Below are 72,089 nucleotides of genomic sequence, written 5' to 3'. Positions count from 1 at the left end.
TTTCCACGGCGTGCGTCCATCCAGCTGCTACCGTCTGCCGCGCAGTGACAGTTGCTAAGCATTGATTGGCTGTGTGCTACATCAGTCCAATTTTGACAAACAATCAGTTACTGTGTGACCTTCGAGATGTGGAAACTCAGTTACTGAAACATGAGTCCCGTGAATAACGACGGCTCAGGAGCTCAAAGCGTTGGAATGCAGCCGTGAGAGACATTTCCATTTCCTGCACAAAGACATGGCTGCGCTATAGATTGCAGTTGCTAGGAAACGGTCAATATCTTCACTTAATGAGGAACTCATGGATAATTAGAAACAAAGAGCAAGAGTCCACAGCGACCCCTACAGGATGCAATGTTCATTGCACCTCCAGTGTGCAAATGTTTGCTCTTGTGATTTTTGTTTTTTGTCCTGATAATCAGTGCAGAGGAGTCTGAAGAGAACCATGAGCCCCGCATGTCACCATACAGCAAGTATAAGTTACTTTTACAAATAACAGATTCAGAATGAAATAAATAATAATACATGTCAATTTATTTAACACTTTAAAAAACATTGGTGCTTAAAAATTTTTTAATTACAAATCAATCACAGAACACAAACAATATGTACAACCCCAAATCAGACAGTAACCAAAATACAAATAAAAAAATCAAAGTGGATAAAAGCAGAAATGTTCATTTACGTACTTTGGCTTTGAAAGTAGAAATAGTCCGTAGAGGCAAAGCTACAGGATACAAACCACTCAACCATGGAGGAACCAATGGAAGAATTGTTCAAATGATGATACATGAAGCATGAAACTTGGTGTAAACATTCTCTGATGAGCCAATGAAAATCTAAGGTGGCTGTCATTTTTCAAGACTGCCACCAAACTGCCATCCATTTTCTATACCCACTAACTCCAGTTAAAGTAGACCTGCATTGAAATAAATGTGGTCAGAGCTCAGAAAGAAATAGCTGATATGTATTTATAAGACCCTTATGAATGCAGTAAAGTAAATCTGCAGCCCAAATTTGTAATTCAGCGGAGAAATCTTCATTTAAAAATGACAAATTTGCAGCTAAAATTTGGCCCTCAGTGAAAACTGTTTGTACATCCGGGTCATTGCAGTGACGTCCGGCAGAAGACGGAGCGCTCGCGCCTTCAGTCCGATCCCGCATTGAAATTGATTTTATCTGTTAGTAATGTTACTGTTATACACGTCCTGGTTTCAGCATCCAAAAGTAAGCTGCAATAAATGAGAGATACAGCTCTGCATGCTCAGATCAGCGGCGACATCGACAGTGGATGACGTTCTTCCCCGACGCCTCGCTCTCTGCCTCCACTGCACTTACTGAGTCGTGTCAGTCGCGTGCTCAGTAAACGCCGAAGTGGGCCACTCACATCGCCCCCGTGTCTGCTGTGCAGCCGGCACCACGTCCCTGTCTACTGAATGGAGGTGCAGCCAACTTGGCAAAAGTCCAGAGACTACGCTTGCTGTTTTGTTGCGGAGAGGCCGGTGACACCTGTAGCTGCAAGGGCAGACTTTCCGCAGCGCCGCACGTCTCGGTAATCGGAGCCGCAGAGCTCTGTGGCCGTTGAGAGAGGTTTATATCTTTTTAATGACTCGGATTCTTTGCAGGTCCCGTCTCCGTACCCCGCGACAGTAACACCGGAGGTGAAAGACAGTAGATTTTCAATGCGACACCAGTCAATCAAACGGGCGTATGAAAAGTCCCCCAAAATAATTTTCAAGCACAAATAAAAGAAATGTGTACTCACCAAACGTGCCACAAGACAATATGAAGTTTTTAAAAAAGTAGATCCTTCCGTATAAGACAAGAAAAAGGTGCAGATGCAAACTGATGTAAATCCACAAATTACAGTTGGCGCGCGCAATGCATGCTAGGATAGGGTCTTTTCCCTGACATCTCGGCAGTGTCCCGGATGTGATGACAGTTTTGCGGAGGGCTAAATTTTAGCTGTAAATTTCTCATTTTCAAATGAAGATTTCTTTGTTGAATGACAGATCTGGACTTGCAGATTTACTTTACTACATTCAGAAGGATCTTATGTGTAAATATAAGTCATTTTTTGGTCCAAAGATCTGACTGCATTTATTTCAATGCAGGTCTACTTTAAGGGTCACAGCAGGGCTGGACCCCAGCACTCATAGGGCGTGAGGTGGACCTCCACCAAATTTCTCACCAAAATTGCATTTTCCCCATATCCCTGATAATCGACAGAACTGAGCAAAACTTGGGTCTGTGAATACATTCTGTTAAAAGTCCTCAACCTGATTTTGCCAGGAGACCCCTTTTTTGTCTCCAAAATGATTAGAGTATGTAAATATTCATGTGGCACTTTAAGCATAAATGACCATTTAATTTTATCCAGCAGGACAAGTACAAAAATAGTTCTGTTGTCATAATGAAATATATTAATAGTCGCAATAAAACTGGACAAAAAAATTACAAAGGGTCCATTTTCATTTAATAATATGACAAGTTTTTATTTGACATTTACTGTTAGAATGCTGCTCTGGCGCCTGAACCCGCCAGATCTCAGAAGCTAAGCAGGCTGGGGCCTGATAAGTACTTGGCTGGGAGTGTGTGTGTGTGTGTGTGTGTGTGTGTGTGTGTGTGTGTGTGTGTGTGTGTGTGTGTGTGTGTGTGTGTGTGTGTGTGTTTTTCTCTGGGTTAAACTGGAGTTGTGTCAGGAAGGGCATCTGGTGTAAAATTTGTGCCAAATACCCATTTTGGGTTCTCCGCTGTGATGAACCCAACCAAGAATTGGGAGCAGCTGAAAGGACAACAACAATGTTAGAATATGAAAAAAATAAATTTAGTGAACAGAAATCTGTCATCTACATTTCACCTCGTACAGTTTGGACACATCCACTGACAACAACCAACATTAAATTAGAAAAACTGAACTTCCCCACCTCGAACGCCCCTCGACAGTGGTGTGCATTCAGGCTGGCTGAAGTGAATGTGCCCGACTGTGTGGGATGCACTTAAGAATGCTGTACGAGGAATTTGACTGCACATTGAAATTGCGAGAATGTCGATTGAATCCTTATTCGTGCGACGTTCAGTCTCATTCATGCTAAATGTGATGGAGTGTTACTTTTGTAGGTGAGTTCATGACCTCAACAGGCTGTGTGAGTGCACCTGTAGTCAGCTGTGTACAGTGTGAATCTAAAAGGAGTTAACACTGTGCCCTGTGGAGCTCCCGTGTTAAAATTGTGTCATAATGTTTGCTGTTGAGTTAGACATGAGTTGATTAATGAGATATGTCACAGTTTGATTTTCAAACTGACCCTTGATTGGATTAAGCAGGTATAGAAAATGAATGAATAAATGCATGTAGGCAGCCATCTTTAAAAAAATGTCAGCCATCTTGGACTGTTGCTTGGTTCATCAGCTGATTTTGAAGAAAACCTCAAGATGAATGTTGTTGCTAAGTTTTATGCTTTGATCATCATTTCAATTATTTTCAATTTTCAAAATTAGCAGTTGGTTCAAATCAAGTCTGCAGTCATGCAGTGGTGCTGCACTTTGCCGCATCCACAACACCATGGGACCACCTTGGGCCCTGGATGGCAACCACCCAGGTAGACAACCCATCTGTTCCCACAAGTCTTAAATAACCATCTATCTGCTGCAGATAGAATTTTGAAAACCATCAGCGGACTAATTATCTTCCGATACTTTTTAGACCACTAACATATTTTTGCAGCCGTGGTAAACAAAGCTGAACAGTTACAAACATTTATGAAACAGAGAAGCGCTGGCCACAGAAAAGAAAGAAAGCTCATTTCTTTCAGCCCCATACTGCCAATATCACCCAAGTCATCCAGAGGCATATAGTTTTAACTTATGGTTAAAATTTTAACCAAACTCATTTTGGACAAATTATTTAAATTAACATCACTTCTGATGTTTTAGAAAGTGAAAATATCAGATATATGTTTTAGTTTTAAAGTAATGCACTCATTTTGAAGGTTTTGGTGTGGACATGCTGTGCCCAGTGCATTATGGGTAATCTCAGTACATTCATGACAGGAGAAATGCATTTGAGACCCTCTGATCAGGCTTCACTCCAAACCTTTGATAAGTACACATACTACTGCACGTGCCAGCTTTCTGAATGAGAGGTGGAGGTGGAGTTCCACCGTTGTTGTTACTGGGTGTTCACACACCCACATCTGATTGTCTCTGCTCCTCGCCAGCAGTACCAGATCCGACACGCAGAGACGGTGGCCACCTGGGGTTTTCAGGACTTGGCGGCTCCAGTATTCTCCAGGTTCGGTGGCAGAGGAAATCGTGTGGTTCCGGTTCTTCTCAGGACAGACGTCCTCTATCCTCGAGCCTGCCCACACGTCACCTTTGTTAATTGACTATTGTACACATTCTGTAATCTGCTGTGTTTGGTTGTGCTTTTCACAACAGTAAAGTGTTCATATTTGACTCTTTCATTGTCCGTTCATTTACGCCCCCTGTTGTGGGTCCGTGTCACTACACTTTCACAACAGGATATCTCGGCCAGCATCATGGATCCCGAGGGGCGTCAACCATCTGTTGGACAGCCAATGGGAGAGCAGGACGCACTGGCGTCTGCAGGAGGCATGATTGGTGACTTGCAGCAAATCCTCACTGCCTTTACTGCTCGGTTGGATCTGATGACCGAGCAAAACATCATCCTTAATCGCAGGATGGAGGCTCTCACCGCACAGGTGGAAGCGCGCGCTCAGGGCGCTGCTGCAGCTCCTCCTCCTGCTGACCCAGTGCAGAATATCAACGTTCCACTGGTCGTTCCACGACCCCCCCCCCCCCCTTCCCCTGAAGCATACATAAGTCCCCCAAAGCCGTACGGGGGTTGTGTGGAGACGTGCGCGGACTTTCTTATGCAGTGTTCGCTCGTCTTTGCACAACGTCCCATAATGTACGCGTCTGACGCCAGTAAGGTGGCTTATGTCATTAACTTGCTTCTGGTGAGGCACGCGCTTGGGCTACGGCGCTTTGGGAGCAAAGTTCATGGCTCCTTCTCACGTATGCTGGGTTAGTGAGGGAATTCAGAATGGTTTTCGATCACCCTAATAGAGGAGAGACCACTTCAACAGTGCTGCTGTCAATGAGACAGGGGCGCCGGAGGGCAGCCGCTTATGCAGTCGGCTTCCGCATCGCGGCTGTGAGATCCGGCTGGAATAATGCTGCGCTCCGCGCCGCCTTCATAAACGGACTGTCGTCGGTCCTGAAGGAGCACCTGGTAGCTAAGGACGAACCGCGGGATTTGGATGGACTTATTGATCTCGTTATACGGTTAGACAATCGGTTAGAGGAATGCCGTCGGGAGCGAGACGAAGGACGTGGCCGGGCACGCGCCGTCCCTCTCCCTTCCGGGTCTGAAAAGGTTCCGCCCTCCCCACGCTCCACAGCCGCAGCGCTCCGTGGGGCAACAGCACCCCCTGCTGACGTTGCTAGGGAGACGCGCAGGGCCAAGATAAGATCAGATGACAGAATGAGGAGGCTGGTCCACGGGGAGTGTTTTTTCTGCAGCTCAAAGGAGCATATACAGAAAAACTGCCCCACACGGCCAAAACGACAACACTTGCCTTTAGAGACTGGGCTAAAGGGGGGGTCATAACATGCACGTGGGACACACACGTATTGCCACACGACTCCCAGTTACAATCCTGAGTGGGGATTTAACCCTTCAAGCCCCAGCACTGGTAGACACGGGGTCAGAAGGGAATCTGCTGGATAGCAGATGGGCTAGGGAAGCAGGGCTCCCTCTGGTGGCGCTCCCTTTGCCATTGCAGGTGCGGACACTAGATGGCACCCTTCTCCCTTTAATCACGCACAAGACACATCCAGTAACTCTGGTGGTGTCTGGAAATCATCGGGAGGAGATCAAGTTTTTTGTGACTCCTTCTACCTCCCGCGTGATTTTGGGCTTCCCGTGGATGTTGAAACACAATCCCCGGATTGATTGGCCATCTGGGGTGGTGGTTCAGTGGAGCGAAACCTGCCATCGGGTGTGTTTAGGATCCTCGGTTCCTCCCGGTTTACAGGCTAAGGAGGAGGTCAAAGTCCCTCCCAATCTGACAGCGGTGCCGGTGGAGTACCACGATCTTGCTGACGTCTTCAGCAAAGATCTGGCACTCACCCTTCCTCCGCACCGTCCGTACGATTGTGCCATTGATTTGATACCAGGCGTGGAGTTCCCGTCCAGCAGGCTGTACAACCTCTCACGACCTGAGCGCGAATCAATGGAGACCTACATCCGGGACTCATTAGCTGCCGGGTTGATCCGAAATTCCACCTCCCCGATGGGTACAGGTTTCTTTTTTGTGGGCAAGAAAGATGGCGGACTCCACCCATGCATTGATTACAGGGGGCTGAATGAGATTACGGTTCGCAATCGATACCCATTGCCCTTGTTGGATTCTGTGTTCACCCCCCTGCATGGAGCCAAAATCTTTACAAAATTGGATCTTCGGAATGCGTATCACCTAGTTCGGGTCCGGAAGGGAGACGAATGGAAGACGTCATTTAACACCCCGTTAGGTCACTTTGAGTACCTGGTCATGCCGTTCGGCCTCACTAACGCCCCGCAACGTTCCAAGCTTTGGTAAACGATGTCTTGCGGGACTTCCTGCACCGATTCGTCTTCGTATATCTGGACGATATTCTCATCTTTTCTCCGGACCCTGAGACTCATGTCCAGCATGTACGTCAGGTCCTGCAGTGGTTGTTGGAGAACCGGCTGTTTGTGAAGGGCGAGAAGTGTGAGTTTCACCGCACTTCTTTGTCCTTCCTAGGGTTTATCATCTCCTCTAACTCCGTCGCCCCTGATCCGACCAAGGTTGCGGCGTTGAGAGATTGGCCCCAACCTACAAGCCATAGGAAGCTGCAACAGTTCCTCGGCTTTGCAAATTTCTACAGGAGGTTCATAAAGGGCTATAGCCAGGTAGTTAGCCCCGTGACAGCCCTGACCTCTCCTAAAGTCCCCTTCACCTGGTCGGATCGGTGCAAAGCCGCGTTCAAGGAGTTGAAACGACGGTTCTCGACTGCACCAGTGCTGGTGCAGCCCTACCTTAGCCGCCAGTTTGTGGTTGAAGTGGACGCCTCTGACTCAGGGATAGGAACTGTGCTATCCCAGAGCGGAGAGACCAATAAGGTCCTTCACCCGTGTGCCTATTTTTCCCGCAGGTTGACCCCGGCTGAACGGAACTATGACATCGGCAATCGAGAACTCCTTGCAGTGAAAGAGGCGCTTGAGGAGTGGAGACACCTGTTGGAGGGAGCGTCTGTGCCATTCACGGTTTTCACTGACCATCGGAACCTGGAGTATATCAGGACCGCCAAGCGGCTGAACCCCAGGCAAGCCCACTGGTCACTGTTCTTCGGGCGTTTTGACTTCCGGATCACCTACTGCCCCGGGACCAAGAACCAGAGATCGGATGCCTTGTCCCGGGTGCACGAAGATGAAGTCAAGACTGAGCTGTCGGATCCACCGGAGCCCATCCTTCCGGAGTCCACTATCGTGGCCACCCTCACCTGGCACGGAGCCCGGACCCTGGAACAGGGCCGAAGAACAGACTCTATGTCCCACCAGAGGCAAGAGCTGCAGTCTTGGATTTCTGTCACGGTTCCAAGCTCTCCTGTCATCCGGGATGCGAAGGACCGTGGCAGTGGTCCGGCAGCGCTTCTGGTGGGCGTCCCTGGAGGCCGACGTCCGGGAATACATCCAGGCCTGCACCATCTGTGCCAGGGGCAAGGCAGACCATCAAAAGGCACAAGGACTTCTCCAGCCACTTCCTGTGCCTCATCGCCCCTGGTCCCACATCGGCCTGGATTTTGTCACGGGCCTCCCGCCGTCCCAGGGTATGACGACCATCTTCACGATAGGGGACCGATTCTCCAAGGCGGCCCACTTCGTGGCCCTCCCGAAGCTCCCTACGGCCCAGGAGACTGCTGACCTCCTGGTCCACCACGTTGTCCGTCTGCATGGGATACCAACTGATGTCGTCTCGGATCGTGGTCCCCAGTTCTCCTCACACATCTAGAGGAGCTTCTGCCGGGAACTGGGGGCCACTGTGAGCCTCTCGTCCGGGTATCACCCGCAGACCAACGGACAGGCAGAACAGGCCAACCAAGAACTGGAGCAAGCCCTGCACTTTGTGTCGTCTGCACACCCAACGGCCTGGAGTGAACATCTGGCCTGGATCGAGTCAGCCCCCATTGTTTCCTGTGGTGGAGGGAGAGGTCGGTGTGCCCTCGGTCCAGGCCCACCTGCGGAGGTGCCGTCGGGTGTGGCATACCGCCCGTTCTGCCTTGTTGAAGGCCCGGACGAGGGCGAAGACCCATGCAGACCGCTGGCGATCCCCGGCCCCTGCTTATCAGCCCGGGCAGGAGGTGTGGTTATCCACGAAGGACATCCCCCTCCAGGTGGACTCACCAAAGCTCAAGGACAGATACATATGGCCCTACAAGATCCTCAAGGTCCTCAGTCCTGCCGCAGTGAAGCTCCAACTCCCAGCTTCACTGCAGATCCATCCCATGTTTCATGTGTCTAGAATCAAACCACACCACACCTCACCCCTCTGTGCTCCCGGACCAGTGCCGCCTCCTGCCCAGATCATCGACGGGGAGCCGGCTTGGACAGTGCGCCGGCTCCTGGACGTCCGTCGAATGGGCCGGGGGTTCCAGTATTTGGTGGACTGGGAGGGGTATAGACCCGAGGAACGCTCCTGGGTGAAGAGGAGCTTCATCCTGGACCCGGCCCTCCTGGCCGATTTCTACCGCCGCCACCCGGACAAGCCTTGGGGGGGGTCCTGTTGTGTGGGCCGCCAGAAAAGGAGGTACTGCTGGCCCACCACCACCAGATGGCGCCCTGCCTGGAGTGCAGGCTTCAGGCACAAGAGGGCACAGTCACCATGGACACAGCCGGGAGTGACAGCTGTCACTCATTATCTCACAACAGCTGTCACTCATCTGCACTTCATCTTGCCACTCCATAAAGACCGGACTTCATCTCCACCTCGCTGCCGAGATATCGTCTACCTTAGGAGGTAATTTGTTCTCAGCCATTGTTTTGTCTACCACAGACAGTGTTTGCTTGTGCTATTTTTGCAGTAGGTTTTGTGAGTGCTTGCAGCTGGAGGCTGGGTTTGGACTGACGTCTTCACTCCAAACCTTTGATAAGTACACATACTACTGTACGTGCCAGCTTTCTGAATGAGAGGTGGAGGTGGAGTTCCACCATTGTTGTTACTGGGTGTTCACACACCCACAACTGATTGTCTCTGCTCCTTGCCAGCAGTACCAGATCTGACACGCGGAGACGGTGGCCACCTGGGGTTTTCGGGAGTTGGTGGCTCCAGTATTCTCCAGGTTCGGTGGCGGAGGAAATCGTGTGGTTCCGGTTCTTCTCAGGACAGACGTCCTCTATCCTTGAGCCTGCCCACACGTCACCTTTGTTAATTGACTATTGTACACATTCTGTAATCTGCTGTGTTTGGTTGTGCTTTTCACAACAGTAAAGTGTTCATATTTGACTCTTTCATTGTCCGTTCATTTACGCCCCCTGTTGTGGGTCCGTGTCACTACACTTTCACAACAGTTGCTGCTTCATTATTTTCAATTGGAATCACTGTGAGCTGCAGTTGCTTCCTGTTTGCTCTTTAACATCTTGCTTATGTCAAACACTGTCTGTGCTTTTTGCTCCAGAGTAATATATATAAGGTTTGAAATTCAGTTTAGGTTTATTAAATTCAACACATCTTAAATGTAGCAGACATGCATTATCTATTTGGGGATATTTGTTTTAGTAAGTTTTCAGGGTCTCTACTGCCATCTCCTGGCCAGTAGTGTTCATGCCAGTATTCGTCCTAAGTATCGCCCTAAGTAAACAGACTCAGGGACAGCTTTTTCCCCAGAGCGATCACTGCACTGAACAAAAACAAATCACTCTAATCCACACCTTCAAGTTTGTTGTGCAATATCTGTAAACCATGTGCAATATTCCCATTTCTATTTCTCATTTTACATTACTTAGTCCACATTTCATTTTATTTTATCTTATGTTTATGTTAGTTGTACATATACTCTGAATAATTTACCATTAAATTTCACTATCTTTTATTTGGCTAAAAATTACTCGCACCACGGAAAGCACCTTTTGGAGTTGCACTCAAATCTCGTTGTAATGCAAATTACAGTAACAATAAAGGTGATTCTGATTCTGATATTGAGATATCTCATAATCCTTTGCGTGCCAGAGAGTTGTTGCAGCCTCTTGCTGCAGTTGATGAAAAGAAATAAAAATGTACATTTTGGTTGTATAATGTTCATTTACAGTTGTCGTTGTGTTTTCTCTCTGTGCTGTTTAAACCGCAGCAACTCTCTGGTGCACAAAGGATTATGGGTTAGTGTCTGAGCATCTGGGCGCCACTAGATGGCTAGTGTTCTAACCCTAACCCTATTTATTTTGACCCCGGTTATATCAGACAACTGTCTAATCACAACTTGACTTTTGACTTTTGCAAATGGCTTTTTTTTTTTTTACAAATAAAATGGCATATTTTATAAAAGCACATTTATATGTAAACACCAACACACACCTCACTTATTGTTGGTTTTTACATAGACTGAATGAGTCAACTAATCAGCGTTAGCGGAGGCACATTTTACCCATAAGCCCTTTGGCATCTGTCTGTGTTTGTTACAAAACTTCAGAATTAGGGCATTATTTAAAATGAAAAGATATGTGTTATATTTTAACTTTGTACAAATGACAGAATTGACATTAATGAAGTTATTCTATCCAGATTAATTTGATTTATAAATCAAAACCATAAGTCAAAACTGCTTTTTTTCCAAGACCTCTGCCTCACGGCAACACTGCTATATGTTGTTAAGGAATAATGACGTATTTTTGTGTGTGTGTGTAGAGTTGAGCTTCACTCCTCTCAACTGCTTCACTGCTGCAAAATGTATAGTAAACAGGAGCTTCCAGTAGTGGGCAGGGCGCTCAAAGACAGAAGTGCTGACTCATTGTTTGGGTTTGTGGTTGCCTTTGATGCTACCAGAAGCGATCGTGGTGTTAAAACTCAAAATCAGCTTGTTAGTAGTTGCAAGTGTACCGGAGACAATACTGGAAGTTATCGGTTAGCTGTAGCTTCCGATAATTTTTTGGGTGGTTTATCGGTTTAGCTTCATGAAAGATAACTTTTCAGCTAGCTGATTAGCTGTTATCGAAGCTAACGTTTTGGTTAGCTGTGCCCACCACTGCCTGCGGACCCTCTGAAGACACCAAGCACCAAAGACATGCAGTCGTTGCCTTAGGTCACTGGTTAACATCTCACAACCAAACAGCAAGAAGGCAGCACCAGGACCCTAAAGACTTGGACCTTCATTCCCAAACACCTCTGTCCAGCAAAATATTTTTCCAAAAAAAAAAAAAATCTTAACAATGAGCCACAGCAGTTCTGGAAGAAAGTGTGATGGACTGATGTGATCAAGATGAACCTCTCCTAAAGCCGTGGGATGTCCAACATGTGGAAGAATGAAGGATCTACTGATGACCCAAAACATATTGCACAAGCTCCTCCATGCGTCCTGATGGAGATCCTCTTGTGGCTCATTCTGGAACAGGATCGCTCATATTTATGGATGACGGAGCTCATGATGGTAGCAGCAGACTAAATTCAGAATCTTACAGGAACATTTGAATCAAATGAGTCATTGTGCAGTCAGACAATAATCCAAAACAACTCGAACTCAACAGAGGACTGACAGAGTTATGATGTTATTGTACTCACATAAGTCACATAAACCTGACAGGGTCCTCATATGTAGCATAAAAATCAGGTTTGGCCAAAATACAGCCTGAGCCAAAATCTCAACAGATGGACATTTTCCTGTAAGAGTGAGTCAGAAGGAGTTTGATTCCCAGGACTCTTAGGAAAGGCATGTTGCCATCTTTCACATTTCTGTCATACGTTGTGATATGTCACGAAGACGTGTGTGTGTGTGATAACAGAATTAATATTTTAATGATAAGGAATATTGGCTCTGCTACATTGGCTGCTGTTTTATTGTTTGAGGTTAAATTCGGTCTGGCCTTGTTTTTGTTTGTTTTTCATTCCACGTCACCGTATCAGTCTTGACTTGCTCTGGGAAACGTGTATGACGTGTGGTGTGTACATGTTCGCACTACACATTCTTCCTCTATAAATACCCGTTCAGATTCGGGCAGTGGGGCCCTTAGGTCAGTGGGACCTGTATGTAGACCTGGGTCCGGTTCCCGGTCACATTACCTGTCTCTGTCCTTGGACACATTTACCTCCAGCTGTAAACGGGAACACCCAATCTCTGCTTGGTAACGTAGAACAGCAGAGACGTGTGTTTATCGTGTGCACAGGAACTAATCAAACAGCAGGAGAATCTTTAGTGTTCAGACAAACCTGGCCACATTACATATTTATCTCTCACTCAAGCTTTGCTTTGACAACTTTTACTACAGAGGGGACAACCTCTGCAGCTCCTGCTGAGTTATGATGATGAGGCCCTGTGTTATGACAGATAAACAGATAGATAGATAGATAGATAGTCAGTCATGTTGAGGCACTGAAGATTGTTGATGAGGCACTGTGTCATGTTGAGGCACGGCTTTAGGTCAAAATGCATAGAACACTGCAATCTCCTGGATGTGAATTTTCAGTTTTGCAAATACCTGTTTTTTTACAAATGAAAAAAAATGACATATTTCCAAATACACATTTATTTGTAAAAACCAACACACACGTTACAGTAACTTGTTTGTTGGTTTTTACAAATAAACAAACCAACTAACCATTGATGAGAGGAGGCTCATTTTCCCATAATGCCTTTTGGCATCTGTGTGTTAATGCTCAAACTTTCAGAATTAGTGCATTACTTTAAAACTAAAAGATATGTGTGATATTTTCACTTTATAAAAATGACAGAGTGTACGTTACTGTCGATAAACCTTCCAGAATTAGTTTGGTTTATAAATCAAACCATAAGCCAAACCTGCTTTGCTTTTGATATCTTCTGCCACACATCTGTGCTGTTACATGTTGAAAGTAAATGACACTTCTTTACAGCAGTGGGCAGACAGAAGCTCTGACTTGTTTGTAATCACAATTGATTTTACTCAGAAGCGTCAGCAGTGCTTAAACTCAAAACTGGCTTGTCAGTAACTGACAGTGTATGGGAGTCAATACTAAAAGTTAGTGGTTAGCTGTAGCTTCCGTTAAGTTTTTTAGCAGTTTATCAGTTTAGCGTTCTAAAAGTTAACTTTTCAGTTAGTGGATTAGCAGTTACTGAAGTTATTTTTTGGTTAGCTGTCCCCTCCACTGGTCATGAGAAGTGCGGGTCCTGAGGTGTGCAAGATCATGAGGTGTGTGGGTCCTGAGATATGCAGGTATTGAGGTGTGTGGATCCTGAGATATGCAGGTATTGAGGTGTGTGGGTCATGAGCAGTGCAGGTATTGAGGCGTGCAGGTCCTGAGACGGGAGGGTCATAAGACATTGGGATCCTGAGGTGTTGAGTATTGAGGTGTGCGGGTCCTGAAATGTGTGGGTATTGAGTTGTGCGGATCCTGAGGTGTGCGGGTTATGAGGCGTGCAGGTATTGAGGCAGGTATTGAGGCCTATGGGTCATGACATTTTCAGCTGTAAGTCAAAGGACCTCTTTGTGTTTTTGTCTGCCGTTGGATTTGTGTAAACTTGTTTTTTATCTTCCCGTGACCCAATGCCAGATAAGTAGTTGAAGATGAATGTGTGAGTTTTTTTTATCTTTCTTTTGTCGTTTTGGCTCCTCTGCCATCATTAATCCACTGTGTTCCTCACCAGATGCCCTCTTGCTGCTGGAATGCGCTGAACATCGTGGTCACCACCCTCTTTGCTGCGGTGGTCCTATTCACCATCCTGCTGGCCTATGTGACAGGTTAGTTTTGCACTATAATAATTCACACACCTCGAGTCCAGACACATTGTCCCAGCAGATTAAATACATGAAAACTCTTTTCCTGCCAGTGAGTGAGTGAGTTCAGACAATAAAAGTTCACTGGAATCAACTCTGCATGAAAAAAACAAACAAAAAAACATGAGCCAACATCTCTGCTTCAGCAGTAAACAGAGTGGGTTAAATCTTTGCAGTTTTTTCACCAGTTCTTTCATAGTCATTTCTTTGTTGTAGGTCAAAGGATAAAAGGTCACAACAAGTAAAACACTTTGCTGAATTATACAAGTATCCAGTGAAACTTAATTTTTCATATTCATGTCTGTGTCGTGTTGGATTAGTGGTTAGCACTGTTGCCTCACAACAAGAAGGTCATGGGTTCAATTCCCATGGCCTTTCTGTGTGGAGTTTGCATGTTCTCCCCGTGTTTGCGTGGGTTTCCTCCAGGTGCTCCGGTTTCCTCCCACATCCAAAGACATACGGGTTAGGTGGATTGGTATCTTTGAATTTTCTGTAGGTGTGGGTGTGTCTGTGTTTGTTTGTCTGTTTGTGGCCCTGCAACAGACTGGTGTCCTGTCTTGGGTGTACCCCGCCTCGCGCTCTATGGCTGCTTGGATAGGCTCCAGCCCCATGACCATTAATTGGACTAAGCGGTAGAAGATGAATGAATGACTGTCTGTATCGTGCTGCACCAGTGAGCATCATCTCTATCTTTGCATTCAGAAGCTAAAATTTAAGATTTCACAAACCTCTACGGTCATAATATGAGAGATATTACCTGTATGAAAGCATCAGCAACATTACAGTTAAAGGCTGTCCCATAACTATATATGATCTGACCTGAAGGGAAAATAACTGAGGACCAAGAACAGAACCCTGGGGGACTCCACATTTTGCTGCAGACTTTTTTTAATGTAGTGTTATTATGAAAGGTGTACTGTGTGTTGTGAAAGTGTAGTGACACGGACCCACAACAGGGGGCGTAAATGAATGGACAATGAATGAGCCAAAATACAACACTTTACTGTTGTGAATGTGCACAACGAAATACAGACGATTACGGAATTTATATGTAGTCAATCCACAGAGGTGACGTGTGGGCAGGCTCGAGGATAGAAGATGTCTGTCCAGACAAGAACCGGATCCCACACGATTTCCACTGCCACCGAACCCGGAAGATACTGGAGCCGCCAAGTCCCGAGTCCCCAGGTGGCCACCGTCTCCGACTGTCGGATCTGGTACTGCTGGCAGGAAGCAGAAACAGTTAGGTGTGGGTGTGTGCACACCCAGTAACAGTCAGCAATACAGGTGGGAATTACACCTCCACTTCCGCAATTACGAACACAGAGTCTCTACAGATCTGATACAAACACTTGTCTGCACGGATCGGGAAGGGTACGGTTTATCACCCTGTCGTCCACGACCAGCTCAGCCTCCCGCTGACACAGGCTACCAGGAACTCCTGTAGAGGATTAGACAACAAATACGTGCGATACGGCACAGATTATGGCTGAGGAATTACCTCCAATGGTAGGTGATATCTCGGCAGCGGGGTGGAGATGTCGTCCGGCCTTTATGGAGTGGTTGATGAGATGGTGATAGGTGACAGCTGTCAGGAGTTGATGAATGACAGGTGTCACTCCCGGCTGTTCCTGTGAGGCGGCAGCGCCCTCTCGTGCCCGAAGCCCGCACTTCAGGCAGGGCGCCCTCTGGTGATGGGCCAGCAGTACCTCCTCTTCAGCGGCCCACACAACAGGACCCCCCCCTCAACGGGCGCCTCCCGGTGCCCGACCAGGCTGGTCGGGGTGTCGGGTGTAGAAGTCGGCGAGGAGGGCCGGGTCCAGGATGAAGCTCCTCTTCACCCAGGAGCGTTCTTCGGGTCCATACCCCTCCCAGTCCACCAAATACTGCAACCCCCGGCCCATACGATGGACATCCAGGAGCCGGCGAACTGTCCACGCGGGCTCCCCGTCAATGATCGGGCAGGAGGCGGCGCCGGTCCGGGAGCACAAAGGGGTGAGGTGTGGTGTGGTTTAATCCTGGAGACGTGAAAAACAGGGTGGATCCGCAGTGACCGTGCCAGGGCCTCCCGGACGGTCTTCTCCACGTCCCAGGTGAGGGTGGCCACGACAGTGGACTCAGGTATGATGGATACCGGCGGATCCGACAGTTCTGTTTTGACTTCATCTTCATGTACCCGGGACAGGGCATCTGACCTTTGGTTCTTGGTCCCGGGGTGATAGGTGATCCGGAAGTCAAAACGCCCGAAGAACAATGACCAGCGGGCTTGCCTGGGGTTCAGCCACTTGGCGGTCCTGATATACTCCAGGTTCCGATGGTCCGTGAAAACCGTGAACGGCTCCGTAGCTCCCTCCAACAGGTGTCTCCACTCCTCAAGAGCCTCCTTCACCACAAGAAGTTCCCGATTGCCCACGTCATAGCTCCGCTCTGCCGGGGTCAACCTGCGAGAAAAGTATGCACAAGGGTGAAGAACCTTGTCGGACTCCCCGCTCTGGGATAACACAGCTCCTATCCCTGAGTCAGAGGCGTCCACTTCAACCACAAACTGGCGGCAAGGATCGGGCTGCACCAGAAGTGGTGCAGTCGAAAACCGACGTTTCAACTCCCTAAACGCGGCTTTGCACCGATCCGACCAGGTGAAGGGGACTTTTGGGGAGGTCAGGGCTGTCAGGGGGCTAACTACCTGACTGTAGCCCTTAATCAAGGAATCAAGGAAATTTTATTGTCATATGCACAGAACAGAAGAACTTTCCTGCACAATGAAATGTGGCTACTGCATTTAACCCATCCTATTTGCCAGTAGGAGCAGAGGTCGCCATTAGGCGCCCGGGGACCAGCTCCAGATGTACATCCCTGCCTTGGTCAACAGCAGGGCTGAGCAAACCAACACCGACCCATAACAAACAACACACATAACACACAACACATAGGCCGGCCTGGTACATAAAACATATATATGAAAGCAAAACACGAGGGAAAAGGAGAAGAAAAAAAACCCCTCATAGCCGCTGCATTACACAGCGGCAATGAGGAAAAAAAAAATCCCATCAGCACAAAAAACAATAATCACAGAGACAAAACAAGGACACAGGACGACAACCGAGATTTGAAAGGACCAGTTTATCAGAACACTCCGGAAGGCAGCCAGTTCGGCGCCGTCAACGGCCTTGTCTGACAGTCTGGGGGGGGAAGGGAACAGCCCTGCGCAGGCTGAGAAAGTCCTGGACAGTTCACAGTTCACGTCAGAGCTGGAGAAGCTGAGGGGAGGGGGGAAGACCAGGGAGCGGGGCTTAGGTGTTGATCTTCTGAGGAGGTTTCTTATCACAGCGACCTTGAAGTGCAGCTGTATTTGGGGAAGCCAAATGAATAGCCAGATTAACAGACGCCTGAAAGATTCCACAGTTCTGAGAACAGAGTGGCTCTCAATGCATCTGAAATGTAGAATGTGGTCTTCACAGACGGTCATAGCGGGTTTCCAGGGCTGCAATCTTCCTCGAGATGTCATCCAACGCGCGGTTAACCCCCGCCGACTGCGCAGCCACTGCCTTCCCAATCGAATCAATCATATAGGGCAGCTTGGAACGACCAATCAAAGCTGCTTCCACTTTCTTGATTTTCCGGTAAAGCAGCAGAGTGCCCGCACCACACATCAGAAAGCCGGTCACCACCAAGCCGAATATGTACACATCTTCAACGTCCTCCACAGAAAGCATGTAAAGGCACATGACCTGCCATCTCCTCCACGAGTCCATCACGTAACCCATCACATGCGTCCCAGCAGGACAGGTCGGGTCCTCCGCTCCCGAAGGTCTTGTAGAAAAAATAGTGTCAATTGCGTTCAGAGACCACTTTAACAGATCCATTTTTGTCGTTTCCAGAAGAGCAAAGCTGCAGCCTCACAGACAACACGCCACAAAAGCAGGAAAGATAAGGAGGGAGGGAGAAGAGAAAAGTGCGTCCGTCTCGGTCGAGTGCAAGCTGGCAAAAAAAATGAATGAACCTCCTGTAGAAATTTGCAAAGCTGAGGAACTGTTGCAGCTTCCTATGGCTTGTCAGTTGGGGCCAATCTCTCACCGCCGCAACCTTGGCCGGATCAGGGTGACGGAGTTGGAGGAGATGATGAACCCCAGGAAGGACAAAGAAGTGCGGTGGAACTCGCACTTCTCGCCCTTTACAAACAGCCGGTTCTCCAACAACCGCTGTAGGACCTGACGTACATGCTGGACATGAGTCTCAGGGTCCGGGGAAAAGATGAGTATATCGTCCAGATATACGAAGACAAATCGGTGCAGGAAGTCCCGCAAGACATCATTAACCAAAGCTTGGAACGTTGCAGGGGCGTTAGTGAGACCGATCGGCATGACCAGGTACTCAAAGTGACCTAACGGGGTGTTAAATGCCGTCTTCCACTCATCTCCCTTCCGGATCCGAACCAGGTGATACGCATTCCTGAGATCTAGTTTGGTGAAAATCTGGGCTCCATGCAGGGGCGTGAACACTGAATCCAACAGGGGCAAAGGGTATCGGTTGCGAACCGTGATCTTGTTCAGCCCTCTGTAGTCAATGCATGGACGGAGTCCGCCGTCTTTCTTGCCCACAAAAAAGAAACCTGCACCCATCGGGGAGGTGGAGTTCCGGATCAGCCCGGCAGCTAATGAGTCCCAGATGTAGGTCTCCATTGATTCGCGCTCAGGACGTGAGAGGTTGTACAGCCTGCTGGACGGGTACTCGACACCCGGGATCAAATCAATGGCACAATCGTACGGACGGTGCGGGGGAAGGGTGAGTGCCAGATCTTTGCTGAAGACGTTAGCAAGGTCGTGGTACTCAACCAGCACCGCAGTCAGATTGGGGGGGACAATTAAACCGGGGGGAACCGAGGATCCTAAACACTCCCGGTGGCAGGTTTCGCTCCACTGAGCCACAACCCCAGACGGCCAATCAATCCGGGGATTGTGTTTTACCATCCACGGGAAGCCCAAAATCACGCGGGAGGTAGAAGGAGTGACAAAAAACTCAATCTCCTCCCGATGATTCCCAGACACCACCAGAACTACTGGTTGTGTCTTGTGTGTGATTAAAGGGAGAAGGGTACCATCTAGTGCCCGAACCTTCAAAGGTGAAGGAAGCGCCACCAGAGGGAGCCCTACCTCCCTTGCCCATCTGCTGTCCAGCAGATTCCCTTCTGACCCCGTGTCCACCAGTGCTGGGGCTTGAAGGGTTAAATCCCCGCTCAGGATCGTAACTGGGAGATGTGTGGAAATACGTGTATGTCCCACGTGAATGTCTTGGCCCACCCTTCACCCAGTTTCTAAGGGCAGGCGTTCATGTTTAACCGCTTGGGGCAGTCTCTCTGCTGATGCTCACTTGAGCCGCAGAGAAAGGACTCCCCACGGGCCAGTCTCCTCTGTCTGTTAGATGATCTTAATTTGGCCCTGCTTGTGTCCATAGCATCATCAGCAGGGGGAGCTGTTGCCACACGGAGCGCCGAGGCTGTGGAGCGTGGGGAGGGTGGAACCTTTTCGGACCCGGAAGGGAGAGGGACGGCGCGTGCCCGGCCACGTCCTTCGTCTCGCTCCCAACGGCGTTCTTCTAATCGATTGTCTAAATGTATGACTAGATCGATAAGTCCGTCCAAATCCCGCGGTTCCTCCTTGGCCACCAGGTGCTCCTTCAGGACCGACGACAGTCCGTTTATGAAGGCAGCGTGGAGCGCAGTCGTATTCCAGCCGGACCTCGCAGCCGCGATGCGGAAGTCGACTGCATATTCAGCTGCGCTCCGACGCCCCTGTCTCATAGACAGCAGCACAGTTGACGCAGTCTCGCCTCTGTTAGGGTGATCAAAAACCGTTCTGAACTCCCTCAAAAACCCAGTATAAGTGGTAAGGAGCCGTGAATTCTGCTCCCAAAGCACCGTAGCCCAAGCGCGTGCCTCACCTCGAAGCAAATTACTTACATAAGCCACCCTACTGGCATCTGATGCGTACATCACGGGACGCTGTGCAAAGACGAGCGAACACTGCATTAAAAAGTCAGCGCACGTCTCCACACAACCGTACGACTCTGGGGGACTTATGTATGCTTCAGGGGATGGTGGGGGGGGGGGGGGGTCGTTGAATGACCAGTGGAATGTCTATATTTGGCACGGGGTCAGCAGGAGGAGAAGCTGCAGCAGTGCCCTTAGCGCGCTTCCACCTGCGCGGTGAGAGCCTCCATCCTGCGGTTGAGGATGACGTTCTGCTCGGTCATTAGATCCAACCGAGCAGTAAAGGCGGTGAGGATTTGCTGCAACTCACCAATCACGCCTCCTGCTGACGCCTGTGCACCCTGCTCTTCCACTGGTTGTCCAACAGATGGTTGACGCCCCTCGGGATCCATGACGTTGGCCGAGATATCCTGTTGTGAAAGTGTAGTGACACGGACCCACAACAGGGGGCGTAAATGAATGGACAATGAATGAGCCAAAATACAACACTTTACTGTTGTGAATGTGCACAACGAAATACAGACAATTACGGAATTTATATGTAGTCAATCCACAGAGGTGACGTGTGGGCAGGCTCGAGGATAGAAGACGTCTGTCCAGACAAGAACCGGATCCCACACGATTTCCACTGCCACCGAACCCCGAAGATACTGGAGCCGCCAAGTCCCGAGTCCCTAGGTGGCCACCGTCTCCGGCTGTCGGATCTGGTACTGCTGGCAGGAAGCAGAAACAGTTAGGTGTGGGTGTGTGCACACCCAGTAACAGTCAGCAATACAGGTGGGAATTACACCTCTACCTCCGCAATTACGAACACAGAGTCTCTACAGATCTGATACAAACACTTGTCTGCACGGATCGGGAAGGGTGCAGCTTATCACCCTGTCGTCCACGACCAGCTCAGCCTCCCGTTGACACAAGCTACCAGGAACTCCTGTAGAGGATTAGATAACAAATACGTATGATACGGCACAGATTATGGCTGAGGAATTACCTCCAATGGTAGGTGATATCTCGGCAGCGGGGTGGAGATGTTGTCCGGCCTTTATGGAGTGGTTGATGAGATGGTGATAGGTGACAGCTGTCAGGAGTTGATGAATGACAGCTGTCACTCCCGGCTGTTCCTGTGAGGCGGCAGCGCCCTCTCGTGCCTGAAGCCCGCACTTCAGGCAGGGCGTCCTCTAGTGGTGGGCCAGCAGTACCTCCTCTTCAGCAGCCCACACAACACTGTGGTTCTGATCTCAGCACAGAAATGGCATCATAGTTTTTTTGTCGGTCTGCTGAAGTTAGAATTTATGAAAAATAAAAGTCTAAATCCTCAGGACCGTTAGAGTTTTGACTTTTATTTTTAAGTGATGTCTTCAACATGACATAATGAAATAAAAAATAAAACTCTTGCCCGATCTCATTTAATATGCAAAATAATCTCTTTTGCAGCCTGTTGTCTTTAGACTAGTCACCAGAACATTTTCTAGTTACATGCCTTGCAGTTCAATCAATGTGAATATACGGCACTGTGTGGTTAGTCATTGTAGGCCACCCTCAAAAACTAAATGAGCATGCAAGAAGGTGACTGGTGAGGGAAGCCTCCAAGACACCATGATGACTGTGTAGGAGATGCAGTCCAGTAAGCTGAGGAGGGTATTTGAATTTGTGTAACTGAGCGTGTTTGATATGCGTGATGTTTCTGATTGGGTAATGTCACGTGACTGGAGTTGGCTGCAAAAATTAAAAACTTGAAGGAACACAAACTCACCAAAGAAAACCTTTTGTCATTTCTTTGCTGCACAGGCTACCAGTTCATCCACACCGAGCAGCACCACCTGTCCTTCGGCCTCTACGGTGCCTTCCTCTCCCTCCACCTCTTCCTCCAGAGCCTATTTGCCTTCCTGGAACATCGGCGCATGAGGAGCCCCGCCCGGCCTCGACACCTGCATCACTCCGTGGCCCTCTGCATCGCAGCGTACCAGGAGGACCCGGACTACCTGAGGAAGTGCCTGCGGAGCGTTCGCAGAATCTCCTTTCCTGGCTTGAAAGTGGTGCTGGTGGTAGATGGAAACCGTCCCGAGGACCGCTACATGCTGGACATTTTCCAAGAGGTGATGGGCGGAGCTGAGCAGGCCGGCAGTATGGTGTGGAAGGGAAACTACCACAGTGACGCAGCTGGAGGTGCAGAGCGGAGCGCAGTGCACGTGGAGGAGGCAGCCCGAGTGTCTGGTCTGGTCAGAGGCTGCCGGTACTCCTGCATCATGCAGGAGTGGGGCGGGAAGAGGGAGGTGATGTACACAGCCTTTAAAGCGCTCGGCGACACTGTGGACTACGTTCAGGTGAGCACGTACACGTGCACTTTAATGCCGTGTTCACACCGGGCGCGACCAGACGCCACAAATTCGCGGGGGTCACATGGCGATGGACGCGCCACCATCGCCCGATGTGTCGCTCTGCTTTCACTGCGAAAATTCGCCCCAGTGCATCATCAAATAGGAGGAGCTTCCATTCCGCTCGCCGGCTCCGGTTGTCAGTCAAGTTAACATGACAGACCTTGATCACAAGGAGCGAGTTGTTGTGGAAAGTTCCCAATTCAGGGAGTATCATCATTTGCTGCAGGAGCTGCGTCTGGTTGACGGCCGCTTTCAGCGGTCCTTCTGCCTCTGCAGGACCCAGTTTGAGGACCAACTGTCCCGTTCACGTGTGCACATGTAAACAATAAAAAAAAAAAAAAATCCGCTGCTTGCTGTGGGGCTGCTGCTCGCTCTTCCCCAAAAAACTCTGTTATAATTGTGCTTAGAAACCAGTCACCATTTGTTTTATTATACATCTGTGTAGTTAATAAGTAAAATAATCTTCATGGATGATTCACGCGCGCATGTAAAAAAAAAGAAGAAACTCCGCTCCCCCTGCTGCGGGGCTGCTGCTCGCTACAAAAACTCTGTCATAATTGTGAAATAAAGGACAAAAGAGACATAAGTCCTGCTCACAGGCTGCTACCAGATACAGAACATGTTCACATCTTCAGTCAAACTCCAGACATCTCCACGTCACTACATATTCAGTCCCTGATTGGTCATCGTGGCGCGACAAGATGAAAATTTCAGATTTTTCAACTTGGGGAGGAGGACAACGCGACGTAACGCGACACAATATCGATACGATACACTTTATTGTCCCTTCTGGGAAATTTGTCTTGCCACAAACGCGCCAATCGCTCAAGATCTCTTCACTCGCGTCGCTTCACTCGCATCAATCGCGTTGCGCTGCGTGACTTGGCGCCAAAACGCATCCTTACATAGGGATTACATGGCAACCTGTCGCTGCTGTCGCTCGCGTCGCGCCCGGTGTGAACGCAGCATAAGAGCTGAGGATGAGGATTCAGTTACAAAGAGATTTACCATCAGATGGAACCTGCATTGCTCCTCCTGAATCTGAAGTTTGACTAACGGTCTATGTCTCCTCTCTCATACCCTGGAATAGGCTTTCCCAGGGAGACTGAGAAGTGTTATTCCTCTAAAATTTGAAAACACTGTCTGGCCCCCTATTTTAAAGATGGGGTCCACCACCCCAGTTTACTAATCCAGAGGTACTGTCCCCAACTTCTATGCATTGTTGTATAAGCATGTCAGCCATGACAGCCCAACAACATCAAGAGACTTCAGCATCTCGGGATAATCTCATCTGCCCCTGGCGACTTGTCACCAAGGAATTTTTGACTACCTTGGTGACTTCCTCTAGTCACACATCCGACTGAGTCTTCCATCTCTGCCTCCTCAACAAAGAGTATGTCAGAGTTGAGGAGATTCTCAGAGTCTTCTTTCCACATCCTGATGAAATCCTCAGTCCAGTTTAGCAGCTCTGCTCCCCTGATGAACACACCCTTGACTAAGAACTGCCTCCCTTTCCTGAGCTGCCTGTCAGTTTGCCAGAATCACTTTGAGGCTGACCAAAAGTCATTCTCCATGGCCTCTCCAAACTCCTCCCATAGCCGAGTTTTTGTCTCAGCCATCATGGAGGCTGCAGTCCCTCTGGCATCAGAAAACAGTTAAAAGCATATTAAAATCAGAGACATAAAACTGTTTAGAATTAATAAAGCCAAATTTGTAAAACACTGAAAACTGTCTAAAATTTTAGATTTAGTTGATATGTAAAACTATCCTTCAATCAAGCAACCATAAGAGCTCTGTCTGATTATCACGAAAGCTTTTTAAATGTAGATTTTTTAAAATCAGATATTGAACTCAGCTGTTATCTCATCTTTCTTTTTCTAAGTTTTTATACTCACATTATTTGTCAGAACAGCCAAGATAGCGAGATGTTCAGGAGATGTTCAGAAATGATCAGACTTCATTTGCATTTTGAAGGATTCCTGGCTGAAATGGAGCATTCCTTCTTTCTTCATCTGTAGGCCCCTGAAGTCCTAGTGTACAGCTTTTATAAGGTTTTATAAGGTTGAATAATCATAAATTAGGTAATCTGCAATATTATTTGATCAAATCAGAATAAAATTTGCAAATTAGGACAGCTAAGACCCCTATGCCAACCACAAGGTGACAATTGTCTAGAATGCTTACTCTGGAAAGTCAATCAATCAGTCAATCAATTTTATTTATATAGCGCCAAATCACAACAAACAGTTGCCCCAAGGTGCTTTATATTGTAAGGCAAGGCCATACAATAATTACGTAAAAACCTCAACGGTCAAAACGACCCCCTGTGAGCAAGCACTTGGCGATAGTGGGAAGGAAAAACTCCCTTTTAACACGAAGAAACCTCCAGCAGAACCAGGCTCAGGGAGGGGCAGTCTTCTGCTGGGACTGGTTGGGGCTGAGGGAGAGAACCAGGAAAAAGACATGCTGTGGAGGGGAGCAGGTATGAACTACTTGGGGGAGCAGGTGGGGGAGTCAGATTTCTCAGAGAGAACTCCTTCAATACAAATGCTTGAACAAAGTCACCACTGTTGTGAAAGTGTAGGAACACGGACCCACAACAGGGGGCGCAAATTAACGGACAATGGAGGAAGTCAAATAGCACTTTTACTGTTGTGAAATAAGCACAACTAACACAACCGATTACAATAATAGACAATAAAGTCGAATCACAAAGGTGTCATGTGGGCAGGCTCGAAGATAGAAGACGTCTGTCCAAAGCAGAACCGGAACCACACGATTTCCTCCGCCACCGAACCCCGGGAATACTGGAGCCGCCAAGTCCCGAACTCCCAGGTGGCCACTGCCTCCGCTTGTCGGATCTGGTACTGCTGGTGAGGAACAGAAACAGTCAGATGTGGGTGCGCCTGCACCCAGCAACACGTATGGTGGAAAAACCACCTCCACCTCTCGTCAGGAAAACACTGTTAGTGCAGGAATGTGAGTACTTATCCAAAGGGTCCAATACAGTCTCCTGCTGTTCTACTCACTATCTGCGTAAAGGCAAAAAAGTATTTATGGTCAAAAAGACAACACGATTGGCTGGATACGTTACCTCCTCGGTAGAGCGATATCTCGGCAAAGAGGTGGAGATGACGTCTTGCTGATATACCGATGCGGATCAGATGATTGGTAACAGCTGTCGTAGGTGACAGCTGTCACCCCGGCTGCTCCTGTGAGGTGGCAGCGCCCTCTGGTGCCTGGAGCCCGCACTCCAGGCAGGGTGCCCTCTGGTGGTGGTGGGCCAGCAGTACCTCCTCTTCAGCGGCCCACACAACAGGACCCCCCCCTCAACGGGCGCCTCCTGGCGCCCGACCAGGCTTGTCCGGGTGGCGGCAGTAGAAATTGGCCAGGAGGGCCGGGTCCAGGATGAAGCTCCTCTTCACCCAGGAGCGTTCTTCGGGTCCGTACCCCTCCCAGTCCACCAAATACTGGAAGCCCCGGCCCATCCTACGGACATCCAAGAGTCGGCGCACAGTCCAAGCCGGCTCGCCATCGATGATCCGGGCAGGAGGTGGTGCCGGACCCGGAGTACAGAGGGGTGAGGTGTGATGCGGCTTAATCCGGGACACATTGAAAACGGGATGGATCCGCAGTGAGGCCGGAAGCTGAAGCCTCACCGCGGCTGGACTGATGACCTTGAGGATTTTGAATGGACCGATGTACCGATCCTGCAGTTTAGGTGAGTCCACTCGGAGGGGAATGTCCTTTGTTGACAACCACACTTCCTGCCCTGGCCGATACGTAGGGGCCGGGGTCCGCCGACGGTCTGCATGGGCTTTCGTCCTCATCCGGGCCCTCAGCAAAGCAGAACGGGCGGCACGCCACACCCGACGGCACTTCCGCAGGTGGGCCTGGACCGAGGGCACACCGACCTCTCCCTCAACCACCGGAAACAAAGGAGGCTGGTACCCCAGACACACCTCAAAAGGGGAGAGGCCGGTGGCTGACGACACCTGGCTGTTATGGGCATACTCGATCCAGGCCAAATGGGTACTCCAGGCCGCCGGGTGCGCAGCCGTCACGCAACGCAGGGCCTGTTCCACCTCCTGATTGGCCCGTTCTGCTTGTCCGTTGGTCTGGGGATGATACCCGGATGAGAGACTCACGGTGGCCCCCAGTTCCCGGCAGAAGCTCCTCCAGACTTGCGAGGAGAACTGGGGACCGCGATCGGAGACGACGTCTGTTGGAATCCCATGCAGCCGGACGACGTGGTGGACCAGGAGGTCCGCTGTCTCCTGGGCAGTCGGGAGCTTCGGGAGGGCCACGAAGTGGGCCGCCTTGGAGAATCGGTCCACTATCGTGAGGATGGTGGTGTTGCCCTGGGACGGCGGGAGGCCCGTGACAAAATCCAGGCCGATGTGGGACCAGGGGCGATGAGGCACGGGCAGCGGCTGGAGCAGTCCCGAAGCCCTGCGATGATCAGCCTTGCCCCTGGCGCAGGTGGTGCAGGCCTGGATATAATCCCGGACGTCGGCCTCTAGGGACGCCCACCAGAAGCGCTGCCGGACAACTGCCACGGTTCTTCGCACCCCTGGATGACAGGAGAGCTTGGAGCCGTGACAGAAGTCCAGGACTGCAGCCCTAGCCTCTGGTGGGACGTAGAGTCTGTTCTTCGGCCCAGTTCCGGGGTCCGGGCTTCGTGCCAGGGCCTCCTGGACGGTTCTCTCTACGTCCCAGGTGAGGGTGGCCACGATAGCGGACTCCGGGATGATGGGTTCCGGTGGATCCGACAACTCCGCTTTGACTTCATCTTCATGTACCCGGGACAAGGCATCCGATCTCTGGTTTTTGGTCCCGGGACGGTAGGTGATCCGGAAGTCAAAACGCCCGAAGAACAGTGACCAGCGGGCTTGCCTGGGGTTCAGCCGCTTGGCGGTCCTGATATACTCCAGGTTCCGGTGGTCAGTGAAAACCGTGAATGGCACGGATGTTCCCTCCAACAGATGTCTCCACTCTTCAAGAGCCTCTTTCACCGCAAGGAGTTCTCGATTGCCGACGTCATAGTTCCGTTCGGCCGGGGTCAACCTGCGGGAAAAATAGGCACACGGGTGAAGGACCTTATCGGTCTTCCCGCTCTGGGAAAGCACAACCCCTATCCCTGAGTCCGAGGCGTCCACTTCAACCACTAACTGGCGACTAGGATTGGGCTGCACCAGAACGGGTGCAGACGAGAAGCGCCGTTTCAACTCCTTGAACGCGGCATCGCAACGATCCGACCAGGTGAAGGGGACTTTTGGTGAGGTCAGGGCTGTCAGGGGGCTAACTACCTGACTGTAGCCATTAATGAACCTCCTGTAGAAATTCGCAAAGCCGAGGAACTGTTGCAGTTTCCTACGGCTGGTAGGTTGGGGCCAGTCTCTCACCGCCGCGACCTTGGCCGGATCAGGAGCGACGGAGTTAGGGGAGATGATAAACCCCAGGAAGGACAAAGAAGTGCGGTGGAACTCGCACTTCTCACCCTTCACAAACAGCCGGTTCTCCAACAACCGCTGCAGGACCTGACATACATGCCGGACATGGGTCTCAGGATCCGGAGAAAAGATGAGTATATCGTCCAGATATACGAAGACGAATCGGTGCAGGAAATCCCGCAAGACATCATTAACCAATGCTTGGAACGTCGCGGGGGCGTTTGTAAGACCGAACGGCATGACCAGGTACTCAAAGTGACCTAAGGGGGTGTTAAATGCCGTCTTCCACTCGTCTCCCTTCCGGATCCGAACCAGGTGATACGCATTTCTAAGATCTAGCTTAGTGAACATTTGGGCTCCATGCAGGGGCGTGAACACTGAATCCAACAAGGGCAATGGGTATCGGTTACGAACCGTGATTTCGTTCAGCCCCCTGTAATCAATGCATGGACGTAGTCCGCCATCCTTTTTCCCCACAAAAAAGAAACCTGCACCCATCTGGGAGGTGGAATTCCGGATCAACCCGGCAGCTAAAGAGTCCCGGATGTAGGTCTCCATTGATTCGCGCTCAGGTCATGAGAGATTGTACAGCCTGCTGGACGGAAACTCAACGCCTGGAACCAAATCAATGGCACAATCGTACGGGCGGTGCGGGGGAAGGGTGAGCGCCAGATCCTTACTGAACATGTCCACAAGGTCATGGTACTCCACCGGCACTGTCCCGAGATTGGGCAGGACTCTGACCTCCTCCTTAGCCTGGGAACCGGGAGGAACCGAGGAACCTAAACATACCCGATGGCAGGTCTTGCTCCACTGAACCACTACCCCGGACAGCCAATCGATCCGGGGATTGTGTTTTAACATCCAGGGGAACCCGAGAATCACGCGGGAGGTGGCAGGAGTCACAAAAAACTCGATCTCCTCCCGGTGGTTCCCTGACACCACCAGAGTTACTGGAGGTGTCTTATGTGTGATTAAAGGGAGTAGGGAGCCATCTAGTGGCCGTACTTGCACAGGTGAAGTAAGTGCCACCAGAGGGAGCCCTGCCTCCCTGGCCCATTTGCTGTCTAGCAAATTCCCTTCAGAGCCCGTGTCCACCAGTGCTGGGGCCTGAAGGGTTAAATCCTCATAAAGGATTGTAACCGGGAGTCGTGTGGCAATATGGGTGTGTCCCACGTGAATGTCTTGGCCCACCCCTAGCCCAGTTTCTAGGGGCGGGCGTTGGTGTTTAACCGCTCGGGGCAGTCCCTCACCTGATGCTCTATTGAGCCACAAACAAAGCACGCTCCGCGGACCAGCCTCCTCTGTCTATCCGGTGGTCTAAATGTGGCCCTGCTCGTGTCCATAGCTTCATCAGCAGGGGGAGCTGTAACCACACGGAGCGTAGGGGCCGTGGAGCGTGGGGAGGGCGGAGCTCGGTCGGAGCTGGAAGGGAGAGGGACGGCGCGTGCCCGGCCACGCCCTTCGTCTCGTTCCCGACGGCGTTCTTCTAACCGATTGTCTAATCGTATAACGAGATCAATAAGCCCATCTAAATCCCGCGGTTCGTCCTTAGCCACCAGGTGCTCCTTCAGGACCAACGACAGTCCGTTTACGAAGGCGGCGCGGAGGGCAGTGCTATTCCAGCCGGACCTCGCAGCCGCGATGCGGAAGTCGACTGCATAAGCAGCTGCGCTCCGGCGCCCCTGTCTCATTGACAGCAGCACGGCTGAAGCGGTCTCTCCTCTATTTGGGTGATCGAACACTGTTCTGAACTCCCTCACAAACCCTCATATGTCTGAAGGAGCCGTGAATTTTGCTCCCAGAGCGCTGTAGCCCAAGCGCGTGCCTCACCGCGAAGCAGATTTATCACATAAGCTATTTTGCTGGCATCAGTCGCGTACATGACGGGACGTTGTGCGAAGACGAGCGAACACTGCATAAGAAAGTCCGCGCACGTCTCCACACAACCCCCGTACGGCTCTGGAGGGCTTATGTATGCTTCCAGGGAAGGTGGGAGGGGTCGTTGAACGACCTGTGGAACGTCACTGTTACGCACAGGGTCGACAGGAGGGAGAGACGCAGCAGCGCCCTGAGGGCACGCTTCCACCTGCGCGGCGAGAGCCTCCACCCTGCGGTTAAGGAGGACGTTCTGCTCGGTCATTAGATCCAACCGAGCCGTGAAAGCGGTGAGGATTCGCTGCAACTCACAGATCATTCCTCCTGCGGACGCCTGTGCGCCCTGTTCTTCCATTGGCCATTCAACAGCCGGTTGACGCCCCTCGGGATCCATGACGTTGGCCGAGATATCCTGTTGTGAAAGTGTAGGAACACGGACCCACAACAGGGGGCGCAAATGAACGGACAATGGAGGAAGTCAAATAGCACTTTTACTGTTGTGAAATAAGCACAACAAACACAACCGATTACAATAATAGACAATAAAGTCGAATCACAAAGGTGTCATGTGGGCAGGCTCAAAGATAGAAGACGTCTGTCCAAAGCAGAACCGGAACCACACGATTTCCTCCGCCACCGAACCCCGGGAATACTGGAGCCGCCAAGTCCCGAACTCCCAGGTGGCCACTGCCTCCGCTTGTCGGATCTGGTACTGCTGGCGAGGAACAGAAACAGTCAGATGTGGGTACGCCTGCACCCAGCAACACGTATGGTGGAAAAACCACCTCCACCTCTCGTCAGGAAAACACTGTTAGTGCAGGAATGTGAGTACTTATCCAAAGGGTCCAATACAGTCTCCTGCTGTTCTACTCACTATCTGCGTAAAGGCAAAAAAGTATTTATGGTCAAAAAGACAACACGATTGGCTGGATACGTTACCTCCTCGGTAGAGCGATATCTCGGCAAAGAGGTGGAGATGACGTCTTGCTGATATACCGATGCGGATCAGATGATTGGTAACAGCTGTCGTAGGTGACAGCTGTCACCCCGGCTGCTAATGTGAGGTGGCAGCGCCCTCTGGTGCCTGGAGCCCGCACTCCAGGCAGGGTGCCCTCTGGTGGTGGTGGGCCAGCAGTACCTCCTCTTCAGCGGCCCACACAACACACCACCACTAATACAAAATCTTAAACTCTTTCGTTCTGACAGGCTGGGTGGTCAGGAATTGTTTGACACAAATCCACGGCTCAAACAAACAGCTCTGGTTTTTAGAAGGCTTTGCTGTAGTGGATAGCAGAGGTCGGTACACGAGTAGGCAGTTAAAGAAAAGCAGCAGTACAAAAGTCATCAGGCAAAAAGGCGTGGTCGAGGCAACAGGCTGGAGGTCAGGAACACGCAATGAGGCAGGCAGGGCTATGAATGCAGGAACAGAGCTGGAATGAAGGCAGAAGGCACAACAAACTGACAAGGAACAAACACACCCGGTGAGCTTATATAACCCCAGGTGACAATCAGTAAATCAGAACCAAGAGAGAGAGACAAGAGAAGCAGAGACAGACAGACCCAAGCATAAAAACACTGCAAGAGAATAAACAAACCAAAACCAATGAAATATGAACATGACAAACAGATCAAAAGAAAGAAAGAAAAACAACCAAACAAAACTCAAATCTTGACACGTTCTTATGATATGAGGATGTCATGTTGTTCTTCAGTGGACCAGTCTGCTGCTGTCAAACATTAACCGTTAGTGGCACGTTTCTGCCGTGAGCACGGTGGAAACAGAAAACACTTCAGCTTTTGCAGGCTTGGCAGGAAACCACACGTCTTTTTATAGACACGCAGCTGCACCTGATTCTTGAACAGTTCCAATGTAAAAATAATCAACTTTTGTTACTATTCATTGTTATTAAAGAATTATTACTATTTTATTATTATCGATTGCCATGGCTGTCTTGGATTCCAGTGGTCTTCCCTGTCATCCAGTGAAGGTTACACTGGACCACATCAGGTTCCAGCAGTGTGCCGATATGGTGATGATCGGTTTTGTCAGAAGGATCATAGCCGGGTGTTTTCCAAATTACTTTTTGCTTGTTTTCTGCAAATGTCTTGAGGTCCTTGGCCTCCTTGAGGTCCTTGGCAGCTCTTTGTGGTTCTGGAGGTTGGTTAGGTTTGTCTGTCTCTCTCTGGTGGTGTGCCTTGGTTACTTCTTCTTTGTGCTGATGTCCGTGGTGGTGACTGGGCCTTGGATGAGAAGAGGGACTTATGTTGGTGTTGTCTTTTTCTCTTTCCCTCTTTTCCTGACCTCTGTTCACTTCAGACTCCTCCCTCTGTTGATCTAGAAGGAGGTTCTTGGCTCATATGACCCAGATAGGACCTTCTCCTGTCTTTGATGAGACGCTCTCCTAAACTCAGGCCTCACAGGGACTCACCATGATTTTGGTTCTCACTCAGTGTGAAGGTTGTGTGAGTGCTGGTATTTGGGAGACATGTAACTGACCTCAACGTCCCTTTTCTGGATGAAAGCCAACAGGCAGGGCACGTCACCGGTGTTGAGCCGCTCCCAAATTACAGTCCCCAACATCGTTCATCCTTCCATGATATCTGGATCTTATGACAAATGGTATATTTCTGAACAATGTGAGTCACCAAAAACCTGGCTGTTCCTAGCTCATGGTGACGTGGCGTTAATGTGCTTGTGATGGAGGCCAGCAGGAGTCGCTGTGCATGTGATAGTCTGTGGGCCTCATTCACCCGACAGCCAAACCGTGGCCAGAGCCTGGGTTTTAGCCAACTGGACAGAGTGTTCACCTCCGCAGCAGGTTGCTGACATCACGCTGCCTTTTGACTCTGATTGGCCATCACCGTGTGCCATCACTCAGCATTTGCATAAAATAGACTTCTCATCTATTTTACTCCTCCTAACTGACCGTTGTGTGTTGCTGCTGCTAAATGCCCGCTCTGATTGAAAATCGTTGCTTTGCCTCTGTCGCCTACTGCGACCGCGCGGTTGTTTTCAGTTTGCACCGCCACATCCTGTCTGCTAACCTCGGTCTCAGTGTTGCCAATTTAGCAACTTTGCCACTAGATTGTGTAACTTTTCTACCTTTCCTAGCAACTAATACTCCTATCTAGCTATGAACATCAAATCTGGTGACTTTTATTCCATACAAACTAAATCTAAACAAACTAAAATATTCATTACTGTTGACAGCGAAGTTGGATGGAGGTTATGTTTTACATTATATCTTAATCAAACGTGCCTCAATCACTCTCATATTTGAAAGTGGGGTGCAGACTGGCACTCACTATCACCTGACAAAGTTTGATCCAGATCTGATCTGGATTGTGGATTTTGTGGACATTTGAATTTAATATTGAAAATCCCATGTTGTGTACATTTTGCATTATATCTCAATCAAAAGTTCCTCAGTCACTCTCATTTTGCTGTTATGGATTCAATTGTTTGTCTTCCAGTTAAAACCAAGTGCCAAAAAGCTGTTAACCCCCAAAACCTGAATTATCCGCAAGCCGTTAATTGCAAAATGTGAATACTGAATAAAGTGTGAAAGTGGCTGTGTGGTTAAATCAGCTGAAGAAATAACTTCAGTGAAGCAGCGAAAAGCAGTGCAGAGCTGTGCAGCAACATAGAAGGAGAGTACACAAAAGACTGATTTTGAAGACATAACACAAAGTTAAAAGTTGTATCACGGTGACTTGAAGCTGCGGAAGAAATAAAGAAATATATATATATTTGAAAGTGATCCACATGAGTTGTGAGAGAGAGCAGATAATTAAAGCGGCCACCTCATTGTGTATGGAGAACGGCAGCGCGCAGATGCAAAAGAGTGATTTTGCAGAAATAAACAGATGAACACAAAGTTAAAAGTGGGATCACGGTGTGAAAATGACTGTGTTTAAAGCCAGGGAAAAACAAAAGCCAGTGAGCCACGGATTGAAAGGAAGCCAGTGAGAAGGAGCACAGAGGTGGCTGTCGAGGAACCCTTGGTTCGGTTCCAGCTGGTCTGGTGCATTACAGGGGGACAGCAGCCTGGCGCACAGTGCACAACCGTAGGTCTGTACTGGAGCATCTGTTTTTGGACTTAGTTTAAAAATGTGACATCCTTAAATGCTGCTGTGAATAAGCAAAGTGCGCATCGCATCTGCGCATGCGTGGGTCAAACGGGGGCAAAAATCACCGCTACCACACTCACACTGCTCCCATTGAATACAGTAGCATTAGCGGACTGTAAAAGTTAAGGCTTTTACAAGGATTGTTTCAAAGGCTTTAAGCCTTAAGTGACACATACAATAATGACAGGAGCGCATTGTGCTGTTTTCAAATGCTCGAATGGAATTCATAGGCTTGAAAGTTGGCTGAAAATGATTGCAAAGCTCTGCAGAGTCCAAACAAAGATGGAAAGAAGAAGAAATGTGGTTGTAAACCTCCGTTCATTCTACACAATTTCACCACAAAAAAGAAAGATCCAGAGGGACGTAAAAGACGGACTAAATTGTAAGTTTCTTGCACACATTTATTTTGTCAACATCCTGAAACCGTGCCACCGTTTTCGTGCATTGGCTTATGACTGTAATGTCGCACCATGAATGACGTGGCGCATAATATTATAAAATTGACATGTTCTATAAACAAACTGCATGCATGCACATATGTATGTCTGTCAACTTATCAAAACAAACGTGACACCAAAGAGGTTATATGGACTCACCGACATTGTCGTCATTATGAAGCCAGTGGAGTAGCAATTTCTCATCCCTGCTTAGCAAATATTCTGCAATATCCACAGTTTCAGTCTTTGGACTTCGTCTAACCATCCGTCAGTTGCCTTCAAGGGGTCAGAAATTTGTTTGTCTCCAACTATCATCAAGCACGGGTCGTTTTCGACAGCAGCGTGCTCTTCCTCCTTTGTTGGCACTAACGGTAGTTTCTGTACCAATGCAGCACACGCAAGCACAACCAGCTCTTCTTCCCGTTTCTGTCCACTGCCGTACGTAGTCCTGGTTTTAACAGGCAATCCGCGGAGCTTACAAAAACGCTTTAAATCGTCAACTTTCCAGTGGTTGAAATTATCAAAATCACAGCACTCCTCGCTGCTTTCCGCCGCCATAGCTTGTGGGTTGGTAGCTGAAAAATTTAGCCTACCCATAATGCACCGCCCGGGCTGAGATGTGCACTTCGCTTATTGAAAACCCAGACTTTAAAGGGACCTGGTGTGGGAGGGCTGGAGGTTTGGACCAAACCCATCATGCCTAAACGTGTGCCAACATGGTGCTATCATGGCACTGTGTGGCTTAGTGTAGCTGATATGAGCCATTCAAAGCTCTAATGACAGGTCGGTCATGGCCCACTCGAGGCTGCTATGTGGCACAAGCGGGGTACAGCGAGGCACCTTCATAGTGGATACGTGATAGATGAAAACATGGGTCATTCTTCAAATAATCGCTGACACACCCATGCGTGGCTCATTATTCATGGCTTATTATTCGGTGGGACCCAGGCTTGAGCTTCTGAGATCTGACGGATCAGAGTAGACCGGCTGCTATGATTACAATTAAAGTGTTCATTAAGTAAAAGTAATCCCCGTCAGCTGCTCCGTTGTTTTTCCACTCAGGGTTGCCACATGCAGATCCGAGGTGGATCTGCATGTTGAGCTGACACAAGTTTTACACCGGACGCCCTTCCTGACGCAACTCCACATGACATTGAGAAATGTGGCAGGGCTGGGGTTTGAACAGGGAACCGTCTGCACTGAAACTGAAGTGCACTAACCACTTCACCACCACCCCTGCTAAAGTGGACATTAAGTCAACTCAAATATTTTCATATATAATTACTTAATTACTTAATAATTAGTTATGCTTTGAAGTTTTAGTTACTTAATATACAATTAGTTCAAGACAATCAAAAACTCTGAGTTTAATTTACTCAAAAAGCAAGACCATGTTACACACAATTGAAACATTTAAGTAAGTAGAACATTTTCTTAGAACTTTGAGTTTACAATACTTAATCTTTTTACTTAATTTGAACGGTGCACTTATGATAACGAATAAGAAGAAGATATAGTGCATGAGGCACGAGACACACATCAAGTTTCTCTGCGGAGTCAAGTGACAGTGTCACCTTTTTGTGTAATTTTTTTAATTTTTTATTTTTTTTTTTTTGCACACTTTTGGTTTGAAGCTGCGGAACTCCTCCGCACGTCTGTCTCAATGTGCAGAAAAAGTGCTGATGTCCACGTCTTTTCACAATTCCTGTGCTAGTCAGACGACATACCGGATCAAGACAGCGTCCAGTTTAGAAATGAACGGCACATTCCACTGTTACAGGAGTTTTTGTCATGCAAAGAGGAGCGGAGTTCCGCGCGTCGCGGTGGAGCCGCATGGCGCAAAGCAATGCCGTGATGAAGCCTCCCAGGACATGTTGGGGCATGTCCAGCTCATGCTCAATTTCTCGGATATTCACACGACTGAAAAGCAACCGACAGCCGTCTGAAATCCACCTGAAAGCCGTCCTGTGAGACCAACACGGAGGTGGTTTTGTGCCGCGCCATGAACAGCTCCGTGGTGCGTCCCTCCGCTTTTCTTTCCATGAAAAAAACTCCTGTAACAGTGGAATGTGCCAAAAAAGTGTTGATGTCCACGCCTTCTGCCTTTTTGTGAAAGTCAGATGACGTCCCGGATCAACAAAGCTTTCATGTTGGAAATGATCTGGTTGTTTCAGTGGGGTTTGAGCCTGTCGATTGGCGCTCGGAGCGCAGCGCGCTCTCAGCAGTTGTGGGCGGTCTTTAAACCGGCTGGAGCACTCCTTAATCTGTGTAATCCCCATAAAATCGTCCCTGAAAGCCATATTAATTTTCCGAACGGTGTCCACCTGGAGGTCTCTCACAGTTTCTGGAAAAAAATTGATGCAGCAAGGCTCCAAATCGTTGAGACATTTATTTGCAATATAAAAACGACGAGAGGGGTGGACCACTGCTCACACAAAGCCTGCTCACAGGCGAATGACGCAACCGACAGGCGTGAAAAAACTCACGCATGTGCACGAAGGTTCAAGCTTGGCTGATGAAATCACACATGATTCAAAACCATATGGTTTTTGAAAAAAATAAAAAGGTCGGATACTTTTCTAACAGACCTCGTATATATATAAAATTTGTTTTCATATCTGAAAAATGTGATGTGATCCGTTGAAAAATTCCATGCAAGAAAAATGGTGTTGACCAGCGAAATCACCAGTGAATCTCTAACAGATTGGCTGTGAATCAAAAACACTAATCTATAACAGTATTATTAAAGTTATTTCATATTGTTGAACACAGTGAGATATGTTCATCTTTTTGTCAGTAGAAGATAATGACTAAGAAATTGGGGCAAACATAAAACTTTCTTTTTTTTTTTTTTGCTTTATTTGCTCTATTTTCTTTTTTCTTCATATATGTTTCTTCACGTCTTTTCTTTTTTGGGCCGTTGGTGGTGGAAGGGGGGGAGCTGAGGGGATACACCCCACCCCCTCCCCCCCGTTTGACATCAGTATCAATGTGACCTCTGAGACGAGCACTTAAACCATAGGCGCACTGACACGACAGCCACGCTCACGTGTCTCTCTGACAGTCTCACATTTTTTCCCTCATGTTGCTGCTGTTCAGTCTGGACCAGAATTGATTTTTTCCTCTTTCTCAAGAACATCTTTAACGTCACAGACAAAAGTGTGTTGGAAGTCTGTGACTCAGACCCGTGGTGAGGTCTGGTAAATGGCCTTTATTCATGTGCTGACTGTTGCGTTTGGCGGGCCGTGGAACAGAGACGCCATTCAGCGGGAAGAACGGTGTCGGTGTGACAGAGCAGCTGCAGCACCTTCAGCACCACTTACAGCTTCAGTCACCAACCTTCTGCTATGGACAGCGCCCCCTGCTGTCCTCTGAAGCAACTTACATTCACAGAAAAATGTGTTCTCTGTAATGACAGAGATCAGAGAATTCCTCCAGTTTTTTGTCAGACAGACACCAGATAACCAATAATAAATCAACTCAGTGCTGTTTTGTTGTGAATATTACGAGAGCAAACAGACTTCATTGACCTCTGCCAACTTGTGCATGGCCTTGGTGCCTTTGCACTAGGTCAAAGGTCAAGTGTTCTAGCTGATCCAGTAATTAACCTGAACCATGTGGATATCTCAGACAGTAAGTACTGACCACTCTGCAGGTCCGGTGGCTACGACTGGCCATCAGCTGAGTGCCTCAGTTCTCCAAAAGCCACCAAGGAGGCCTGAGTTTTTCTGTTCAGCAGTGGCGGCTCCAGAAATATTTCTCCTGCAGGTGCTATGGGGGAGCTTGGCATTTTTATGAGGGTGCTATGGGCTCATGTGTCACGATGACTCTCTGCTAAACCTCTGCCACATTCGCAGGCGTGTGTACACATAGCCACATTCTGATCTGTGACAGTCACTAACGACATACAGAACGACCAAAATCACACACACAAACTTGGGCTACTGTTCAGTACAAATATTCACAGACCTACACATGTAGTCTACAGCCTCAGGAGAAAAATGCCAACAGCAGGCAGAGAGAAAATCTTTCCCCTCCCATTGATGTCTTCATAACAGCACAATGCACCTGTTGTTGTGGTTAAGAGCAAAATCATCAATGATTTGGTTCCTGTCCGGAGGCCGTGTTCTCTGAGGGGTAAACACCAGGTGTGACACCGGGTCACTGGCTTGTCTCTGCCCTCTGCTGTTCCTCAGGTAGTTCTTTAGGTGATGCAGACTTCACTTCTTTCCAGTTCCACTCATGGATATTTAGGCAACAAAAACTGAACCATTTCAGCAACTTGAAACTACACTCACTGCAGTACGACATCATCATTGATGCTGCAAAACTCGTCCATGCCTTTCTCTCCTCTAGGCTTGACTACTGTAACTCCCTGCTCTTTGGGATCTCTGGAAAAAAAAAACCTTCAAAGGCTCCAATACATTCTAAACAGTGCAGCTAGAATTCCAATGAGAGGACATAAACAGGAGCACATCACACCTATACTCCATAACCTTCACTGGCTCCCCATCACCTACAGAATCTATTTTAAGATTGCTCTCATCACCCACCAATGCATCCATGGCAATGCCCCCCGCTCACCTCAAAGACCGCCTCACTCTCCACACACCCTCCCGTTCATACAACACTAATCTTCTCCGCCCTTCTCACACCAAACTTCACACCATGGGAGACAGGGCCTTCTGTTCAGCTGCCCCCCATATTTGGAACTCCCTCCCTGACCATCTGAGGGCTCCACAAACTGTGGAAGCTTTAAAAAAGCCATACTTGTTTAGACAGGCCTGCCACAGGTCTCAGTAATTTGAATCTGTTGCACCTTAGTCTTTTTATTCTGTTTTATTATTCTATCATTTTATTTTGGTTTTATTCTATTCTGCTGACTGTTTTTATCTCAAGATTTTGTTTTTATTTTCTTATGTGTCATTGGTTTTATTTTATCCTGTAGCACTTTGAGATTTTTATTAATGAAAGGTGCATTATAAATGAAATTTATTATTATTATCATGACATTGTTGAACATGATGTCACTGAATGTCACATTACACTCATTTTGTGTAAAACAATCAGCTCTGTTGATGAATGTTTATTTTCTTTTATGAGTGGAATATTTCTAATCACATAAATCTGAAAACACCAGTAAGTGTCTTACTGTGGAAAACTTAAAGGATGATGTCATCACCCTGTTGGCGTCCTCCAGCTCACTCTGAGAAACTCACCCAGAGCAGACAAACACTGAAGGACTTCTTAAAAAAACCCTTAACAAGTAACTTCCGTCATAACGTATTAACACATGTCCAGACGTCATCTTCCAAACTGGATACATAGTTGGTTTTTGGTTCCCCTTCCTTTCAGCCTGTAAGAGCTGACCCATTGGGATTTTCATGGAGACACTCAGAGTGCTGTTCTAATAACCTGTGTGTTTGTGTGTTTTTCAGGTGTGTGACTCAGACACAGTTCTAGATCCAGCGTGTACCATAGAAATGCTGAAAGTCCTCGAGGAGGATCCGATGGTGGGAGGTGTTGGTGGAGATGTGCAGGTGAAAACTCTTTTAAGTTTATCTGTGATAGAGAATTTTATTCAGCCCATGTGGTCTCAGGGGAGCCACTCAGAGTCTGACAAAGACGCCACAGCTGATCAGCACCATGGAATATCCATTCATTATCTAAACCCAATTATTCCAGTGAAGGGCCACGGGGCACTGGAGCCCATCCCAGTGCTCACTGGTCAAGAAGCTATATACACCCGGGACAGGCTGCCAGTCTGTCGCAGGGCCAAACACAGGCCAACAAATTAATTTACACCTGCGGTCAAGTTCAAGTTTCCAATTCCCCGAACCTGCGTATCTTTGGATGTGGGAGGAAGCCGGAGCACCCAGAGGGAACCAACGGAAACAAGGGGAGAACATACAAACTCCACACAGACAAGTCCAGACGGGAAGCGATCCCACAGCCTTCACAGTGTGAGGCATCTAATCCACTGTGTCGCCCCACATTTAATATCATCAAGGATCTTACTGCGTGGGCTCAGGAACACTTCAGAAAACCATTGTCAGTTAACAGAATTTGTCACTACATCTACAAGTGCAAGTTAAAACTCTACCATGCAAAGTGAAAGCCAAACATCAACAACATCCAGAAACACCGTCGCCTCCTCTGGACCCGAGTTCATTTGAAATGGACAGACACAAAGTGAAAAAGTGTGCTGTGGTCTGAGTCCACATTTCAAATTGTTTTTGGAAATCATGGACATTGTGTCCTCCGGACAAAAGAGGAAAAAGAGCATCCAGATTGTTACCAACGCAAAGTTCAAAAGCCAGCATCTGTGATGGTATGGGGGTGTGTTAGTGCCCATGGCATGGACAACTTACACATCTGTGATGGCACCATCAACGCTGAAAGGTACATCCAGGTTTTGGAGCAACACATGCTGCCATCCAAGCAACGTCTTTTTCAGGGACGTCCCTGCTTATTTCAGCAAGACAATGCCAAGCCACATTCTGCACGTGTTACAACAGCGTGGCTTCGTAGTAAAAGAGTGCGGGTACTAGACTGGTCTGCCTGCAGTCCAGACCTGTTGCCCACTGAAAATGTGTGGCGCATTATGAAGCACAACATACGACAACAGAGACCCCGGACTGTTGAACAACTGAAGTTGTACATCAAGTAAGATTGGGAAAGAATTCCACCTACAAAGCTTCAACAATTAGTGTCCTCAGTTCCCAAACGCTTATTGAGTGTTGTTAGAAGGAAAGGTGATGTAACACAGTGGTAAACATACCACTGTACCAGCTTTTTAGAAACATGTTGCAGGCATCCATTTAAAAATGAGCAAATATTTGCACAAAAACAATAACGTTTATCAGTTTGAACATTAAATATCTTGTCTTTGTGGTGTATTCAACTGAATAGAGGTTGAAGAGGATTTGCGAATCATTGTATTTTGTTTTTATTTACATTTTACACAACGTCCCAACTTCATTGGAATTGGGGTTGTAAATTGAGCAGGTCTCTGTTCTAATCTTTCAATTTATGTCCATCAAAGATGTCTGATTGTTGCCATTTCTTTCTGTTTGTAGGTTTGTGGCAAACGTTCTTTAAAAACTCATAAACTAGTTCTCAAACCATATGAAAATGGAACTCTAAATGAATAAATATATTATAAGCAACACTTAATTATGGGGTAGTGTTTTCATCTGTTTATTTGTTTTATTTTACTTTGTTTTAGTTTGTTTTTCAGGGGAGGTGATGATCTAGTGGTTAAGGCATTGGGCTTGAGACCAGAAGATTCTCGGTTCAAATCCCAGTCTGACTGGAAAATCACTCGGGGCCCTTGGGCAAGGTCTTTAATCCCCTATTGCTCCCGGTTGTCGTGGGCGCCTTGTATGGCAGCACCCCCACATCGGGGTGAATGTGAGGCATTATTTGTAAAGGGCTTTGAGCGTCTGATGCAGATGGAAAAGTGCTATATAAATGCAGTCCATTTTTACCATTTACTCTTAGCATGATACCTCAAAAAGTAATGATCAGACTTCAATGAAATTTCATGAGCAGATACATAATGTTACAGGAAATAAGTGATACAATTTTAGAAAATATTCTGACACCAAGATCAAGAAGAACCTTTGACACATGGCAAAAAATTTAACACAAATCCTTGTGAGAGCACATTGAAGAAATTTGGTGAGCAACTGGATAATATCCTCGAAAATGGGAAATTGTATACTGAATTTGATTCAGAACATAGTTTCTGTTGCATACACAGAGCAAAAAATATAAACGTCACCAATCAGGGTCCTTTAATCATCAAGTACAACTTCTAAGAAACAGCCCAAGCTATTGTTGGCAAAATTGAAAACAGTTTATTCACAATTAAAATAAGTATTTAGCTAAAACTACAAAGAGTGAATATAAAATGTCTGGAACTGGTAAAAAAAATAATAAAAAGAAAAGAAAAAACCCAAAGCCTCAGTGAAAAAGAATAAAATCACAAAGATCTTGCTTTTTTAAAATAAAAAAGACTCTGCATAGAGCTGGGCGGTGACAGTGGGGAGCTGAAAGATTATCCCTCCCTTTTTTTGACAATACTCCGCAATGTCCGAGTGGTCCCGGGGCTCAGGTCAGACCTCCACTTCGCGGGCGCTGCTCATGCATCTCATCCTCTCCGTCTCCTGCACCTCCGGCCGCGGTCTGGGTCTCCCCTCCTCCGTACCTCCACACACAGCCAGCTGTACAGATCAGAGGGAGGGGCTGAGGGCCACGCGCAATCTCAAAAAGGTGTGCACGCACACACACAAGCAGTCTGGGACATGTCCCTTTTACTTAACCATATAGCGAGCGTTGTGCACGTGTCCTGTCCTTTCGATCTCCTGAGCCTCCGGCCGCAATCCGCGTCTCTCCTTCCCTGTGCTTCCACACCCAGCAAGTGTTTAGCAGGTGTTGTACGTGTCTCTCTCCATCCTGTCCCTCCACCTGGCGTCAGGCTTCCTCTCGTGCGCGCCTCCCCGCTCCAAGTCCTCCTCCCACACCCACACTCTCTGCACTTTTAACCCAGTCTGTGGGCCACAGGGGCCAATGGTAGAAGTTCATGGGGCAATTACTAACACCTACACTTCATTCAGAAAACCAAAACATGCAAAAGCACACACATGCAAAAGAACCAAAACACAACGATCACATGCAACTGACAAGCACAGCAAAAATAGAGAAAAACAAAACAAAAAAAAAACAAAAAAAAAACAAGGCCCCTGTGACATTAACACATAAAATTGTTTTTTGCTCCCAGTTTTCATGAGCTGAACTCAAAGATCTAAAACATTTTCTATATACACAAAAGACCTATTTCTCTCAAATATTTTCAATTCAATTTCAATTAATTTTCATTTATATAGCACCAAATCACAACAAAGTTGCCTAAAGGCGCTTCACACAGGTAAGGTCTAACCTTACTTACTGATTGGAGGAAGAAACCTCAAACAGACCAGACTCAAAGGGGTGACCCTCTGCTTGGGCCAAAATTACAAAACAATTCCCAAAACAAACATACAGGAAATGTTGCCGGTGCATAGGACGGGAGGCTTGCAGAAGTCACGCCACACCCATCTTTGGATGGAGCTGCACCTCAAACAGACAGAAAAGGAAAAATAAACAGATCAAGCATCAGAAAGACAACAAATAATAGTGTAATTTTTCAGCATTAAGCAACAAGAAAAACAGAAGAAATACTAAGGTTATCGCCGGCCACTAAGCTCCACTAAAAGACCCAGAATTTAGATAAAGTTGAGGCCACAGTTTCCTAATAAAATTAATTTAAAAGGCTAAAAAGCACAGTAACATACTATGCCAGTATGCTAGCCATACAAAAGGGAAAATAAGTGCATCTTAAGTCTGGGCTTGAAAGTCTCCACAGAATCTGACTGTTTTATTGATGCAGGGAGATCATTCCACAGAACAGGGGCACGACCAGATAAAGCTCTATGACCTGCAGACTTTTTATTCACCCTAGGGACACTAAGTAGTCCTGCACCTTGAGAAGACAAAGCCCGGGCCAGTACGTAAGGTTTAATTAGGTCAGCTAGGTAGGGAGGTGCCAGTCCGTGAACAATTTTATAGACTAGTAGCAGAACCTTAAAATCTGATCTCACTGGGACAGGAAGCCAGTGAAGAGATGCCAAAATGGGTGTAATGTGGTTGAACTTTCTGCTTCATGTCAAAGGTCTGGCTGCAGCATTTTGAACCAATTGCAGAGTCCTAATGCTGGACTGCAGTAAACCAGAAAATAGAACATTGCAGTAGTCCAATCTAGAAAAGACAAACGCATGGATCAGGGTCTCAGCATCAGCCATAGACAGGACGGGGCGAATCTTCGCTATATTTCGCAGCTGGAAGAAAGCAGTCCTCATAATATTTCTAATGTAGAGGTCAAAAGACAACGTAGGATCAACAATTACCCCAAGGTTCCTCACTACTTCAGTGTGATGTATGACACACAAGCCTAGGCTGAGTGTTAACTGATCAAATTGATGCCAATGTCTCACTGGACTAAGAACCATCATTTCAGTCTTATCAGAGTTTAAAAGTAGGAAGTTTCTAGACATCCAGCTTTTCACTGATGCAAGGCAATCTTCTAAGGATCTTATGTGGATGAGATTACCAGCAGTTATCGGCATGTATAATTGAGTATCATCAGCATAGTACAAAAATGCTGCAATATGTGCCCAAGGGGACTATATAAAGGGTGAAAAGCAGGGGGCATAAGACAGACCCCTGTGGAACCCCAAATTTCATGTCAGTAAGGTTAGTGTTATATGGCTGGGGGGGGCCTGGCTGCCGGTTTGTTTCTGTTTTTTGGTTTTCCTCCCAGGTGGCGTGCGTTTGGGACTGAGTGGCTGTGTTGCTGAGGCTGTTAGGACCTCACCCTGATCACCTGCGACTCGTCAGGACTCACAGCTGTGGTGCATCTGGATGGATTGGAACATGTTGGCATTTAAGACTGGAGTGCACAGAGTGTATTTGCCAGAGACTCGACCTTGTGACCAGACGGGTGAGATCGTCGTCTCGGGAGCCATCTCATCAGCAGCGGATGCTGAGAACGTCCAGGTTTGATGCACAGTCTGTGAAAGAGGAGGGGGTGAGGTCTCACGCTCGTCAGCACACTTCCTGAGGTACGTTAGATTTTGTGACTAACAGTTATACAGTCAGTAAATGTGGTGTCCCTCACACCTTATTGTATTGAGCTGTTTGTTAGTCATGTATCAGCTTCCACTGCAGTGGAGTTTTGTGAACGGGATGTTCCATGCCTGCAGGTTGGGAAGCTGATCAGTAATCAAGCCAGGAAGTGTTTGCTGTTTGTACACCTTTAAGTGTTCTGTGTGTAGAGTGTGGACTCACATAATGGTTCCTTCTTTCACAGACTCGGTTGTTGCGGCCACCTGGGGGGTGTCGGCGGGGTCCTTGGGTCCGAAACAGCTTCTGGCTCCAGACCGTTAGCGCTGCTGGGAGCGCACCACGCCAGGCCGCACCTTTTTATTATATTATCACTGTTATGTATTAAATTCAGTTATCCTTTGAACCGTGCTCTGCTTATTTCATACTGGGTCCTTCAAACGCTGGTCGGTTCTCCGAGCTGCGTCCGACACATAACAGTTAGAGGTAGAGTTATTGTACAAAACACAGTGAGAATGACTGGTCAGGTATGATGTCAACCAAGCAAGGGCATTCCCAGTAATCCCAAAATGATTCTCCAACCTATCGAGTAGAATATGATGATCTACGGTATCAAACGCAGCACTGAGATCTAACATAGATAGAACTGTCGTGTTGTCCAAATCCTTTGCAAGCAGAAGCTGATTCACCATGTTAGTGAGAGCCATCTCTGTGGAATGATATTTTCTAAAATTTTAGAGCAAAATGATAAATTTGATATCGGCCTATAATTTTTCAATACACTAGCGTCAAGATTAGATTTCTTAAGTAATGGTTTAATCACTGCAGATTTGAAACATTTAGGAACAGATCCAGAAGTTAATGAGAGATGAATAATTTCCAGCACAGTCAGCCCAAGAGTGGACCACAGGTCCTTAAACAGTTTTGTTGGTATAGGATCAAATAAACAGGTTGTGCTTTTCATAGACATTACAAGTTTTGTTAGCATGCCTAGTGAGATACTCTCAAATTCTGTAAATCTAGGTAATACCTCAGTAATGGCACCCACCTAAATAGCAGGGTGTAGTGGGTTAAGGCATGCTGGGATATGTTTAACCTAATGTCTTCAATTTTCTTCTCAAAGTAATCCAGGAAATTTTGTGCTGTAAAAGGAGAGCGAACTACAGGTGGTTGTCCATGAATATGTTTTGCCACCGTGTCGAACAAGAACTTTGAGTTATGCTTGTTTTTGTTGATCAAATCAGAGTAATAGGTCCACTTTGTAGCCCATAATGCATGCTTATAGTTTAAGATAGCATCATGCCACGCAAGGTGGAAAACGTCTAATTTTGAACTCAAGACCTCTAGCCTTATGCTTGAGGTCACACAGGTAATCAATCAATCAATCAATCAACTTTTTTCTTATATAGCGCCAAATCACAACAAACAGTTGCCCAAACCAAGGTGACTGTGTTTGTTTTGGGGGGGGGAGGGGGGGGGTACGGTTTTAACAAAGGTGGTGCCATCATGTCGAGTGTAGTTTTGAGCACTGAGTTTAAACTATCCACAAGTCTGTCTACTGACTGGGTATTTGTCAAATGTGAAGCTAAGACTGTTATGTGTCGGATGCAGCCCGGAGAACCGACCAGCGTTTGAAGGACCCAGTATAAAATAAGCAGAGCACGGTACAAAGGATAACAGAGTTTAATGAACATAACAGTGCTGTGAAAAATATAAAAGTGCGCGGTCTGGCGTGGTGGATTGCGGTGCGCTCCCAGCAGCGCTAACGGTCCGGAGCCAGAACTGGTTCGGACCCAAGGACCCCGCCGACACCCCCCAGGTGGCCACGACAAACCGAGTCTGTGAAAGAAGGAATCATTATGTGAGTCCACACTCTACACACAGAGAGAACGCTCAAAGGTGTACAAACAGCAAACACCTCCTGGCTTAATTACTAATCAGCTTCCCACCCTGCAGGCATGGAACATCCAGTTCACAAAACTCCACAGCAGTGGAAGCTGATTAAACGACTACATACAGCTCAATATAATAAGGTGTGAGGGACACCATATTTACTGACTGTATAAATGTTAGTCACAAAATCTAACGTACCTCAGGAAGTGTGCTGACGAGCGTGAGACCTCACCCCCTCCTCTTTCACAGACCATGCATCAAACCTGGACGTTCTCTGCATCCACTGATGATGAGATGGCTCTCGAGACGACGATCTCACCCGTCTGGTCACAAGGTCGAGTCTCTGGCAAATACACACTGTGTACTCCAGTCTTAAATGCCACCATGTTCCAATCCATGTAGATGCACCACAGCTGTGAGTCCTGACGAGCCGCAGGTGATCAGGGTGAGGTCCTGATAAACTCAGCTACACAGCCACTCAGTCCCAAATGCAAGCCACCTGGAAGGAAAAACAAAAGACAGAAACAAAAAGGCAGCCAGGCCCCCCAGCCATACAACAAAGACATCAGGCAGTCTAACTTCAAGTTCAGTCTTAGTTGAGGAGTTGATGCATCGTCGTAGTCAGTGCTTAATTTGTAAAGTGGGAGGTCCCGGAGCACAGAGGATGGGTGGCTCCGGTGCAGAAAAAAAAAGAAGGGCGGGGGGGCTTGCAAACAACGCTTTGCGCCACACCGAAAATAAACTGGGCATGTATTGTAGGCCTAATAACACTAGTCACACCAAATCCGGATAGAGTAAAAATTCCTGTTTAATGATGTACAGTAGTCCCTCGTTTATCGCGGGAGTTATGTTCTAAAAATAACCCGCGATAAACGAAATCCACGTAGTCAGCGCTATTTTTTACACTTATTATAGATGTTTTAAGGCTGTAAAACCCCTCACTACACACTTTTCTCAAACAGGCATTAACATTTTCTCACTTTTCTTTCTTGTGTAAACACTCTCTTTTTTCTTCTGTGCGAGAAGATTATAAACAGACACGCAGAAAACAATGCGCGGCTCTCCCTTCACTCACTGCCTCCGGGGGTATGGATGCGGGACCCACAAAGAATCCAAGTCCTCTCTCGGTGGCCACGGAGCTCTGCGGCTACGGTCAACATCCGGATCAAAACAGCGAGCATAGCCTCTGGACCTGTTGCCAGATTTGGCGCAATTCCGCACAGCAGACAGGAGGGCGGCGGTGTGATTGGCAGTGAGAGCAATCGCTGTGATTTTTTTATTTTTTTTATATTTTGTTAGTCAAGAGAGGTGGCGGATCACGGATCCAGTATAAATAGCTGGCGGAGCCAACGTCAGAGGTTCCAGAGCGCGCGCCGGCTTGCTCCCCCTCAAATTAAGCCCTGGTCGTAGTGATATATAAGGTTGTTGTTCCACTAAACATGGCAGCGAAACTGTAAACTTAATAAGTGAGTGATCAGAGACCACTGATGTAAGAGGCATGATGTCAATATTTGCGACAGCAATACCACGTGCGAGAACCAAGTCCAGGGTATTTCCACTAATGTGCGCCGAGTCCCGAATGCATTGCTGAAATCCTAATGCATCCACAATTTCCATAAATGATTTGCAGAAGGGATCAGAAGGCTTATTTATATGAACATTAAAAACACCAATGATCAGAATTTTATCTGCACTAGTTGACAACTTAGAGATGAACGCACCAAATTCATCTAAGAATTCAGAATATGGGCCAGGGGGCCTATATACAGTGACAAAGTAATACAGCTGATTTTTATTCTTCTGACCTTGGCAATGCATAATATCCTGAGCAATCAGATGCTCCAACAAGTCATATTTGTGACCCCCAACAGCTAATAAGCTACGAGGTCTGTCCAAAAAGTAACAGACCTTTTTATTTTTTTCAAAAACTATATGGATTTGAATCATGTGTGATTGCATCAGCCAAGCTTGAACCTCCGTGCGCATGCGTGAGTTTTTTCACGCCTGTCGGTTGCGTCATTCGCCTGTGAGCAGGCTTTGTGTGAGCAGTGGTCCACCCCTCTTGTCGGATTTTTATTGCGAATAAAATGTCTGAACGATTTGGAGCTTTGCTGCATCAAATTTTTCCAGAAACTGTGAGAGACCTCCAGGTGGACACCATTTGGAACATTCAGATGGCTTTCAGGGATGATTTTATGGGGATTACACAGATTAAGGAGTGCTCCAGCCGGTTTAAAGACCACCCACAGCGTCTGAGAGCACGGCGCACTCCGAGCGCCGATCGACAGGCTGAAACCCCGCTGAAACAACCAGATCATTTCCAAAGTGAAGGCTTTGTTGATCTGGGACATCGTGTGACTACCACAGAAATGGTAAGAGAGCTGGACATGCACTTTTGCGGAACATTCCACTGTTACAGGAGATTTTGTAATGAAAGACGTGTGGAGGATTTCGCGCGTCGGCATGGAGCCACTCATTGTGCGCAACAAAAAAAACCTCCGTGTTGGAAACCATTCGGAAGATTCAGACAGCTTTCGATGGCTTTTCAGTCGAGTGAGTATCCAAGAAATTGTGTAACAGATGGACATGCCACAACATGTCCTGTGAGACTTCCAACACGGAGGTGTTTTTTTTTTTGTTGCGCGCCATGAGCGGCTCCGTGCCGATGTGCGAAATACTCTGCACATCTTTCATTACAAAATCTCCTGTAACAGTGGAATGTGCCGCAAAAGTGCATGTCCAGCTCTCTTTCCATTTCTGTGGTAGTCACATGATGTCCCGGATCAACAAAGCCTTCACTTTGGAAATGATCTGGTTGTTTCAGCGGGGTTTCGGCCTGTTGATCGGCGCTCGGAGTGCACCGCGCTCTCAGACGCTGTGGGCGGTCTTTAAACTGGCTGGAGCACTCCTTAATCTGTGTAATCCCCATAAAATCGTCCCTGAAAGCCATCTGAATTTTCCGAATGGTGTCCACCTGGAGGTCTCTCACAGTTTCTGGAAAAATTTGATGCAGCAAAGCTCCAAATCGTTCAGACATTTTATTCGCAATAAAAATCCGACGAGAGGGGTGGACCACTGCTCACACAAAGCCTGCTCACAGGCGAATGACGCAACCGACAGGCATGAAAAAACTCACGCGTGCGCACGAAGGTTCAAACTTGGCTGATGCAATCACACATGATTCAAATCCATATAGTTTTTGAAAAAAATAAAAAGGTCCGTTACTTTTTGGACAGACCTCGTAAACCTAGATTTATAAATAAGAGCAACACCCCCGCCTTTCTTCGCATCACGAGGGACGTGACTAAATGTGTATGCCAGTGGGCAGGCCTCATTTAAGGCGAGGACAGTTGTAGCTTTAAGCCAGGTTTCACATAACCGAATCATATCTAAGTGATGATCCATAATTAGATCATTAATCAACAATGATTTTGAGGATAGTGATCTTAATAAGACCCAGACTAAGGACCTCAGTGGAGTTGACGGTTGGACTGTTTGGGTTTAGGGATCGTTCCAGAGTAGCATATATAAGATGCCTGGAAGTGGGTTTAGGTTTGAGAGATTCCACGTGGGTTGTAGGTAGCAGACACAAAATCTTTGATATTGCTGGAAGCAATATCAATATCACGGAAGCAGGCCACAGTCTCAACTTGTTGAATTTCCCTTCCTGGCAGATAAACTGCACTATCACCATAGTGGATTTTCAGCACTAATTTCGTCGCTAAGCTAATGGATTCTACACCCACATTTGTCATAAACCTTGCATGGTCTCTAATCACCTGCTTCGGGGCCTGCTGTAAAATCCTAATGTTATCCCTGTAGAGCTCTATCTATGTTCATAGACAAGATGGCGGCACCTTGCCCAGTAGGGTGAAGGCCGTCCGGCATCAGCAAGCCACTTTGGCCCCAGAATGAAGGCCGGTTATCAATAAAACTAAAGTCTTGCTGTGTACAAAATTGTGCCAGCCACCTATTGAACAATGTCAGCCTGCTAAATGCCTCATCATTACCTCGGGAGGGGAGGGGACCAGAGACTATTAATCGATGCCGACACATCTTTCTGGCAAGGTCACAAGTCCTCTCTATGGCCTTTTTGGGACCTCTGAGGGCTTCATCCTGCATCACTGCTGCCGATGTGAATAACTATGTGACTACATCTCATGTCATGTTTCTTAGTCTGTCTACCCTTCTGCAGCATCAGCACCCTAAGATGGTGCGCAATGTCGGGAGCTCTGGCCCCAGGAATACATTTAATGTCAGCTGGTGTCTGTAACCTGATTTTGCAGGTGATAGAATCCCCTATCACTAAAGCCTGGTGTATCGGCCTGGAGATAGGAAAATTGTTCAAAAATCTGTCTAAATCTGTGTTAGTGAGCACTTATCCTTTGCCGAGATAATCCATCCCACCTCACAGGTGTGGCATATCAACATGCTGATTAGACAGCATTATTATTGCACAGGAGTGCCTTAGGCTGGCCACAATAAAAGGCCACTCTAAAATGTTCAGTTTTATCACACAGCACAATGCCACAGATGTCACAAGTTTTGAGGGAGCGTGTAATTGGCATGATGACTGCAGAAATGTCCACCAGAGCTGTTAGAGTAGATTAGATTAGATTAGATTAGATTAAATAGAACGTTATTAATCCCTTCGTTATTAATCAAAAAACAGGTTGAGGTTCGGTACACAGGATATCAATCCAACTGGCGGAGGTACACAGGGTGGTGGCAAAAACGAGGTCTACAAACAAGCAAGGTTCAATCATGGAGAGGCAGGTACCCTGCTCAGAGTGATGCTCTCAATGGACCGACATCTCTGCTATTATGCAATTGTGGGATAGCTTGCCCTCACAGGTTGAGCTCACCAGACTACTTTCGCCACCCTGCCCAGAGTGCCATTCTCACTGGAGCAACTACACACAGAATGTGTCTCTTCCCAGATAGATGTTTTTCAGTGCAGCTTCTGGTTCTGACTTTAACACGAAGTTAACACCCAAGTCTTTCATCACCAACTGTAAATGGTTATCAAAACATTCCAATCATATCGTTCTGAACTCTTCCGCATCAAACTCCATCATGTCAGTGTTTACAAAGTGCTTCAGCAATAACAGGTGAAGTTGCTCATGAACTTTAAGTTTCTTAAATATTTATTACGGCCACTCTTAAAACTTCAGTTATCTTTATAATTTTATTACTGGGAATTTTTATCAATTATCATTATCAATTATCTGGGAACTACTTTTTGTGCAGGAATTCATCAAGCACGTTGGCCGCGGGCGTGTACTAACACAGAATACTCAGAAACTGTTGAGTTGTTCAGCCATAACAAGAGCGTCCACTTTTAGCTTGACATAAGCTAAGCTAGTGGCACTCGTGAGAGTGTGAGAGGCAGGTTCACAGGCGTAGTCAGGAGTGAGGTCAAAAAGCAAGCAAGGGTCAAACAAGGTGAAAGGACAGAGCTACGTATGGCAATACAAGGAAGGCTTGGAACGAGGGCAAATGCACAAGGCAGGTGGCACAGTGATCTAGCAATGGACAAAAGGTCACACGGGGCTTAAATACACAGAGGGTAATCAAGGCGTGATGTGAAGAAGGTGCAGGGAAGAGGGCGTGGCAAGATGAGACAAAGCTAAGACAGGAGACAAGAGTGGAGTGTCAGGGGGACGTGACAGACAAAAGCAGCAGCAACAGAAATGTGACAGTGACACACCAAAGGAACAGCAGTAATTAACCCTAACCCAAACACCTAAGAAATAAAGATAAAGAAAACACAACGTGAAATGAACACAGAATCAAAAAATGTAAGAACTTAAAAAAGATCAGAAACATGACACAGGGCTGGACTGGGGCCAAAACATGACAGTCTGTAGCTGAAGAGGCTCCTCTGGTTGTTGATGACAGTGTGCAGAGTGTGACTGGCATTGTCCATAATGTTCAGCAGTTTGTCCAGTGTTCTCTTCTCTGCCAACGTCACCAGAAAGTCCAGCTTCATGCCAACCATGGAGCCAACCCACCTGATCAGTTTGTCCAGCCTGGATGTGTCCTTCTTGGATGTGCTGCACCCCCAGCACACCATGGTGTAAAAGAGGGCACTGGCTACCACGGACTGGTTGAACATCCACAGGTGTTTTCTGCAGATGTTAAACGACCACAGCCTCCTCAGACAGTCCAGCCTGCTCTGTCCCTTCCTGTACAGGTGGTTGTGTGGGTTGTCCAGTCCAGTTTGCTGTCCAGCCACAGCCCGAGGCACTTGTAGGAATCCACAGCCTCCACTTCAACTCCTTTGATCAGAACTGGTCACCGTGCCCTGGGGTACTCCAGTGCTGCTGATCACAGTGTCAGATGTGATGTCCCTCAGCCTGACATACTGCGGCCTGTCGGTGAAGTAGCTGGAGATCCAAGTGACCAGAGAGAGGTCCACTCACATCTTGTTCAGTTTTTCCTGCAGCACAAGGGGCTGGATGGTGTTGAAGGCAGGAAGAGAATCTTCACTGCACCGCTTCCGTTATCCAGGTGCCAGCAGACTCAGTGTAGCAGGGAAAGGATGGCATCTTCCACACCAACACCTGCCCGATATGCAAACTTCAGACAGTCCTGGGTGTGTTGCATCTCAGGTTTGAGGAAGCTGAGGAAGAGCCGCTCCAACATCTTCATCAGGTGTGAAGTGACACTGGTTGGAACTCATTAAGGCCACTGGGCTGGTTCTTCTGAGGAGCTGGAACAATACATGATGTCTTCTAGAGGGTGGGCATGCTCCCTAGCTGCAGGCTAAGACTGAAGATATGATGTAGTGGTTCTCCCAGTTCAGAGGCATAGGAAATTCAATAGTTGGCGACACACCTTGTCCAGGCCTGCAGCTTTCCTGGGATGAAGCTTCCTCAGCTGTCCTCTGACCTGGTTCAGTGATGTATGAAGGAGGTTGTGTTGAGGTGTGTGTGTGTGGGGAGGGTCTGCTGCTGTGATGTCTGGGGGGGAGGTGTGCTGAAGGAAGGAGAGATGGCTGCAGTGAGGGAGAGGGTGGGGGGGCATGGACTGGTTGAACGGGCTGAAGAAGTTGTTAAGTTTGTTCACCCTCTCCATTGTCCTTCTGGTCTTTGTGTTATGGCCTGTGATGGTTTTCACATCTTTCCAGACTTCATGTTGCTTTCTTTCAGCTTCTGCCCCACCTTTCTCTTGTAGCTGTCCTTTGCTTCCCTCACGCAGTGTTTCACCTCCCGCTGTGCTGCCTTCATTGTCTCCATGTCTCTGCTTCTGCAGGCGGCCTTCTTCCTGTTGAGGACAGCTTTGACTTCCCGCGTTACCCATGGTTTGTTATTAGGATAATAGCAGGCAGTCTTGGTTGGGGAGACCACGCCTGCACAGAAGTTAAGATAATATGTCAGACAGTGTGTCAGCCCCTCTATGTCCTGACCACATGGTTTGATCAGCTCATCTCAGACCGTGGTGTTGTAGCAGTCTCTCAGGACACTTTCCATTTCAGGGGACCACCTTCTGATGGAGTGAGTGGCTACCAGCTGCCGACCTGACTGCAGTTTGTTGTCGTAACCGACTTGAGTGGGCAAATGCTCACATTCGATGGCATCTGGCTGCTGATCAACTTTGTGAAGGAGATGTGTTGCACTGTATGAGGCAAATGGTGGTCACACCAGATACTGACTGGTTTTCTGATCCCCCAATAAAGCAAAACTGCACATTTCAGAATGACCTTTTATTGTGGCCAGCCTAAGGCACACCTGTGCAATAATCATGCTGTCTAATCAGCATGTTGATATGCCACACCTGTGAGGTGGGATGGATTGTCTGGGCAAAGGAGAAGTGCTCACTAACACAGATTTAGACAGATTTGTCAACAGTATTTGAGAGAAATAGGTCTTTTGTGTATATCAAAAATGTTCAGCTCATGAAAAATGGGAGCAAAAACAAAAGTGTTGCATTTATATTTTTGTTCAGTGTGTATGTGGCCTTGGTGGAGGTACAGTGGCTTGCAAAAGTATTCAGCCCCTTGGTATTTCATGCTTTTTAATTTGTTTATGGCATTTCAAATACAAAAAGAAAATCAGGCTTCTCAATATAAAAATTTCTAAAATTATCTTTCTTGGACTCAAACTGAAAGTGAATCTCTACAACTTGATATTACTTAATTAAAAATATAAAAGACAAGATGATTGGTGGCATAAGTAATCAGCCCCTTTGGTATAATACCTGTAAATAATTCGTTTTATTGCCAGTTTTCTTCAGACATGTCAGAGGATGGATACATGAACATTTCCAAGTCACTGAATATGTCTTGGACTTTATTTACATCAGTTATGAAGAAATACAAACACTACGTCTATGCATATTGTGCATGTTTTGCATTTTGTATCCCCAGTTATACAGCTTCAGGATGAAGTGGTACAGAGAGGAGGGTTTTATTAAAAAGGAGACCTGAAAGTTCAGCTATACTTTGCCAGAAGGTACATCTGAGATTCAAGCCTAGATTTGATGTTTTGGTGAAAGAAAATCCTCCTCTGTACCACTTCATCATGAAGTTGTACAGTTCAAGACATATTCAGTGATTTGGAAATGTTCATGTATCCATTCCCTGATGTGTTTGAAGAAAACTGGCAATTAAACTGATTATTTACAGGTATTATACCAAAGGGGCTGATTACTTATGCAACCCATCATCTTGGCTTTTATATTTTTAATTAATTTATGTCAGGTTGTAGAGATTTACTTTCAGTTTGAGTTTAAGGAAGATAATTTTAACATTTTTTTATATTGAGAAGCCTGATTTACTTTTTGTATTTGAAATGCCATAAAGAAATTAAAATGCATGAAATACCAAGGGGCTGAATACTTTTGCAAGCCACTGTATGCACTCTCTGGATGACTTCTAGTTATTGGTTTGTTTGTTTCTTTGTTTTTTTGTTTTGCACATGGTGAAAGGACAATTAATAACGGTAAGTGGCTTTCATTCTGAAATTGAAGACATACCCTGCATGAAGTGGTGGTGACATGGAAATTTTGTGTTTTGTAAATTGTGAGAGATATTTTGACCCTGGGACACACAGGCACTCTCCTGTGTCTCTAATTCTAGATTGTATTTTATGGGACCGTATTTTATCAATTTCTTTTCTTCAACTTGATACTTGTGCACATGATAAATTTGGCTTTTGGCCTGTCCAGGGTGTACTGTCGATCTCCCATTAACCACTGGACTGAAAAGTTTCTTCATGATTTTGACATATTTTTATTCTTTCCTGTCCTTCAGATTCTCAACAAGTACGACTCGTGGATCTCGTTTCTGAGCAGTGTGCGGTACTGGATGGCTTTCAACGTAGAGCGAGCCTGCCAATCCTATTTTGGATGTGTCCAGTGTATCAGTGGCCCTTTAGGAATGTACAGGAATTCTCTCCTCCAGCAGTTCCTGGAACCATGGTACCATCAGACCTTTCTTGGCTCCAAGTGCAGCTTTGGTGATGATCGCCACCTTACCAACCGGGTGCTCAGTTTTGGCTACAAAACGAAATTCACGGCACGATCGCAGTGCCAGACTGAGACGCCGACCCATTACCTGCGTTGGCTTAACCAACAGACTCGATGGAGCAAGTCATATTTCCGCGAGTGGCTCTACAACGCACTGTGGTTCCACAAACACAGCCTCTGGATGACATATGAGTCTGTTGTCACAGGTTTCTTTCCATTCTTCCTGGTTGCCACAGTCATCCACCTCTTCTACCGAGGCAGGCTGTGGAACATCCTGCTGTTCCTGCTGACGGTCCAGCTCGTCGGGATGGTGAAGGCCACCTACGCCTGTTTCCTGCGTGGAAGCCTGGTCATGATCTTCATGTCACTCTACTCTCTGCTCTACATGTCCAGCTTGCTTCCTGCCAAAATATTTGCCTTGCTCACCATCAACAAGGCCGGATGGGGCACTTCAGGTCGGAGGAAGATCGTGGTGAACTTAATTGGCGCTGTGCCCGTCACAGTGTGGGCGATGGTGTTGCTTGGAGGTGTGGTTTACACAATCTACTCTGAAACACAAGAGCCATTCAGTGAGACAGAGAAAGCCTTGTTGATAGCAGGGACCACACTCTATGCATGTTACTGGCTTATCCTCTTGGTGCTGTACCTAGCAATTGTAGCAAAACGGTGTAACAAGAGAGAAGAGCAGTATCAGCTTCCATATGCTGAGGTCTAAACATCTGTGCAAGGTTCCACTGACCGGGTGAACTGTTACTTGATGAACTGGAAGACAGCTCTGCTGCAAGTTCTCCAGTGTCTCTGAGAACCATTGCTGAGGAAGACATTTCATATCGCTGGTGCTAAAGACACGACATCTGGAGCAAACGCAACAGCTGTCCCACATGATGAACCATGGTGCAGTTGCCAACCTGCAGATACTCAGGCGGTCATGGAGGCAGATTACCAACGCAGTCTCACACCCAGTTTGTCACATTTAGACACAAAAGGTCCATTTTGACTGAATGTCAATATGTGAGGTGGGGAGCCCCTTTGTGTCATTATAGGATGCACAGGGAAACTCTAAAGCTAGCACTAACCTGAACCATGACCAGAACCATGACCAGGACCATGACCCAAACCCAAACAGGGACAAATGAACCCTGATGATGCTGAAGTGAAGCTGATAGTTCAGTGTGTCATCAGCTGTCATAAAAAGTTACTAAATGACGTGAAGGAGCGACCTAACTCATCACGTAGTGACAAGAAGAGGCACCGACCAAACGTCAATCTGTGAGGAGTTGGGAGTCAGACTGCGTTGGGATTAAGAAGCTTCGAAGGAGGAACTTCGTGCTGGAAGATGATTGTTGTTTCCTGTAAAGTTCAACTAAATATGTATAAAATGTGTTGACATTCTGTTAAAGGATAAATTCACTTTTTAACCAACCACTAGTTACATTAAAACATTGTGCTTTAGTGTGTGCTGTACTCACGTTAGCACGCATGACCTACTCATTTCCACAAATATGTTTCAGAAGGAATAAATGAAGTGAACGGGGCGGTCATCTTAAAAGAACTCCATAGTGGAGTTATTAACACGTTGTTACACATTTATCAGGAAACAGATCCACGCTCGACCTGAGTGGGAAATAAACCGATATATGAGCAAAGATACATGTAGCTGCACAGGTGTTGTTGCACCAATAACATGCCAAAAGTCAGAAAAAATGTTATCAGTATAATTTCAGTAAGTGCACAGTGGATTTTGGTAAGCACGTAGACAAGTGCTCTGTTCACTTTCATTCATTCCACCCAAAATATGTAGATACAGTGCATCTGGAAAGTATTAACAGCACTTCACTTTTCCCACATTTTGTTATGTTACAGCCTTGTTACAAAATGGAGTAGAATTCTTCTCACTACACCCCATAATGACAACATGAAAAAATTTTGAGATTATTGCAAATTTGTTAAAAATAAAAGACTGAGAAATCACGTGTACATAAGTATTCACAGCCTTTGCTCAATACTTTGTTGATGCACCTTTGGCAGCAATTACAGCCTCAAGTCTTTTTGAATATGATGCCTCAAGCTTGGTGCACCTGTCTTTGGGAAGTTTGGTCCATTCCTCTTTGCAGCACCTCTCAAGCTTCATCAGGTTGGACAGGGAGCATCAGTGCTCAGCCATTTTCAGATCTCTCCAGAAAAGTTCAGTCAGATTCAGGTCTGGGCTCTGGCTGGGCCACTCAAGGACATTTACAGAGTTGTTCTGAAGCCACTCCTTTGATATCTTGGCTGTGTGCTTAGGGTCACCGTCCTGCTGAAAGATGAACCATCGCCCCAGTCTGGGGTCAAGCGTGCTCTGGAGTAGGCTTTCATCCAGGATGTCTCTGTACATTGTTGCATTCACCTTTCCCTCAATCCTGACTAGTCTCCCAGTTCCTGCTGCTGAAAAATATCCCCACAGCATGATGTTGCCACCACCATGCTTCACTGTAGGGATGGTGCCTGGTTTCCTCCAAACATGACGCCAAAGACTTCCATCTTTGTCTCATCAGACCAGAGTTTTGTTTCTCCTGGTTTGAGAGTCCTTCAGGTGCCTTTTGGCAAACTCCAGGTGGGCTGCCATGTGCCTTTTACTTAGGAGTGGCTTCCGTCTGGCCACTCTACCATACAGGCCTGATTGGTGGATTGCTGCAGAGATGGTTGTCCTTCTGGAAGGTTCTCCTCTATCCACAGAGGAATGCTGGAGCTCTGATTGAGTGACCATTGGGTTCTTGGTCACCTCTCTGACTAAGGTCCTTCTCCCACGATCTCTCAGTTTACATGGGCGGCCAGCTGTAGGAAGAGTCCTGGTGGATCCAAACGTCTTCCATTTATGGATGATGGAGGCCACTGTACTCACTGGGCCCTTCAAAGCAGCAGAAATGTTTCTGTTCCCTTCCCCTTATTTGTGCCTCCAGAATATCCTATCTCTGAGATCTACAGACAATTCCTTTGACTTCATGCTTGGTTTGTGCTCTGACTGTCAACTGTGGGTCCTTATATGTAGACAGATGTGTGTCTTTCCAAATCATGTCCAACCAACTGAACTTACCCCAGCTGGACTCCAATTAAGCTGTAGAAACATCTCAAGGATGATCAGTGGAAACAGGAGGCACCTGAGCTGAATTTTGAACTTCATGGTAAAGCCTGTGAATACTTATGTACATGTGATTTCTTGTTTTGTTTTGTTTTTTAATAAATTTGCAAAAATCTCAAAAACTTTTTTCACATTGTCATTATGGGGTATTGTGTGCAGAATTTTGAAAATAAAATTAATCCATTTTGGAATAAGGCTGTAACATAAAATGTGGGAAAAAAGTGAAGCGTTGTGAATACTTTCTCGCTGCACCTTATTTAAAATGGGATTCCTTGCATACAAATTAATCGTCAAATGTTACAGAGAGCTGATTGTTAACAATGTCTTAATATGGCCAGGTTTGCAAAAAGTGAACTTATTCTTTAAGGTAATGAGACAAGATGGATCGTTCATACAGGAAACACTGTCGAGTAAAATGGAAGGCAACATGTAACAAAGACCTGAGACATTCTGACTGGATCCATGCCTTACCTGAGGGCAGCTGATCTTCACAAACTAACATATCACCTGTGAAAACATAACTTTTTACATTTCATACGCAGAATACTGCCATCTTAAATCTGGCAAGACCATTGGCACAGTGTGGTGAATTAAAATGCATCAGTGGGCCCTTACTCCATGATCACCTGCATATGGTCTGAAGCACATAGCACAACTGAATTTGGGGCATGTTTAACTCCTTTGCTATTTACGCAGTCCATAATATGAACACAAAGGAAGGTGCAGTGTGCAAACAGCTGGTGTTTTGTCTCTGAATTAATCATTGGTGTATTTTGAGCAGAATATGAGCCCAACAGATTGTCATCTGTCATTACTTGTAAGAGTTCAGGAGAGCTGGGAATTTACACATTATTATTTTGGTAGCAGACTCAGCAGGTGACAGAAGTGAGGGGTTTTCAGGGCCACAGGATGTGATCTGTGTGCAAAGCATGAAGGGCGCAGCAGAACATTTACGGGAGCAGGATCCACCATGTCATCAGACCTGCAATCGTGTGTTTTGTACTCTCGAGTGAAGAGTGGGGCAGAGCTGTCAACAACTGATCACCACCTGGTGATGAGTAGGATCAGATGGCAGGGTATGCCACCGAGCCAACCTGGAACACCTAAACATGCGGTGAGGGTTTTCTGGGACCATTTAGTGGAAGAGGCTGTGTGGGCAGCCTTCATCTCGCACCTCCTAAGAAACCTCACCCAGATCCCGAGGGAGGTCGGGGACATGGAAGCAGAGTGGTCCATGTTCAAGGCATCCATTGCTGTGGTGGCTGCTTTGAGCTCTGGCCAGGAGGTTGTCTGTGCTTATTGTGGAGGCAACCCAAGAACCCTCTGGTGGACTCCAAAAGTAAGAGAAGCTATCAGGCTGAAGAAGGAGGCCTTTCATGTCTGGTTGGTACAGAGGTCTCTGGAATCAGTGGGCAGGTACCAGCAGGCCAGAAGGACTGCAACCTCAGTGATGGCTGAGGCAAAAACTCAGGCATGGGAGGAGTTTGGAGAGGCCATGGAAAATGACTATTGGTCAGCCAGGTGCCTCAGGAAAGGGAGCTGCTAAGTGGACTGAGGATATCATCAAGCAGTGGAAATAACACTTTGAGGATCTCCTCAATCCTAATGACATGTCCACTGTTGAAGAGGCAGGGATGGAAGACTCAGGTGGATCGATGCCATGACCCTGACAGAAGTCACTCAAAATCTCCTCAGTGGCAAGTTGCCAGGGGCGGATGGGATTTGTCCTGAGAAACTGAAGTCTCTTTGTGCTGTTGGGCTGTCATGGCTGACACACACACACTGCAATGTTGCATGAAAGTCAGGGACAGTATGTCTGGATTAGTAAACTGGGGTGGTGGTCCCCATCTTTAACAAAGGGGACCGGAGAGTGTTTTCAAATTATAGAAGAATCAAACTTCTCAGCCTCCCTGGGAAAGCCTATGCTAGGATACTAGAGGGGAGACTTAGACCATTAGTCGAACCTCAGATTCAGGAGGAGCAATGCGGGTTCCATCCTGGTCATGGAACAGTGGGCCAACTCTTTACCCTTGCAAGGATATTTCAGAGGTCTTGGCAGTATGACCAGTCTGCATGTGTTTTGTGGACTTAAGGCATATGGCCAGGTCCCTCAGGGTATCCTGTGGGGGGTGCTGTGGGAGTATGGGGTATCAGATTCGCTGCAACGTGTGGTCCAATCTCTATATGACCAAGGCAGGAGCTGTGTCTGCATTCTCTGCATTACATCAGACCTGTTTCTGGTGGGTGTTGGACTACACCAGGGCTGACCCTTGTCACCAATCCTGTTCATGATGTTCTTGGACATGTTTTCAAGGTGCAGTCATGGGCCAGAGTGTGTCCAGTTTAGTGACCTCAGAGTTGCAACTCTAGTTTTTGCAGATGATGTGATTCTGTTGGCTTCATCAGGCAGTGACCTCTAATGTGCACTGAGCAGGTTTGAGGCCAAGTGTGAAGTGACTGGGATGAGAATCAGCATCACCAAATCTGAAACCATGGTCCTCTCTCAGAAAATGGTGGACTGTTCCTTCTGGGTCAGGGGAATGCTACTGCCCTAAATGAATGAGTTTAAGTATCTTGGGGTCTTGTACACAAGTGGGCATATTTTGGAGTGTGAGATTGTCTGCGAATTTAGATGGCGTCTGAAATTTTCCGGATGCCGTACCGGACCGTTGTAGCGAAGAAGGAGCTGAGCCAGAAAGGCGAGGCTCTCAATTTACCAGTCATTTTACACTTGTATCCTCTCCTATGGTCATGAACTTTGAGTTGTGACTAAAAGAATAAGATCGAAGATACAAGTGGTGGAAATGAGATTCCTCTGTCCAATATCTGGGCTTACACTCCTGGACAGGATGAGAACCTCGACTCTCTGGGAGGGACTTGGAGGAGAGCCGCTGATTCTTCACTTCGAAGGGGCCAACTGAGGTGGTTTGTGCATCTGGTGAGGATGCTCCCTGGTCGTCTCCCTGGGGAGGTCTTCCAGGCATGTCCAACACGGAGGAGGCCCCGGGTTAAAACTTGGGATACATTGGAGGGGTTATATTTCCCAGCTACCTCTGGAAAGCCTTGGGATCCCCTGGGAAGAGTTACATGACTTGGCTGAGGATTGGGAAGTGTATAATGAACTGCTTGCTTTGCTGCCACCACCACCTGGACCTGGATAAGCAACTGAAAATGAAGAAATGAATTAAGGATCCACCAAAGCTCCCTGAAGTGAAGCAGGTGATGCCCTCATTCCTGCAACATCTTCTCCAACCATCTCCACCCACCCCACCTAGGGAGGAAAAAGAACAGAGTAAAAAATATGGTGCAGAAGTTTTTACTTCTGATTCAATTTTCATGTTAGTTTGGTTTCATTTTAACGTAATAAGTACAAAAGGAAGAAAATTTGCTCCAATGTGTAATATTGCAACTCAACTTTAGACCAGGGTTTGGGGGTCTATGGTGCAATCTCTTCCTGTTGCAGTAACACTGCACCTGACCATGCCTCATTTTAAGACTGACCTGCCCATGAACCCACAGACATGTACAATTACACATGATGTTTAAGCAACATGTGTGCAGGATTTTAAAGGAGTTTTCACTTTGTGCGCTTGGTCCATAAGATGGGGTCCATTCTCAGATTCATCAAAGTATGACTTCCTTATGTGATGAGGAAGCACAAAATACATTTTAAACATCAAAGTTTGGTGTGACAGAAAGAGAAGAAGGTTCTGTGTGCTGCATCACTGCAGTGAGACTTTTCCTCACGAATGCTCAGTTGTCCTGAACAGTGCCATCATGTGGTGCAGCTGTGATGCTGCTGCTCTTATGTTCCTGATAAACCGTGCCAAATGATGAATGTGTTCCTGGACGTAATGGTCCAGTTATTTCAGGTGTTTACATGATCGCTGTTACACAGTGGTGTGCAAAGGTTTTGCACCTTCGGGTTTTTACACTTTTAAATGTTTTTAATTATATCAAATTAAAAACAAGGCGTAGTTGTTACTCATGACAGTGACGCGGGTTTCTGTCTTTTCAGACCAAATTATATCCAAGTACCAAATGATAAGATATATTGAGTGATTCTCCCAAACATTGTTCCAAACCAGTGGAAGAACATTTGTGGAGTTGAAGACTACAGTGAAAGCCCAAAAGCTGTCATGCTCAGCTCAGCGAAGACTGAAAAACAATATGCAGGAAATAAATGCAAGGTCAGTTTTTGATGCAGTTTTATTCAGACAATGTCAAACAAACTAATTGCAATGTTGTATAGAAACGATTTGACACTGATTAATGTCAGTAGCTGGTTCCACTTGGTGTCCATTTTCTTTGTGAACCTTTCAAGACCAATGTACACACCAATGCCCCAGCTGAGACCAAAACCAGGCAATGCCCCAAGCACTACCATGCTCTTGAGACTAAGAGTCCAGCACCAGGGCCAAAGGGGAAACAATCCTACAAACACCCCCCGCTCCTCCCCCCAACCACAATACCTTTCCAGTGGCATTGGGGAGCACCTGTGGGCCACATCCAGGGACCCACAGACATAGGTTCAGGGAATGTTGGTCAGACCCTGAACAAACCTATCCATGAATAAGAGAAGGGACACCCCCCTCCCCATGTCACCATTAGGTCTCCTGAACGCCATTCATCCCACTCCTCCACACATGTGGTGTTGGATGGAATTATGCTGAGTATATTTTGGCCCTGATATCAGTGGATTGTAGGAACGCATGACAAAAAAGGGGGAAGATCAGGTCAGTGTTAGCACCCCCCCCCCCCCCCCCCCCCCGCCCAACACACACACACACACACACACACACACATATTCCACGTGCCCACAATCCAAGCTGAATGTTATTGAAAAAGTTCAAGTGTATATGGGGTTTGGACAAAAGGTGTAGCAATTAAAACTGTGATGCACGTAGGGACATAGACGAACCAACAAAAGGAATTGGAAGGCCACGCAACACTCATGTCCTGTGGTCTCCTACATGCCTGAACCCCACCTGCACTCCAAACCCTATGTGCCTACTATGCAATTAGAATATAAGCCAACCAGAAAAGAGCTTGGGGACCTGGACCCCATAACCTCATATCACCAGCATTATGTGTATGAGTATGATATGATGATAAGGTGGAGGTCAAGGGTAATTGTGGGAAGGCTCACAAAATGCCCAGTTTGTAATGCAGGAGTAGCCCAAACTTCATGTTGTCCAGAGTATTGATGGAATCCACAGACAATGACACAACACCACACACAAGGACCCATGAGAGGTGCCAGTTGATGAAATCACCACCACCTTGCCACTCCAGCTGATGGTGGAGCCCACCCAGGGATCAGAAAGGACAGACAAGAGATAGTGAGACATATCAGGTGTGGAAACCATAATAATATACCAGTTTTAAAGTCAGTTGGCCAAAACATCAACGTCAACATCAAACGTCATCATAGGAAATTGGTTTTAGATGCTGTCAGCTGGTGCTGCTAGGTGGCACTGCCTGATGCACATTTTAAATACTAATCTTCCACTCAAAACGGGTCAGAGTACATACCAAGTTTGAAGTTGATTGGTCAAATCATTGTCAAGGTATTGTACAGAAACGTTTTCAGTCACTTCTTGCTTCGAGGTGCTGTTGCTTGGTGGCCATTTTCAAAACTAGTCGTCCCCTCAAAAAGGATCCGTGTACATACCAATTTTAAGTTGACCTTTCAAAGTATCGTGGAGTTATTGTGCAGAAATGGATGGGCACATCATTAAATGTGGGGCATGGAGCCATGCCTACTCCAGATAGGGAATGTGGTCTTGACCCAAGTGAAGAAGTTGAAGTACCTCTGGGTATTGTTTAGGAGTGAGGGGACAAATGGAGCATGAGACTGGCCAAAGAATCAACACAGTGGGGGCAGAATTGCATTCACTCTTCTGCACTGTTGTGACGAAAAGGAAGTTGAGCCAAAAGGCGAAGCTCTCAATCTACTGGTCAATCTTCATTCCTACTCTCACCTGTGGTCATGAGGGTTGGATCATGACCGAAAGAACGAGATCGCAGGTACAAGCAGCCAAAATGGCCTTCGTTAGGAGGGTGGCTGGTGTCTCCCTTAGAGATAGGGTGGGAAGTTCGGTCATCCGTGGGGAGCTCGGAGTAGACCCGCTGCTCCTTCGCGTTGAAAGGAGCCAGCTGAGGTGGTTTAGGTATCTGGTAAGACTGCCCACTGGGCACCTCCCTAGCAGGGTGTTCCAGGTACATCCATCTGGGAGGAGACCCCGGAGAAGACCCAGGACTTGCAGGGGAGATTATATCTCCACACTGGCCTGGGAACGCCTCGGGATTCCCAGTCAGAGGTGGTCAATGTGGTCTGGGAAAGGGAAGTCTGAGGTCCCCTGCTAGAGCTGTTGCCCCCAGACCAGATCCTGGATAAGCGGTTGAAGATATAGGTATGTATGTATGTATGTAGGTGGGGGCCATGCATCCCACCAGAAAAAAAAAAATCTGTCATTCTGATAAAAAAAAAAAACTATTTGTATATCTTGATGTTTGATGTAACTTAAGACATCTTTAGTGACTTAGAAATGCTCATTTGTCCATCCCCTAACTTGTGTAAAGAAAACTGACTGAAAAAGTGCTGATGTAGTGGTTAAACTGAAGATTGTTCATACTTACGCATTCCATTGTTTTGGCTTTGATATATATATATGATATTGTACAGGCCTTTTAATTTTAATATAGAAACAAAATTTGAACTTTTATACCCGTTTTTTTATTTGATGCCAGAAATAAAAAAATATGACAAATATTAAAATGTGTTAAAGCCCAAGTGTGCCCAAACATTTGTGTGCCACGTTACATTGAAAAGGTGCCAAATCATGTTTGTGTAACTCTGCCTGAAGGAGATCCCTTTCTCTTTAGAGATGGACTTTGTTATCCTTAATTTTTTGTAAAAATAAAATAAAAAGATGGAGATTTATTTTTTCTGCGTAACATCGTGTGTGTGTGCGTGCGTGCGTGCGTGCGTGTGTGTGTGTGCGTGTGTCAGAGAGAACAATTCAGTTCATGCTAATAGCATGACTGTTTAACGTTGTCCTGTTAAGCACAAAAAATTCAACTGTCATGTATTTTGAACATAATATTTAATGTTAAGTATTATGTTCAAAATACATGACAGTTGAAATTAATTTAACATGTGACTTAATTTAACATAAGATATTATGTTATTCATCCATGTCAAGTCGAGTCTGGGAGCATGCACCAGTGCCAGGCACCACCACATGCACCACATGACAGAACCGGTCTGCGTCTACAATGCCAACCTACCAGACAACCAGTCCATTTGTCTACCACAGCCAGATGAAACATTTGGTGTCCACATGCTGAAAACCTCAGCAGATCAATTCTAATGAAGTTGGGACGTTGTGTAAAATGTAAATAAAAACAAAATACAATGATTTGCAAATCCTCTTCAACCTCTATTCAATTGAATACACCACAAAGACAAGATATTTAATGTTCAAACTGATAAACGTTATTGTTTTGTGCAAATATTTGCTCATTTTGAAACGGATGCCTGCAACACGTTTCTAAAAAGCTGGTACAGTGGTCTGTTTCCCACTGTGTTACATCACCTTTCCTTCTAACAACACTCAGTAAGCGTTTGGGAACTGAGGACACTAATTGTTGAAGCTTTGTAGGTGGAATTCTTTCCCATTCTTGCTTGATGTACGAGTTCAGTTGTTCAACAGTTCTGGGTTTCCATTGTCGTATTTTGCGCTTCATAACGCGCCACACATTTTCATTGGGTGACAGGTCTGGACTGCAGGCAGACCAGTCTAGTACCTGCACTCTTTTACTACGAAGCCACGCTGTTGTAACACGTGCAGAATGTGGCTTGGCATTGTCTTGCTGAAATAAGCAGGGACGTCCCTGAAAAAGACGTTGCTTGGATGGCAGCATGTGTTGCTCCAAAACCTGGATGTACCTTTCAGCATTGATGGTGCCATCACAGATGTGTAAGTTGTCCATGCCATGGGCACTAACACACCCCCATACCATCACAGATACTGGCTTTTGAACTTTGCCCTAGTAACAATTTGGATGGTCTTTTTCCTCTTTTGTTGAGAGGACACAACGTCCATGATTCCCAAAAACAATTTGAAATGTGGACTCATCAGACCACAGCACACTTTTCCACTTTGTGTCTGTCCATTTCAAATGAGCTCGGGCCCAGAGAAGGCGGTGGCGTTTCTGGATGTTGTTGATGTTTGACTTTCACTTTGCATGGTAGAGTTTTAACTTGCACTTGTAGATGTAGCGACAAACTGGGTTAACTGACAATGGTTTTCTGAAGTGTTCCTGAGCCCACGCGGTAAGATCCTTTGCACAATGATCTCGGTTTTTAATGCAGTGCCAGCTGAGGGATCGAAGGTCACAGGCATTCAGTGTTGGTTTTCGGCCTTGCCGCTTAGAAAGTTCTCTAGATTCTCTGAATCTTCTGATTATATTATGGACTGTAGATGACGGAATCCCTAAATTCCTTGCAATTGATTGTTGAGAAACATTGTTCTTAAACTGTTAGACTATTTTTTCATGCAGTTGTTCACAAAGTGGTGATCCTCACCCCATCTTTGCTTGTGAACGGCTGAGCTTTTTGGGGATGCTCCTTTTATACCCAATCATGACACTCACCTGTTTCCAATTAACCTGTTCACCTGTGGAATGTTCCAAACAGGTGTTCTTTAAGCATTCATCAACTTTGCCCCTGTCCCAGCTTTTTTTTTTAAAGTGTTGCAGGCATCCATTTGAAAATGAGCAAATATTTTCACAAAAACAAAAACGTCTGAACATTAAATATCTTGTCTTTGTGGAGTATTTATTTGAATATAGGTTGACGAGGATTTGAAAATCATTGTGTTCTGTTTTTATTTACATTTTACCCAATGTTCCAACCTCACTGGAATTGGAGTTGTACCATCAGGGATGATGAAAGTAGTGAAAAATGTAAAAAGCTGAAACCCAAATTACTAGGTGGGGGGTGGTCTGGGGGCATTTCCCATTTGCAGCACCCATTTTATTGAGGAAAAAAATATTTTCCTTTTTCAAAATCACTCCTCTAGTAAGATTATCACAAGCATTTCCAAATCTATCTTTTCAAGATAAAGTAACAGAACCTAATCATATCTGTAAAGTAATGCACAACCACACTACATAAATATACTTCAATCTACTGACTTCTAAACTTGAATAGTTCAGCTTAACATGCAGGCTACACACAGTCATTGGAAGGAAACATCCATAAACGACTGAATGTCTGAATGAATACTTTGGATGAATGGACGAATGAATGGTTTCCGTAAGACATAAATACAAAGACACAAAGAAACACAAATAAACAATGTGATTTTTGTTACAAATCCTAAACACAGAGTGCTTATGAATACAGTAATATCAGAGAAACACCAGTACCTGCAGTGCTATGCAAGTATAATACGCATAACAGTAGTTAACTGAACTTACCTAACTTAATACGCAGACATCATCTAAACAGACCACATAGTGTCTCGGTAACAAGCCCTTGCCCAATAATCCAATAATGCCAAATAACGCCACTAAAAACATCCCCACTCGGCAGGAATTACTATCAACCCCACGCAACATTCATCCCCGATAAAACAGAAAACCCTCTGCAAATAGGTAACTCACCCTCTTCACACAGGCATTCTATTTTAAAAGCAGCGCTGTCGGTGCCAAAAATAACTCTGGTTCTCTGCTAACGTGACCGAACTTCGCAGTGCATTGGCGGTGCACAAATCAATGCATGACCTAAATAACATAATACAGATAGAACAACTAAAGGGAAATTTACAACACAATGGATTTGCACTGACCAAAGCGGAGTAACATGACACGGTTGGTAAAGATGGCTGACACTCCAACTAGCATCATTAACACTTCAGAGCCTGAAGCCCCTGTCACAGTGGCGTATTCGTAGAGCTGCTCATTGCAGCGTTGTGTTTCATTTAAATACGCCCGAAATACGCGCGTACTCAGCCTTTAACAGTGTTCGTTCATACTTGCAGCTGCGTGTGTTCGCTTTTTAATGTGTGCACACAGTCGTGTGTGCCATGCTGTACCAGTTTCAGTGCTATTTTCTGCCTCTGTGGAAGTGCGCTCTGTTCTCTACTGCATGGTGTGGTGCGGCTCAAAAACAGAGTCATTTAACATTTTTTTTTTTTTTAATGAAGCGAGTGCGAGTTTATTTTATAGAGTCACAGCTCTTTTCAGCTTTGATCAGACTGATCGATCAGGGCGTTTGATGAGCGCACCGACATGCAGTGAGTGCACGTTTATTTTAAAGAGTCACAGCTCTGATTAGACACACACCGAGAGAGAGAGAGAGAGAGAGCGAGAGAGAGCGCGCGTGCGAGAGAGCGCTTTTATGAAACGATGCGACACAGTGAAACAGTCCTCATATAATGATTCCAGTATGATAAAGTGAAGCAACAATCTTTCAGTATTTATAGCTCCAGAAGAACAACAGGGAGATGTGAAGTGGCGTACAGTACCGTGTTGAAGCGTGGGCGGGCTCACAATAGCGGACAGTAGCACAGCGCTGCGTGTTCTCGCGTGAAGGCTCCATGCTGTGCTGTACACCGAAGAAAATTAAACAGGTTTAATTTCTTCCATCCTACACACGTAGCCCTCAACATACTGCTGCGTATTGAGAAAAAACTCCTCGTAAAGTGAGCGGAGAGCTGCTCATTACAGCGTAGACGATACGCTGTAATGAGCAGCTCTACGAATATGCCACTGTGAAAGCCCCTTTAGGGTTACCTGATGTATGTGGGCGTATGTGTGACATTTTGACTATAAAAGCAGACACATCTTCAAGTCAAGAAGACAAACATCACAATGGCAGCAAGACAGTCAAGCAAGAAATACACTCCTCTGGAAGCCTTAGCTCTTTTGCAAACACTCCCAGATGTGGACTAAGGGAGTAGTAATGAAGATTCCTTCGTTGGTGAATCAGAGTTCATCCCCTCTGATTCCTCCTCTGATGAGGACATGCCAGCACCAACGGATTCACAGCCGAAACAGCCTCTTCACACGAGACTTACACATAAGCGGACTAAAAGACTAATAATTGTTACAGAGGGGGACGACGAAGAGAAGCCTTCATCTGTGAAAGGAAAGTCTTCCCAATTCAGAAAAGGCAAACAGTATGCTGAAGACAAACCATGGTGCCAAAAACGCAGGGGCATTGGAGAAAAGTCTTCATCCCAGAAGCACAAGCGCACTGAACATAAGTCCCAGAAAAGAGAAGGCCCAGAAAAGCAAGGACGCAAACAAAAACTACAAGGTATTTACATTTTGCTTTTATTTTGTAGCATTGTCTATGTTCACGTCTTTCCTTTAATGGTTTTATTTATATATGCTCCTAAATTTAAAACAATTCTTCCCTCTTGGGCAATAGAGGTTTCATCTTATCTCATGTTATCTTCAGGCAGGATCTTGTGAGACAACAAGAGATGGAACTGTTTGGGTTCAGCGACAAATTGAGGACTTCGGCACCGTTCAGCCAACGCAGACAACCCAGACATCAGTCAGCAATGCGGGACCGACGGAAATCGCAAGACGCAAAGTGACTAGTCACTTGCAAAGCTTCCTTTGTCTATTTGACATCAGCATGCTGAGGACCATCACAGACTGCACAGTACACAAAGCCCGCAAAACAAACCCTGACTGGAGCACAAGTGTCTACGAGCTGATGGCATTCATCACTGTTTTATTCTTCAGAGGAGCAATTGGCAGAACCGGTGCCATGCATGACTGCTGGTCAAAATGCTTCGGCATTCCGGAAATCATGTCCACAATGTCCCCAGATCGATATGAAGAGTTGATGCACTCGCTGTTTACGCTTCAATATCAAGGACACCCGTTTGGAACGCATGCAGACGGACAAATTTGCTGCCATTTCAGACATTTGGGGGCGCTTTGTTCAGAACTGTGTGCTGTCGTACAACCCAGGGCAACACATAACAGTTAATGAAGTTATTTCCAACAAAGGGCCGATGTCCTTTTCTGCAATACATTGCATCTAAACCAGACAAGTTTGGAATAAAGTTTTGGATCGCAGCAGACTTGGACACTAAGTACATGTGCAATGCCATTCCTTACTTAGGAAAAGACCCCAGCCGTGCCATAGGAGAGCAACTTGCAGACAATGTTGTGACAAGACTTATGGAACCCTTTTTGGACAGAGGCAGAACTGTCACTATGGACAATTTTTTCACATCGTTGTCTCTGGCAAACAGGCTTCTACAACGCAACACAACTCTGCTTGGCACAATAAACAAAATTCGACGGGAAGTTCCAGAGCAGGTAAAAAACACCAGAGAACATGAGGAGTTTTCAACACAGGTGTTCACTTCTGGCAGTGCCCTGCTAACAGTTTATGCAGCTAAAAAGAAGAAAAATGTGTGTATTCTCAGCACGCTGCATAAGAAAGTGGAGTTTGAAGAAGATTTGCAGGGAAAACCAAATGTAATCATAGACTACAACCATTTGAAATGTGGTGTTGATGTGGTGGATCAAAAACTGCGTGCTTACACAGTGCGCACAGGAACACGGAGATGGCCTATAGCTGTCTTCTACAACATCCTGGACATTGCTGCTGTTAATGCACATGTACTGTACAAGGCATGTAC

The 72,089-nt window shown here is 46.7% G+C and overlaps 1 protein-coding gene across 1 annotated transcript; it reads left to right on the top strand.

Moving 5' to 3' along the window:
• The first annotated feature begins 13,869 nt into the window (after nucleotides 1–13,869).
• Nucleotides 13,870–57,165, top strand: has3 (hyaluronan synthase 3). Its single transcript, XM_034175572.1, has 4 exons — nucleotides 13,870–13,963; nucleotides 21,774–22,309; nucleotides 39,701–39,802; nucleotides 56,077–57,165. The coding sequence occupies exons 1-4, from the start codon at nucleotides 13,870–13,872 to the stop codon at nucleotides 57,004–57,006; spliced, it is 1,662 nt and encodes a 553-aa protein (XP_034031463.1). The 3' UTR covers nucleotides 57,007–57,165.
• The last annotated feature ends 14,924 nt before the right edge of the window (nucleotides 57,166–72,089 follow it).

This window comes from Thalassophryne amazonica, chromosome 8, assembly GCF_902500255.1.
Source record: "Thalassophryne amazonica chromosome 8, fThaAma1.1, whole genome shotgun sequence".
Lineage (NCBI taxonomy): Eukaryota > Metazoa > Chordata > Actinopteri > Batrachoidiformes > Batrachoididae > Thalassophryne > Thalassophryne amazonica.
Note: the sequence above shows the minus strand (reverse complement) of the source record. Positions and strands in the feature narration are given on the sequence as shown.

Coding starts and splice junctions, on each gene's coding strand:
- has3 (XM_034175572.1), top strand. CDS start 13,870: ATGCCCTCTTGCTGCTGGAATGCGCTGAACATCGTGGTCACCACCCTC. Junction 13,964..21,773: donor CCTGCTGGCCTATGTGACAG/GTTAGTTTTGCA, acceptor TTTGCTGCACAG/GCTACCAGTTCATCCACACC. Junction 39,803..56,076: donor GTGTTGGTGGAGATGTGCAG/GTGAAAACTCTT, acceptor CCTGTCCTTCAG/ATTCTCAACAAGTACGACTC.